Raw genomic sequence first — 70,651 nt, 5'->3', positions numbered from 1 at the left:
AATCACCTAAAGAAGGTGATGATGATGATGAATGATTATTTACTAATGAAATATGTAATAGTGATGTAAATGATGCCAGACCTGCTTAAAATGGGAGAAAATTATTGGTTTTGGTCAATTATTAGGCAGCCAGAAATATGATATGATTGTTATTTTAGATAAAGTTACTACAGAAGTTCATGCTATTAGGATAATGCTTTGTCCTAGAGATCTTGTATGTAGTTATATAATGTCGCCTTCGATACAGTGAGATATACAATTTAGAAATTGACGTTTTGCACGTTCAGATACACTATGAGACAACTGGACCAGAAATCTGGGAAGATACACGAGGCAAGGTGGATATATTCATAGCAGGCATTGGAACTGGTGGGACCATTTCTGGTGTTGGCCGGTTCCTCAAACAGAAAAATCCTAAAATAAAGGTAAAAAATTGTCAAACCTATAGGACATTTGTCTTATTTTTTACCAATAAAAAAGAAGCATTTATCTTATTTTCATAAGTCATATGGCGGGCGTGGAGAGTTAGTTCCATGGGTTTCGTGGTATATGGTTGCCTTAATAGTGGAAAAAATGCTTTGAAAGAAAAAGGATGTATTCTTTTACCTGGCTATTTATTTATTCTATTTGAGCATTCTCATTTGACCCATGCTTTATCAGGTAATTGGCATAGAACCTTTAGAAAGCAACATACTTTCAGGTGGAAAACCTGGTAAGACAACAAATAAGCTTTCTGACTATTATCAGTTAAATTAATTATCTTTAATAGTGTCTAATTATTACTTATTTTACTTATTCTTATATTACCATTCAAATGCAGGTCCTCATAAAATTCAAGGAATTGGAGCTGGTTTTGTGCCCAGGAATTTGGATCAAGAACTGGTTGATGAAGTCATAGAGGTCGAATCTTATTTCTAGAATATGTGGTGCTCCGTGCTCCTTCAATTTGATTATCTTATGCTTTTTTTCCAACTTTATTTGCTAGGGAGGTTTTGGAATCTCCTCAACCCATGGATAGTTGACAACCCAAAGACCATGTGATGGGACTTCTGCTGTTCTGAGCTTTAGAAGTTTTGATTCTGCTAAAATGAAAATTTCTACCTACAAGAAAAATATATGTTAAAATAAAAAATTCTTAATCTTGCATTTCTCTACCATTGTGACAATTGATTCTTGTTTCAGTGAAAACTATTTAAATGGATTCCAGTTTGTTTGGCATGGTAATGTTCATAAATGCTAAATTTCAGGTCATGCCTATTTTTATATCACAGATCATAATTGTACTTGGGCCATGCTTTTTGCAATTCTAAATATAATTCTGATTACTGGTAAAAAAATAGTTACATATCATATTGTCAATTGATAGTTATCTTTGTTGCTATTTATCAAAAAAAAAAAAATTATCTTTGTTGCTGCTATGCAAGGCAGCTGACAGTACCTTAGATATGGTCATTTTTTGTCAGGCAAATTAAGACTGGATGTGTCTAATAAATCTTATAGAACTTTATTTCTGTACATAAATGTTCAATAACATGATGCATAGGAATTACGGCTTTGCCTATACATGAATATGGGCCACCTTTAGTCATACACATACATGTTGATTTTCTTTAGTATGTTCTTCTTGCCACGGCAGTATTCAAAAGCAAAAGGAAAAAAAAAAAAAGGAGAGGAAATCCCATTTAAGCTTAGAGTTTATCGTCTAGTATTTATCATAAATGCAACTTTTTTGTGTGTTTACCATTACTCATTTCTCATATGCTGTGAATTTGGCAGATATCTAGTGAAGAAGCTGTTGAAACTGCAAAGCAGTTAGCACTCCAGGAAGGCTTGTTGGTTAGTGCTTTTTGTTAATCTTTTCAACCAATTAAAATTTCAGATGAAGAAAAAATTGGGACAGTATGCTCTGGTGTAGACATGCGCCCCTCTGCGTTCCCTTCGATGCCCTAGGATCTAAAGTTTTTGTTCTGATCAGAAAAAAAGAGAGATGAAACCAAAACAAAAGGATTGAACAGATAGTCTTTCATATTAGGTTTAGTAATCAATTAGATGAATCCTGTACTTCTGCAAACCTACCCATAGGTCAGTTGTATTTAATTAATCAGAAAATGACCAACAGAATTTAATATAAATTAAGGTGGCACGTGGTTATTTTTACTCTATTCTGTAGTATCATCCAGTTGTGATAAAATAGCACATTCTCGCTCATAGTGATTGGAAGTGGTGGCATGTTGTCTATGTTTTGAGAGAGAGAGACGATATGTTCAGGTTTATTAAAAAATAGGTGTTTGTATCCATGACTGGGGCTGGATATTTATGTATTAATGTATGTATGCATGTACTTGTATGCTAAATTATCGTTCTTTCCTCACATGGTTTCCTTACTAATCAGGTGGGGATCTCTTCTGGGGCAGCAGCTGCTGCTGCACTGAAGGTTGGGAAGAGACCTGAGAATGCAGGGAAGCTCATTGCGGTATGTCCCTTTTTTCTAAATGAAACTAGTGGGAAATGTAATCCATCTTCAGTGAGCTGCAGCATTAGAAAGATGAAATGAACCCACTGTGGAAAATTGTAACATCACTTAGGCAATAAAAACCCACTTCCATTGTTAAAGAGTTACATGGAATCCATGAGTTTGCTGGTATTAGGTAACAAGGCATGCTAGTGGAACCATTGATAAAACTTTTTGAGGAAACAGAGATTGTCCTAAATGATTAATTACTACTGAACCTTGTCTAACAGCATAAGCTATACACGGTCTCCTTTTTTTGGTTACGTCTTTATTTATTTTTGAATTTGGTGGGGGAGGTGGGGATAATGCTCCTATGGTAAGAAAATTGTTGTGAGCTTTTTGATTAATGTCAAGTATAAAGCTAAATCTAAGTTTCCATCCAGCATTCTTGCAAGACAGGTTGATCCCTTGTTAATAATATATATATATATATTTTTATAAGTAAGAAAGATTTTATTGATCCACGTAATTAGGCAAAGCCCGAGTACACAGGAAGTATACAAAAGAGAGCCTAATTACAAACTACATGCTATGAAAAGTAGCGTAAAAGTCATTAAAACTCATTCCATTCAAAACAATGGAAGAAGCCCAAAACAACAATATATGAAAGAAAAAGTCCCTAAAACCCTCTGGAGAGCGTTTCCTATTGTCAAAACAGCGACTATTTCTTTCATTCCATGTGCACCACATTAAGCATAGAGGCACCATCTTCCAAACAGCTGCAATGTGGCGATTACCCCGTACCACTTTTCCAGCATGACAACAAGTCTATTACCTTCCTAGGCATTACCCATGCAAGACCGAGCCTAGTAAAGCTTGTTAATAATATTCACACTAGTATGTGCATGTGCTGGAATGGTATTGTAGCTAACTTGTCACTGACTAGGTATGTGTGACTATTTGTACTTTGTCAAAACTCTTGTGTTGGTAAATGTCTGGAGTGCATTTGTCAGTTACACGATCCGGACACAAATGATAAGAGTGCTCTGATCGATGCTTTGAGTAACATGAAGTTTCAGTGAAGCATGCCATCGAGCAGGATCTTGAATAGTTTAATAATATCTAAATAGGTTCATTTACATTGTTGAGAAGACTAGAGTGAAGTTGCTATTCTCTTTCTTCATCAAACACGTATGGATCTGTGTCTATAGAGGACTGTCAGATACATATCATAAACATGTTTTTTCCATCTAAATGGGTTAACAACCATGATTAGCATGCTTACTAATTATTCTTTATTTGCTAGATTTTTTTTTTTTTTTTGGGGGGGGTTGGGGGTGGGGAGACCCTGACTTGTGGATATTGGGTATAGGCTGGACTGATAGCTAAGCTGGCAGGTGATTTTAATATGCCTATGTTTAGGCTTTGGTTGTTGGAGGCACCTTTCACACCAGAAAAACATAGACTGTAGTTGTTTATCAGAGAACTAGAGTTACGCTTTAAGACTTGCATTCAAAGTCCATATGGTTAAACCTCTCTAGGCTTGTGCATTTATGTTTCTAGCCTTTTGTAGCAACTTGTATGTGTCACCTTCTATTATTTACCATATTTTCTAGACATATGAAGTGGCTGTCACTGATTGTTTTCATTTTATCCTGTAAGATGTAGAACTGAATTTTTTCAACCGAATAGTCCTAAAAGTAATTCCCAACAAAGATGTCCTAGCAGGAATAACAAGTAAAACAATATCCTTTCCGGCTGTTGACCGAAATTAAACACACTTAGGATTCCTGGTTGCAACAAGTGTTAGGAAGTGCGGGCATGCATAGGTTGCTTTAATTAAACGCATAGTTGGAAAAATGAACTTTCTGGATGAACCAATACTCCTCTTCGGGAACCACTCAAAGTCATCAGTCAGGTTTCAGGGGCCTGACTGACTTTCCTAAATAGCATCCCATTTAGCTTTTGGTGGCCCATTTCATCTTTGAAAGATTTTGCACTGCTGTTGACATACTTCACTGATAGTTCCATTTTTAGTTATTCTTTATCAACAATGTATTCTAAATGTAGTACATATGGTTGTTTTGGGACAAAAAATGGGTCAGTCATATGTGAATCTGCTCAGCTCTGTGGGTTCAGGCTTGTTTATATGGCAGCTTGCTGAACTGATAAAGTACTTTCGTGGCTGTAATAGGTCAGCTTGTTCTCTTCATTAATGGAATGATGTTCTGCGGCCATGCAATCTAACGTGTTTTTCGTATGAACTTGTTTCCAAAGAGGGAGAAGTAGTTAAAGACTAGGGACCCCCTTGATTAAAGTACCATAGTTAACACATCATGAATCGCAATTTGTAGTTTAAGCAATTATGCTCGGATTCTTTGTTCTCTTCTTGGCACTGGGGCTCATGAAGCTATTGTGGGAATATGCTGTTAAAATATTTTATTTAGTTCTAAAACTTGTCTTCATTGCCATATCTCTCAACTAATTTGGGAAATTCAAAATGCTTGTAGGTTGTGTTTCCCAGCTTTGGCGAACGATATCTGTCCACTGTTCTTTTCCAGTCGATCAGGGAAGAATGTGAGAAAATGCAACCCGAGCCTTGAATCATGTTTTTTCTATGTATCTTCACATTTGCCCTATCATCCGTAGTGTGCACCATAGATGTGATCTGAGTCTTAACAACTGCGATTGGTTTGCTCCTCTATGAATGGTAATTGCCTGGAAATTGTGTACCCCAGTGGATGGTGTGCTTGAATCTCTTCTTCTAGTCAATTACATTGGTTCTCAATACACAGAATAAAAGTCCCCATTTTTCCAAGCATGATACTCTGCTACTACTTCCAGCCTTTAAAAGTTGCAACATTGTTGTAGTCCTCACCATTGAATAAATTACACTGCTCCAGCATGATATGAAAACACGTGAAAGTAATTTTTTAAACTTGGTGAGAATTTATAGGCATGGCCAACGAGAAAACAATGGGAAAGAACTTGAAAACTAGTGGATGAAGTGACCATCTTCTTTCTATTTCTCGCATGAAGTAAACAAATGGTGGGACCAAGGTGGTTCATCCTACTTGAGTTTTTACATTTATAAATTGAGGTACTGAAACTTTCGCAACATTAATATTTGAGAAGAAAAACTCATAATTACATACTTCTATCAGTCTCTCGTTAAAAAACTAATGAGAAGGATTGCTATGTGGCATGTTAATGTCACGTGTCAATCTTAAATTGATTGATGCGATACACTATGCCACATGTCAGCTAATGGAAGACTGGAACATTGCATACTAGACTGACGTGGATTTTTTATTCTCGAGTATTAATATTGCAAAAGTTTAAATGTGTCCTCGATTTATAAATTGTGAAAATATAAAGTTGAGATAAAAAAAAAAAAAAACAGTGAATAATAGTAAAATATTTTGAGTTTAGATATTTTATGGGATTTTAGAAAAAAAGAAAAAATTAAATAAAATATTATTACGATTTAATTTTTATTTTAGGATTTGAAAAAGTTCAATTATTTTTTGTGTTTTGTTTAAAAATTTAAAAAAGTTGTAATGATTAGATGAAGAAGATGAAAATTTAAAATTAAAATATATTTTTATTTAAGTAATGTTTGAATTTCCAGACGAGTCCTTAGTGTTTTTCAAAAGAATGCTTAGCTTCTTTATAAGGTGTTTCCCAATTGAATAATGAAGAGGACGACCATTGTGTGAATTTGGAAGTACAATGTAACAATATTTATTTTCCCAACCAATGATTGATCGTAATTCACATGGATGTTTTCTACTCCTACGCACGTGTGTATTTGTTTTCACGTTTATACAGAAAAGGAAAAAGAATGGTATGGGAAAAGTACTTTATGAGGGTGATTAATTAATTGGGAAAATAAGGCAATTTCTTTGATTATTAAAGATAGAGATATCATGCATGAATGAGAACTAGTCAACTGTTTTCGACCATATTCCAACGCGGTAGTCCAACAATCGATCAATCTTGGGTCATTTTCAGAGGTCGTGTTTGATGTTTACTAGAAATTGTATGTCCAATTATTTTATTGACTTTTTCCCCTCAATTTTCTTTGATTTTCTCATTATAAATAACACGTGATATTCGATAAGACAAATAAAAGAAAGAAGAAATGGAAATTAAGCAAATGATCAATGTTTTGGTCCTGCATGTATTTCTTTGAGCGATAACGTTACATAAAAAATAATATTTTAGACTTTCATCTAAAATAAAAAAATTCTTATCTTACTATCTAAACCTGTCATAATAATTAGGTGCTACGATACTATCTATGGTTGGATAAGTAGGATTAATAAATAAAATAAAATAATAATAAAAAAAAGGTCCTACTTGCAATTAATAGGGTTTTAGTTGGGTAAGGAGGCTACTCTTGTAGACGACTATTGTCTACAAAGTCTCCCTTTGAGTTTTTATATATAGCTGATCATGAATGGGAGGTTTGGATATTGCTATAGAATATTAGAGTAGAATATAATCATATTAGTGTCAAAACAAGTCGAATTCGAGTAAATAATAAATGAGTTATAAACTTTGTTCATAACTCATTTTTATTCGAATACGAGTCGAATTTTAACTTATCAATTATTATTTAGTTGCATCTTATGTTCATGAATAGCTCATTAATTTTTTTAACTAGTTTGATGAACTTAATGAAAATATTTAATTTGACAAAATAAACTATTTATGTTATTTATATTTAATAATTTTATTTACAAATTTCGATAAACACACTTTATGTTTTTGTAGAAATTGTTTTATATAATTATACATATAATCAAGGATTATATTATAAGGATTCAAATTACAACACATATCATATCATGAACAAGATTTCTCTTATATTGCATTGATAAAAATGGAATCTTGCCACATATTTCTTGATAAATCGAGATCAGGAAATAGGAAATGAGGAGATGCTTTTGTGAACAGAGAGAAAATATCTTGAAGTTTATTTTTGAGATAGAATTTTCTATATTTACTTAAGTATACATGCGCGGCATATTTATACCCACGTTTAGAATGACAGAATAGTAGTAAAGCAAACTGATAGTTACGTTATACTATCAAGTACAAAAATGTAAATTGAGTGCAATGAGTATAGAGAAAGAATACATATTTCTAAAAGTTTCCCTCAAGATGGAATGTATATATTCAGTACACCCATTTTGCTAAGCAAAGAATGAAATTGGTGAGAACCACGAACTTTGGTAAAAATATCACTCAATTGATGCTTAGAGGCAACAAGAAGTGTTTTGATCACATTTGCTTGCAACTTTTCTCTTGCAATGTGATAATCTATTTCTATATACTTTGCCCTTTCATGAAAAACATGATTTGCAACAATTTGAATGGCAATTTTATCATCATAAAATGCAAGTGCTGGATGTGAATGGATTATCTAAAAGAAAAATGCTATTTGCAACTGGGGTGGGGAACTGCAGAGGAACAACGTCCCACGTGGCAAACCAAAATGACATCGTCCCATGAAGCCCCCATCCCCACCCTTCGTCTTCTCCAGCCACGACGTGTTTCACATTTCATTTCCCTTCCTTTGTTTGAACCCTTGAACTCTCCAGTCTCCCTCCTTCATCTTCAAATCTCCAATCTCCCTTCATCTTCAACATTTGCTCACTCTTTGCTTGATTTTGTCTAGAAGAACTACTTCTTTTTGGTAGAGTGATTCTCTTACTAGGATTTAGAACCCTCTGAGCCAAAGGAAAAGTGCCGCCAGATAGCTTCAAGGTTTGCTTCTCCCCAAAAGTATGTCCCACCTTCATATAGTTGTTCATCTTCCTCTCCCCCTCCCTCTCCATTCTCTCTCTTCACCTCTGTTTCTATATATCTGCCGACCTTCCTCTCATGTTTCAAGAAAAACACTTTGGATTTCAAGACGAGCTTCAAGAAAATCGGCCATAGTAACAACAAAAACCCATTTGGGAAAAATCGTGGAAATAGATTTGGGAGAAAGTTGTTAAACATGAAATCTAAAAAATGAGTTTGTTTTTGTTGGTGGAGCTTCCTTTTAGTCTTTTACTTGCCTCTAGAAACCCCAAATGCAAGAGATGGAAGGATTCTCTTTGTTCTTGCTCAGGCTTCTTACTCAGAAAAAATCACTCAATCATTATTGCGTAAAGAAGTGGTTATGCTCAAGAGAGGAAAGAGAGAATCAAAAAACCACCACTCCGTACTTATTCATTGGTAGAAAATCCAATATAATTAGTATATGAAGAACTGCCAGATGAGGAAGTATTCGCAGCAGAAGCCTAGCTTGCTAGGTGATTTTTTTTTTTTGAAGGGTTTAAAAAAAGAGAAGATAGAGCTGATAAAAGAAAAGGGAAAAAGAAATCTACTTGACTATTCTGAAAAACTGGTGTTGGCATTGTTTTCTTCTCTCTAGAAGTGGAAATTGTTTCATTCTTATTGTGCCTTTTGTTTTTTTATTATTAATTATTATTATTATTATTATTATTATTATTTTATTTCCTTACATAAGTGCCACATCCCACCCCCCCCCCCCCCCCCCGCCCCGCGGTAACCTCCCATTTATGCAATGGCGATTGTCCTTAGCAAAATTGTATCTAAAAATCTTTCAATAAGATAAGCAACCATGAGAGTTCACAAGTTGTAGAAGTCATAACTCTATACTCTGCCTCAACTGAGGATCTCGAAACAGTTTCATGCTTATTTGATTTCCAAGAGATCAAAAAGTCTATAAGAAATTCATAAAACCTTGTGATTAACCTTCTAGTATCCACACATCTAGCCCAGTTTGAATCACAAAATGCTTTAAAGGGAAAATCAGAAGCTAAAGTGAAGAAAAGGCATTGTCCATGAGTGCCTTTCAAATACCTAAGTACTTTGTGTATTGCATCCAAGTGAGTTTGTCTTGGCTTATTCATATACAGACTCAAGACTTTTACTGAATAAGCAATGTTTGGTCTTAATATAGTTAAGTAGATAAGTCTGCCAATTAGTTTTCGATAACTAGAAAGATCTTTTAAAAGATCATTATCTGAGTTTGAAAATTTTACATTTTGTTCCATAGAAAATGCCACTGATTAGGTAGCCAAGATTCCCGAGTCTTATAGAATATCCAATGTATATTTTATTAGGTATAATAAAATGTCCTTAGAAGACCTAGCAACCTCTAGTCCAAGAAAGTATTTTAGATTGCCCAAATCTTTAATTTTGAACTTATCATCTAGAAATGTTTTTATCTTAGAAATGGAATTCAAATCATTACTAGTTAAGATTATGCCATCAACATAAATTAGCAATGCAATAAATGAACCATTTACTGATTTGATGAACAATGAGTGATCACATTTGGCTTGCTGAAACCCACAAGCAATTACAACAATAGACAACTTTGAAAACCATTGTCTAGAAGCTTGTCCAAACTTATAAAGGAATCCTCGTAATTTACAAACTCTAGAGTCCCTATGTTGTGCACATCTAGGTGGAATAGTCATATAAACTTATTCAAATCTTCATGCAAAAAGTCATTGTTCACATCTAATGATATAAATGTCAATTTTTGGCAACTGCTAATGCCAGTAGATATCTCTCTCTGTTTCTCTTCTTGTAGATCCAAAGCAATTACTTTGTTGATAGAGGAAAATGGATCAAGCAACAAAATCTAACTTCTTATGCTATTAAAAGAGTCATTTAATCCCATAAAAAATTACATCACATCACATCACATAATCCCATAAAGAATTTTAAGAATACTGTGGCAGATTACGTTTGTAATTTGCAAATTCATCTTACTAAGACTTTAAATCTGTGTAATAATCATTGATAGACTCTTATTCTTACTTTAAGGAATGAATTACTTTTCTTAATTAGAAGATTCTTGGACAATTACCTTGTGAGAAGTGATCCTTTAAATCCTTCCACATGTCTGCAACATTGTCTATGTAAAGAATGCTCCAACCAATATTTTTTGCAACTGAGTTGATGATCCAGGAGACCATTATATCATTACATCGAACCCATGGTGAATAGAGAGGCTTCATCAATCGGCTTTTTAAGGACTTCACAAATGAACTCTAGCTTGTTTTTAACGTTAAGGGCTTTCGTCATTAATTTTGCCCATGGATGATAGTTTTCACCAATTAGTCAATTAGTGACAAGCATAACACTGGAATTTTCTCCATGATGTAAAAAGTAAAGGTTTGAAGGATTATCGAGTGACATTTGGAAAATAGAGAAAACTATAGTCAAATCCATGACTAAAATATCATAGTAATCAGAATTCTCTGATACCATGACAAAAATGAAATTTTGGCCTTGGATTTCTTGAGAAATCAAAATCAAAAAATGAGAAAATGCTTTCGTGAACAGAGAGAATATATCTCGAAGTCTATTCCTGAGATAACTTTTCTATATTTACTAAAGTATACACGTGTGGTATATTTATACCGACTGCATCTAGAATGACAAAATAGTAGCAAAGCAAACTGATAATTACATCATACTATATATCAAGTACAAAAATGTAAATTGAGTACAATAAATACAAAGAAAGAATGCATATTTCTAAGATGCATGCATGAATTGAAATGTCATGACCCTGTCCACACGCAAAAGACAACATATGCTAGCTAGCTATATAATTTGTTGAATCTTCTCTCCCTCCCTAATTAGCGCCACATAATAATTTAAACATGCACATGAATGCTTTATTTGGTAGATGACGACAACGTTTGAGAAATTAAAGCCAACATTCCTTAGTCTTTAACTACTTGCAATATCAACAAGAGCATGTGGCTCAGACGGCATGAGACCCAACTTCTGTAAGAGAGGTCTTAAGTTTGATCCCCTTCCTAAATCTCCCAATATATATATATAAAAAAAAAAAAAAAAAAAAAAAAAAAAAAAAAAAAAACTACTTGCAATATCGCTTTCAATTTTTTCTATTTTAATGAACATCATGCATATATATATATATATATGTTAGCTATCTTCGCTTTATTTATTTAAATACAAAACTATATATTTAAATTAATACACCCCATCCATCAATCAATATAATTAACAAGCTGTACATAAATTACACTATAAGAAAAATAAGTTTTTACGATTAAAATTTTACAATTAAAAAGATAATTTTTAACAAAAAGGAGTAATTTTTTTTTTTTTTGTTTTTTGGTAGTGACAAGTATATATAGACAAAAAAATATATAATTTCAAAATAATTGAAGGGGCGGCCAGGCTTCAGAGTCCTGCATACTAATAATATTATTCAACCATTAATGGGCAATGACAACCCTACAAAATTTCGTTTGATAAGGCCATGAGTTGGCCCACTTTCCTATCATCTATATATATATATACACAAATATTGTATATTACAGCTTGTACAATAGTCAACATAAATGCTCAGTCTATCGGGTCTTCAAGGACTAGAAGCTAGGTAGGTATTATACGTAATTAAAAATAAAAATGGAATTCAACAGCGCGTTGTCCTCTAAATTTTAATATTAATTATTAGAATATTAGATACGGTACTCTTAAATTATGTAAATTATACATATTTAATTTAAAAAAGAGTGAAATTTATTTTTAAAAAATTAATTTTTTTATATAAATTTTATACTTAATTATATATTTTTTTAAAAATAAAAACTACGGTATCACTACAAATATTATTTATCTTGTCCACCTTAACATGCATGCACTTGCCTTATTTTGTCTCCATATGGCATGTTGCAACTCTCTCAATCCGATCCCCACGCACACGTACACAACTATATATATATACATATAGAAACATTGACACAGATCGAACCACGGAGCCGGACAGTTCGATCTCTTCGGAAAAATTAATGGAGTTCTCCGCCAAGGAATCAGAGGTCCCGTTTTCCTCTCAAAATTCCATGATGATCTCTTCAACCCGCAGGTAAACCCTCTCTCTCTCTCTCTAAAGCGAACACTCTTTATGTCATTCTTAATTTAATGATATTGGCCGTATTGAAGGTGGTGGTCAAAGGATACGGTGGCAGTCGTGACCGGAGGGAACAAGGGAATTGGGTTTGCGTTTGTGAAGAGGTTGGCAAAAGAAGGAGTGACTGTAATCTTAACAGCCAGAGACTTTGAGAGGGGTCGCAGAGCTGCCCAGGAACTCAGCGCCCAAGGACTCCATGTTCACTTCTTAAAGCTCGATGTGTCTGATCCTTCTTCCATCAACACCTTCGTATCATTATTCCGGATGAAATTTGGAGCGCTGGATATCCTCGTAAGAAGTTGCTAGCTACCTAGTATATATAATTCCCTATCTATATATATCTATATATACTTAGAGTAATTAGGAACCCTATAAGAAAAATAACTTTTTGTATCACTTAAATTCATCATAAAAAAACAAAGCATGAGTCTTGATTATTTGTTAGGGATGCGTTTTGTGTTTTTTATAACGAATTTATAAGCTAACGTAAAAAGTCATTTTTCTTGTATACGTAGTGGAAAGGATTGATCTACATGACCATAATTGATTGGTTAATTTAATCTTCAAGGTGGATGGAGATCAGTGGGCCGTTTCGTTTGAAATTAATGATGAATATTTATAGATAATATTTTCTTGATTGTGATGGATTTACATCTTAGATGCCCCTACTAATTTATTGATTAATTTAGGATTGACTCTAATATCACGTACGGACTCTTAAGATAATTAATCTCACAATCTTAAAATTTGAATTCGATCGATCCGAAGTTTCCTAGTTTTTTTTGTTTTTGTCATATTTGGCATGTTAATGTATATATAGTGCTACTATCGTCTTAGGATATGCAAGTGATCTTATACACTTTCTTTAAAAAATAATAGAGAATATTGTTAAAAATTTAATTTTTTTCATTTAAGTATTGTCAGGTTTATTCATTTAAAAAAAAAAAAAAGGTACATTTTTGTATATTCTATAAAAGGGTATAAATCATTTTATTCAATGCTAAACAGGTGAACAATGCTGCAGTGTCATTCAATGAGCTAAACGAGAATTCAGTGAAGCAAGCAGAAACAGTGATCAAAACCAATTTTTATGGAGCCAAGTTGCTTACTGAAGCTCTCTTGCCCATGTTTCGTCCCTCTCTGTCGCCTTCTTCCCACTCATCTCGGATTCTTAATATTAGCTCCAGACTTGGCTCCCTAAACGTACGTACGTACGTGATTAGATTTATAATTAAATATTCCTAATTAATTATTAATTCGTATAATATTCATGCTTGCAGAAGCTGAAAAACCCTAATATGAAAAACATACTGCAAAGTGAAAATTTGTTGGAGCAGGACATTGAGGGTGTGGTAAGTTCGTTTCTCGAGGATGTGAAGAAGGGAACGTGGGAGAGTCAAGGATGGCCAGAATTGTGGACAGACTACGCAGTATCAAAGCTTGCACTAAATGCATACACAAGGGTTTTGGCCAAGCGTTTGGAGGGAAGCAATATAAGTGTGAATTGCTTTTGTCCTGGCTTCACTCAGACATCTATGACTCGCGGGAAGGGCACGCATACCGCCGATGATGCCGCCAATGTTGGCACAAGGCTTCTCCTCCTTCCACCTGATCAGGAGCTACCAAATGGGAAATTTTTTTTGGGAGGCAGTACTAGTACTGGTGTCGTTAATTCTAAACTCTAAACATTGATTGATTATTGGGCGTGCATCTAAAATATTATAACATGATTCAAAATTTCAAATCCCATCAAACTATGATCATGCTAATACTTCTTGATTTATTTCACTATTTAATTATAAGTTGTTAGTATTTTTTTTTTTTTTTAAATTGTCATATGGGCCGGTATATTCATATTAATAGATTGATATGCATGAATAAATGGATCTATTGATTTATACACACATGTACGCACGTGTATTTTAGGTACTTGTTCAGACTGGCCTATCGCCAATATATATATATATATATATATATGACGATTTCTTTTCTTAATTTTCAATTACTTGTGTGATACCTTATATAATAAGGATAATGATAGATAGTGTATGAGATTCTATATTATTTGAAAATGAGAAATTCTTACTTTTTATAAGATTCAAATTGTATCATTGACTAATCTTTTTAAAATATAAATCATGTAATTTGAATTTTTCATCGGGGTGTTACAATTTGTGGGATGAATTAGTATTTCATAAAGGTTAGAAATTGACATTATAAAAGAGATTCAATATATAGTGTTAGGAGAAGAATGAACACGTTTTCTAATAACATTTTTGCAGGCCCAACTCAAGTTCTTGATGTTCACTAAAATTGAGTTTAGTCCTAAACGATGATTGGGTGCTAGGGTGGGGTTGAGAATTAATGGAATGCATGCCCTCGCCACGTGACAAGTACCATGAATTACAAGAACTAATGGGAAAATAATTAAAATAAAATAGTTTCAAACGAGGTTTAAAATACCACCTTATACATATTAAATCCAAACCGAACCGAACCGATCATCAACGTCAGGTTAGACAGTTAGGACGTTGGATATCTTAGCATAAATATATATCATTAGGTCAGTATGGTTTAATAACTTCTCATATCAATGATGTCGGATTTGATTGAAATCTCCAAAACCATCACCATTGAAAATCAACCCTTCAACAACAATCCCATCAATTAATGACTTCTGCTATATATAATTATTTTTACGTATTTTTTATACATTTTATTGATATAAGTGATCAAAACAACTGTTATTTTATATTAAAAAAAAGTGATACAATCAATCATATTAATGGAGTTTGCAAAAAAGTACACAAAAAATATTATTTGATATTCAAATTAAGTCCATGCATGCAGTTTCTATATATGACGACGTTTATGAAAATCACGAGGTAATGAGTTTCGATGTGGTCTAGTACTGATTCTTAGGAGTAATGAGTTCATTTTATTTCGAGACAATGGATTAAGTCCCTATTTCTACTGGCAAGATCAGTTTGATGTTCTTATGTTGTTGGACATCTGTGCCACCATGTAGTTGTACCAAATACAAGAAGCTGATCTAAATATCAATCTTCATTAAAAAATAATATTAAATGATTGATCACAGATAATGAAAAATAACAAATAATTTTTCCATCTTATAATATAACATGATAGTAGTTCATAGAATATTAATGAACATCACTACTTATTTTTATTTTTTATTATATAATCTAACGAGTGCCTGAAGCTGAATATAACTGATGCAGAGATATCCAAGACAGATGATGCTGAACTGACATATTGCACCTTGATGGCGCTGAGATATCATGAGTTGGCAGATCAGCACAAAAACGGAAATTGATTGTGATATGTTCCTAATTGGAGTCGTTTTGAATGCGTTTCAGTCTTTTGGTCATAACTTTGGTTATGAGTGTCGGAATCGCGCATAAAACCCCAATTCGGAAAGCTTTTTTCGGCGCGCACGTTGTCCACATTGAGCATGGCTCCGTGTGCCCTCTTTTCGACCTCAAATTTTGCTATTTTCCCCTCCAAATCACTAATTTTAGTTATTTTTTTATTATTTATGGTAATATTTCGTTTGTCAGTTAGGAAGCCATTTTAAACCTGATTTTGGCCCCATTTTTTTGCAGACTACTTATTTTATTTTGAATTTCAATTTGGAGTGATTTTCAAGATTTTGCTATTTCTGGCAAAATTCAGATAAACACGATTTTTGGTTATAACAGTCCGGCTTGTGGACTGATTTTCATTATTGCTTAATTTGAAAATATTCAGTTAAACCCTAAAGATTTTCCTCTCTATGTTTTGGGTGGTTTTCTCCTCTTCCTTCCTGTGAATCATCTGCTGGAATTAGCCTGCAAGATAATAGCTATTATGTCCGACGTCAATAACTAAAAAAATTTATGAGTTTAACTCATCTCATAAAACCGTTCAATAAAAGATAGTTACTTATTTCTTATAAACATGTCCAAATTTTTGTTCAAATGCAATATAAAATCGTGGATATGGGTGGAACTATATACAAGGTAGGCCGGGGACTATTTTTTTAAAAAACTTAATTTATTATATAAATAATTATAATTTTTTTTATATAATTGATATTGCCCCCAATACTAGGCCTCCAAAACTTTGACTCAAATTGTCCCCCGATACTCATGTTGCCCACTCTAACTTTTCACTTTCACCTGCCGGACTCCAATTTTTCACTTCACCTGACGCTATATATTGAGTATCCTAACAGTTAACTTTTCACTTCAGCTGACAAGTCTACAATACTCAAACATGGAAGAACCTCACTCTTACACTAGACTATCTGATATGCTACTACACAACGTCTCTCATTCTCTACTACACAGTCATTCAATCCACCGATAGCTCTCTCTTTCCCTACCATATAATGTCTAAGTTTTCTTTTCATTCTCTACGAGACTACAATATTAAGCGAGTATTTTCTGTCATAAAATTTATAAAAATTAGATTGCATACTTGAATAAAAAATGAGTTTGTTGCTTATCATTTGTTAGTTTATATTAATAAAGAAATTATTAAGAATTTCACTTTAAAGATGATAATAGATAAATTTTATTCCATAAAAGATCGTCATCCAGCTTATTTTGAAGGGAAAATTCCAAATTAATATTTCATTTTCTTTTCTTTTTGTAATGGTTTCTAGTAAACTACAGAAATTTTTAGAAAAATTATGTTATAAAATGATTTATAGACATGTATTTTTTGTATACAATTTTATGATATATGATTATTATTTTTTATATAGTCACGTACAAAAAACACATATTACTTTAATAGACTTCAAGCCACGGCACCTTCCAGCTCTGCTATACACAAGGATTTACATCCACCTCAGACTAATGAAGTGTCATCAGCCAGCTCAATCGAAGCATCTGGAAGCTCTCCTTAGCAATCACCAGAATTCATCTAGAATATTTCCTTTGTATTTTCTGCTGTATGTTTTCTGTTTGTATTGAGGTGTTTTTGTATTGAGGTCATCGTACCTCTATAACCAACTCGCACTCCTCTGCCACATAACAAAGCACTACCCATTTGTAAATATGCCAACCTTGTCCTGGCATTCGGCTCCTATATAAAGGACACTGTACAAAGCAATACAAATCAGTGAAATGAATATCATTCTCAATAGAGTTTCCACATAGTATCAAGAGCCACTCTAAAGACAAACGTCTTTCTAAATGGAGGAAGAAAATTCTCGTCAAGCCTCTCCCCCTCTTACTCCAAAACCCTCCTCCCCCCTCCTTCCTCATCTTTCTCATCTGTTTACAGTCAAGCTCACCAATGAAAATTTTCTTCTTTGGCGAGCACAACTCGTTCCTTATCTCAAGGGCCAACAACTTTTTCACTTTGTTGATGGCTCTGAATCTCCTCCTCCTAAGCTTCTCCCGAACTCCACCACCCTCAACCCTGCCTTTGTCACCTGGACTCAAACCGATCAACTTATCTTAAGTGCTCTCATCTCCTCCCTATCTGATAACCTTATTGCCCAGGTAGTTGGTTATTCCACTGCCCGTGAAGTATGGTCTGCTATCAACACTCTCTTTACATCTCAGTCTTATGTGAAAATCATTCAACTTCAATACCAGTTAGCTATTGTCTCCAAAGGTGGCAGCTCCATTTCTGATTATTTTCGGAAAGTAAAATACCTTTCGGACACCATGAGTGCCGCTGGCTCACCCATTTCCTCTGATGAGTTTGTTTCCTATCTCCTCGCAGGCCTCAACAGGGAATATGATGCTGTTGTTACCTCAGTAACCTCTCGTGTTGATCCTATATCCTCTGAAGGACTCTTTAGTCTTCTTCTCACACATGAAAATCTTCTCTCACATTCCTCTCATCTTCCATCATCGACAGAGTTTTCTGCCAACTTCACATCTTCCTCTCGCGGTCATGGTTTCTCCCGTGCTCCTTATCGCAGTAGCTACCGTGGCCGTGGACGTAGTCGCTCCAACCCTCCACCTTTTTCCTCATCAAATTCATCCTCCTCTCCACTTCCCCACTCTAAGTCAACCTGTCAACTCTGTGGCAAAGTCGGACTTGTTGTTTTACATTGTTATCATTGTTTCGACCAATCTTACCAGAGTGATCCACCAAAATCTCTCACTGCAAATTACACCTCCACCGGCGCCTCCCCCGACTCTGCTTGGTACCCAGACACCACTGCCACGAACCACCTTACCTCTGAGTTCACTAATCTCAATTTACATGCATCTCCGTACAATGGTCCTAATAATATCAAAGTTGGTGATGGCTCCTCTCTCTCGATCTCTAACACTGGTGATTCCTTTCTCTCTAGCTCTTTTCATAAATTTCATCTTAAGAATCTTTTGCATGTCTCACAAATTACCAAAAACTTGGTTTCGATTCGGCAGTTTTGTCATGATAACTCAGTATTTTTTGAGTTTCATAGTTCCTTTTTTCTTGTAAAGGATTCCAAAACGAAGACCATTCTTCTCTGGGGTCCTGCTCGTGAAGGCCTCTATACCTTCCCGGCACCCTTTTCACCTCAAGCTCTGGTTGGTGAATGTACCACTTCTTCACAATGGCACTCCCATCTTGGGCATCCCTCCCTTAAGCTAGTCCACCAAATTCTCTCCAAAAACTCACTTCCAGTTTCCTCGCATGATGGTTCTTCTGTGTGCTCTTCCTGCTGTCAAGCCAAGAGCTCTCAACTTCCTTTCCGTGCATCTCATCAACATTCTACTAAACCTCTACAGCTTGTCTACTCTAATGTATGGGGCCCGGCTCCTATCACTTCAAGAGATGGCTTTAGATATTATGTTTCCTTTTTAGATGATTTCTCAAGATATGTATGGTGGTTTCCTTTAATCAAAAAATCGGATGTTTACTCTGTCTTTATCCAATTTCAGAAGCATGTTGAGTTACTTTTTAATTCAAAAATTGTTTCTTTTCAAAGTGATTAGGGAGGGGAATTTCGTTCCCTTCACATCCTGCTGCAAACACAAGGAATTTCATATCGTATCTCCTGTCCACACACTCATCAACAAAATAGTGTTGTGGAAAGAAAACACCGGCACATCGTTGAAACTGATTTAGCCCTTATGGCTAATGCGTCCTTACCTCAATCTTTTTGGGTTGATGCCTTTCATACGGCAGTGTACTTAATAAATTGGTTACCCACTCCTGTTCTAAAAAATTCAACTCCATATGAAAAAGCTTTTTCTAAGACCCCTGACTATACCTTCCTTAAAGTGTTTGGTTCTGCATGTTGGCCTCATCTCAAGCCCTACAATCGTCACAAATTTGATATTCGCTCAACTTAGTGTCTGTTTCTTGGTTATAGTGACTCTCACAAAGGTTATCGTTGCCTGCACATTCCTACTGGTAGACTTTATTATTCTAGGGATGTTATTTTTATGAAACCTTATTTCCCTATGCCACTAAAACTGACTCATCTCCAGCCCCTCCACAGCCCACTCATGCCTACCTTCCGTCCATCCTTGGCCCTATTCCTGGCCTAACTTACTCTCTACCTCAACCCAACCCACCGACCAGTCCCTTTACTCCTTCTTCTCCCTCAGCAGGCCCACTTTCTCCTCAGCCCATTAGGCCTCTTAGCCCTCCCGATCCTTCTTCTACCCTTAATTTACCTTCGTCCACCTCCCCCTCTCTATCTAACATTCTCCCTAATCCTCCCTCCTCTTCACGACCCATCATCACAAGATCAAAAACAAATTCCCTTCAACCCCGTAAATTCCATGATGGAACCATTCTTTGGCCACCTCCTAAAAGCTTTCTCACCACTACAGCAGCTAGCTTTCTTATCCCTGAGGAACCTAGCTCTTACACTGAAGCGTCAAAACATCAAGAATGGCGGACTGCCATGGCCGACAAGTTTCATGCCCTTCTACAGACCAAAACTTGGTCACTAGTTCCCTCTTCTGGAATTAATAACTTGGTTGGTTGCAGGTGGGTCTTCAAAACTAAGCGTCGGTCTGATGGCTCGGTGGAACGCCATAAGGCTTGTTTGATGGCGAAGGGTTTTCATCAACAGGAAGGGGTGGACTACTCTGAGACTTTTAGTCCCGTTGTCAAGCCTACAACCATCAGAACAATCCTTTCGATTTCAGTTACAGAAGGCTGGGAGCTTCGGCAACTAGACATCGCCAACGCTTTCCTGCATGGTGATCTTCAAGAGCAAGTTCACATGGCTCAACCCATCGGCTTCATCAACCTAGATTATCCCTCTCATGTGTGAACAAGGCTCTCTACGGCCTCAAACAAGCCCCACGGGCTTGGTTCAGCAAGCTAAGTTCTCGTTTAATTGCTCTTGGTTTTACTCCTTTCTCCTCCGATCCCTCTTTATTCATTTACAAAAACTCTTCCATCACTCTATATTTTCTAGTGTATGTCGATGATATCTTGCTCATGGGTTCAAGCTCAACTGCCATTAATTCTGTTATAGACTCCCTTAGTGAATCCTTTCCCGTAAAAAATCTTGGGTCCCCTCGGTTCTTTCTTGGTCTCGAAATCACTCCCCTTTCCACTGGCTTTCATCTCTCTCAGACTAAATATATATATGACTTGCTCAAAAACACCAATACGGATCTTGCAAAACCAATTAAGTCGCCCATGGCCACCTCCTCTCCCCTCTCTATCATTGATGGCCCTACATTCTCTGAACCTACGCTCTATCGCAGCACAGTTCGAAGCCTCCAGTACCTCTCCCTTACACGGCTAGATGTAGCTTTCGCTGTTAATAAAGTTTTCCAATTCATGCATGCACCGAAGCTTCCTCACTGGCAAGCTGTCAAGAGAATCTTACGATATCTCAAACAAACTGCTCATTTTGGTCTCCACATCCGCCCTTCACCAAACTACTCTCTGTATGCTTTTTCAGAACCGATTGGGCTGGCTGTCCAGATGATCGGCGTTCCACTGGTGGCTTCTGTGTCTTCCTTGGCCACAACATCATCTCGTGGGGTTCCAAAAAGTAACGTACTGTTGCTAGATCCACTACCGAAGCATAATACAAATCCTTGGCAAACACCACTGTTGAACTACTCTGGCTTCAATCTCTCCTCAAAGAACTTGGTCTGTTCCTTAAACAACCACCAACTTTATGGTGTGACAACTTGGGCGCAACATATCTCTCTGCAAATCCTGTTTTACACTCTCTCACAAAGCACATGGAAATTGACTTCCACTTTGTTCGTGACAGAGTTGCTTCCAAAACCTTGAAAGTTGCTTTTATTTCCTCCAAAGATCAGTTGGCAGATTTGTTTACAAAGCCACTGCTCTCAGCAAGGTTTCTAACTCTTCGTTCGAGCCTCACCATGGTACCCATGTTGAACTCACAGGAGGGTAATAAACTTCAAGCCACGGCACCTTCCAACTCTGCTATACACAAGGATCTACATCCACCTCAGACTAATGAAGTGTCATCAGCCAGCTCAACCGAAGCATCTGGAAGCTCTCCTTAGCAATCACCATAATTCATCTGGAATATTTCCTCTGTATTTTCTACTGTACGTTTTCTGTTTGTATTGAGGTGTTTTTGTATTGAGGTCACCGTACCTCTGTAACCAACTCGCATGCCTCTGCCACATAACAGAGCACTACCCATTTGTAAATATGCCAACCTTGTCCTAGCATTCGGCTCCTATATAAAGGACACTGTACAAACCAATACAAATCAATGAAATGAATATTATTCTCAATAGAGTTTCCACATACTTAAACTCACACATACCACATACTTTGTCAATCGCCCCCCCAAAAACCAAATCCTAGTTCCACCCTTGAATGTGAGATACCATTTTCAACACCCTCCTTCACGTGCAGACCAGTATTTTTGTTGGTCCTTGTCACGGGTTAAGAAGTGCAGGCCCCCATTTACCATTTGTCCTGTGGTTAGCTCTATTACCATAAAAAAAATTCATGAGTCTAACTCATCTCATGAAACCGAACATTCAATAAGAGAAAATTATTCATTGCTTATAAATATGTCCAAATTCTTGTCACAATGTGAGATACCCTTCTCAACAAATACTATATATCTGCCTTTTGGACAGTGGACTGATCCTAAGAAATTCTATGAGATTGCAGGCTGGAAGAGTAATCCCTAAGTTTTTGTTGGCAAATAAATGGATACTGTATAGGCTCTCAGTATATAGGAGCTTTGCACCCAAGACCAAGAATTGAAGGTACAGATGAACTTCAGATGGCCATCGATAAATTTGAAGAGCAGAAAAGCAAGCAGTAAAGAGGCTGAGATGGACTAAGTCTGAAACAAGCATGACATCAAAGGTTTTATTCTTGCAAGTAGCGTCATTATAATATAATAATGTGAGTTTTGTGAAAGGGATCATTGAATGACTGAGTCCGTTGCTTTGATTTAAAACATGGCATCAGAGATTTAAATCTTAAAATAGTTGAATGCTTAGTTTTGTTGTTCATGTGATATTTCCATCGTTTCATTTTTTTTTTGGTAATTGTTTGTGCATCTTGATATGATCAACATGATAAGAGGAAAAAGAGTAATGCTACATACAGTCGTGAAGTACGTAAATACCATACAATCGTTTTGAAAATTAGTGGAGTTCACTATTAAAAAATTAGTTGATCACCTATATGTAATTATTCTCCTACACCTACAGGATGATTTGATTTTTCACCAAAACTGTCACTAAGCAGTGATACTTCAACTTCCTGAGTCTCACGAAAATAAGGTTTTACACTACTTTTCACTCAATCACTGAGAAAAAAGGAGGTCTTCAACTTTGCAGCAAGATGCGGCAGCATCTTGACACCGTCCTGGGTTGACTGATCAACACAGGTCTCCAAATCATTCAGGGCATCTGGTTTCCTTTGGAGCTTAGCTGCCCCAAACTTGTCTTGGCAGACCATCAGCGACCTTTTCATCGTTTCCTGCATCCAAAATACCAAATTCTCAACACTTCTATCCTTGCATGGAGTAATTACTTCAGCGAGGGTCAGGAAACTTAAGCACGCAAAGAAAAATATGGATATTGACTTCTAGCAATGCACACAAAACAGCCTATATATTGTGTGACATCGTGTCCTTCTGCCACCAGTTCTTGATGCAATTGTTGGATAAAATACGTGCAGGAAATTCATGAAAATTCTCCTTAAAATGTCATTTTAAATGAACCAACTGTCAAAAGAATTCACTCGAATAGAAAATTAGAAAATGCCTTGTTGGCTAGGGCCTGTGCTCTACTATTTTTCTGGCCATGAGTTTTCAGGATATAGTGATAGAACAATGGGGGAGCTGAAAGTTTTTTTCTTCAAAACATTGTTTGGGGCCCTTGTATGTAATGGACTAAATGTCCATGACTTTTTTATTTCGGTTGTAAACTCTAGTTAGGTATTTTTTTCTTTTTTTCTTGAAAAAATACCTTGTTCGATCAAAAAGTACTAGAAAAACGAAGTGCATTGAATAAACCAATGAGGCTAGTCATGATCAGATCTCATTGTGCACATTTAAACTACAGTAATACAGATTAAGCTCCATTAAAAGCAACCACAGAAAATCTAAAGCTCAATTTGGTCGTTTGGACAAAAAATTAGAGCAAAGCAATGCTAAGAGTAGCCAGCAGCAACTAGAGCATCCCGTCTGAAGGCCGAGGGCAGGTAGATCAAGCTTTTTGAGAACATGATCAAGTTTAATTTCTTTTCTTCAGCGTGTGTAGATCATCGTGCCTTTCCTGAAATGTATCCTTAAAACAAGCTTCTCTATCCAAATCTAAAGTTGTTTTTAGGGGCCATGTTCTATCAGTGAAAATTCGATAATTTACCTAATCCAGGTGATGTAGACACATTATACGGATCCGGACTTTAACCGGGTAAGAGATATGTTACATTTGCACTTTCTCTTGTGAAAAGAAAACGATATGTTGCGTTTCCACGGATTCATCATCATTAAACAAAATCCAGGGAGTAAATCCCTCAGAAACAAATGGAATCAATGACAGAAACAAATGAAAAAAGAGTAAAAAATAAATAAAAATAAAAAGAAAGGAAATCAGCCTACTTGAAACTTAGCCATCTCGTCCTCAAGTATATGTTGAGATCTAACAACTGGAACACTGCAATTTTCTACACAATCGCTAATCTCATCATAGCTTCTTTCCCTATCAAAGCACTCATATGCACATTTGAAATACGCTTGCTGCAGACAATCATCATTCAAAAATCCATCGTAAGAAAGTCTAAAGCTAAAGAACAGAATAATTCAAGATAAAGAATGGCTTGAAGATATAATTGTTTCTCCATCCCGTCGCTAAGAAAGTGTGAGAAAAGGAAAATTTGAAACTTTGAACCTGATAAAGCCCGAAGCTTCATGCTCGATTCAAAATTAAGAAACATCGATTATATGGCCTTGTTCAATTAAGAAATTTGGAAAAAGATAAGAGTTTGAAACAATAAATAAATAAAGACTGTTTCATTTGTACAACGCTTGCATTTACAAAAACTGAAAATTAATAAGCTTTTATACCGATCCCCAACCTAAGCCAAACAGTTCTTCTGGGAACACTTTGGAAAGGGTTCTAATTTCTCAAGTCCAAAAGAACAACATTTAAGACTTCAAATTCCAATTAATACACTTCCCCTAAATCTTTCTCAGCAACCAAACAGAGCTAAAATATCAGAATAACATTCTCACAGCGCAGAAAGGTCAATAAGCACATGCAGAGGAATTATACATATCCAGAGAGAGAGAGAGAGAGAGAGAGAGAGAGAGCCTGAAGAGTGAACTTGACATGGTCTTGGACAGGAGAAAAATGTTCTTCAGCGGCTAAGTTGACTTGGTGGAGTTTCTGTCGAATTCGCTCTATAAAATAGTTGTAAGTACAACTGTTTTAAATTCTTTTTTTTTTTTTTCTGAAAATCAACTGTTTTAAATTCAATAAACCAGTATTGATAAGTTAAAAAGTAAATTTTATTGAAAATAATATTAATTTAAATAATATTGATATATAGATTAGTACTTAATTTTATTTGTAGGTAAGAAAACTTAAAAAAATATATTATAAAGTCCATACTTTTTTTAAAAAAAAGAAAATTATCATTATTCATTTATCATAAAAATTTATATCTATGATCGAATATATTATGAAATATCCTCATATCAAACATAACATCATAAACTAAAACAATGTATTTAGAGCTTTACCAGTATACTATTTCATTTATGATTGGTTTAATCTTCACTATTACTGATTCTCTATAGAAAAATATCTAAGAGATAACATTCTCTGCCTAAACAAAAACTCAACCTTAACCTTCATAAAAATAGAGGATTCAACCTTTAGAAACAAACGTATGAGAGATGAATATTTTTTTTATTTTAATTAACAATGAGGAAAACAAAAAATAAAATAGTAAGATAGATGCAAAAAATAAACTCCAATGATGGATAGTAAAGGTAATACATTTGTCTCTTTTCAGTCACAAAAGTCAAATCTGAAATGCTGATTTGGTGATTGCGAGTCTGGTGATCTGACACGTGTCAAGAAGAGCTGTCAGAATGGGTGGAGAGTAAGAACCACGCATAGATGTGAGCGGTGCGTAAGGTAATTTTCGTAAAACTACCACTTTCCTCAAACAAATTTTGACAAGTGAATATGCTTATATTACGTGTGTCTCTCAAGAGTGGCTGAAAAGTTATAAATTTGTCTTTTTCGATCTTGAATAACGCAAAAGAAAATTTAATAGACAATGTAGATAAATAGAGGAAAGAGAGAATGAGAGGGAAGACTCCTCTCCCTCTCACAAAAATTAGATCTGGAGACTTTAGTTTTTAGAGAGAGAGAGAGGTGTAGACTTAGTAAAGTATTTATACGATATGATTTAATTTAAAAGATAGATTTTGAAATTTAAATTGTCAATCAAATGATATGAGTTTTACACGTTGACTTGATAATAGAATAATTAATTATAATATATATTTTTTGTAACTTATATTTTTATCTTTTATTTTTACATTTCATATTTTTTTAAGACTTGTGTCAGTATTTTCAACTTTTCTAAGTATTTTTCTATAAGTAATAATCTATTTATCTCTAATTATTACTCAATTTTACACCACCAAAAAAGAAAATAATTAATTAATTAATTAATTAATTCCTACATAATCAGATATTTTGTTTTCTTAGGGTAAAGTTGATAAATAGAAAAACTCTTACAAAAAATTAAAATCATTAACACCCATGCCAAATTAGGGTTAGGGCCACTTCCGAGGCCCATAATGGCACACGAAACTTTCAACACTTCCACCGTTCCACTGCCGGCTTCTCCACTTTCTTCCCTTACCTGTTTTCCAGGTTCTCCAACTTCTTCATCTTCTATTTTTATTTTATTTTTGTGTATTTTTGGGAAAAACTCAAATAAGCACTTAGCAGAGCATGGGCGTCGATACCAGATGGCGCAAATTGCATTGAAGGTTGGCGACATAGGAATGAACATATATAAAGCGATTTTCCGTGCCTATCAAATCTTCACTTTTTGTTTGCCTTTGATTATGGCCTCGTACAAATCGCTACACTCAATTCTACAGATCTCTCTCTCTGTAAATTCTGAATCTTATTGCGTTTCGATTTTTTTTTTTTTTTTGGGTGTATCGTGCTTACCATTTGGCATTTACTCTGTTTATTTGCTGGTTTTCTTCTATAAATGAGCAAGCTGTGCAAAAACCGCTTCTTGTCAATGTCAACATATTATATGATGATGATCAATTGATCAGCTATGTAATTTGTAACTGTAAGCATAAATCTTAGGTACAAGTAATATGATGCCCAGATTGAAACTAACCAGTTTGCATGCGGAGATATCTTCTGATTAAAAAACAGAAGGGGATGGTATTAACCAGAAACTTTTCCTTTTAGTGACTACTTATTAAGACGGTCAATTTGCAGTCACAGGGTGTCTTTTATCTGTAAGATGAACAATGCCCTGTAAGATTTAGGATCCATCTAATAGATGCACTCTTAAGTCTTAACAGCTCACTGTTTGGTTTACTTTTGAATCCTTTAAAAGCAACTTCTTTTTTTTTTTTTTTTGACAAGTAATAAGAGATTTTATTAAAGCAAGCAAATAGTTGTAGTCCAAGTACACAGGAAATATACAAGCTGAAACACCTAAATACAAGCTAGGAACTAGGAGCTAAGAGCTAATGAAACTCCCATTCCATTGAGGGAAATTATTAGAAAAAATATACAGAACCGGCTACTGTGACTTCTTTGTCCCTTGCAATCCTAAAAAGAGAAGGAAATGCATTCTTAAGCACCAAATATCATGCCAAAAACGAATTCACTGTCAGTGTCCACCACCAACCTTAAATGAAACATGATTAAGGAATTCCCCCAGCCATTCTGGATATATTTCCACAAGCCCACACCGTACGCACTTCTAACCTTGTTAGAACACCAACTCCCCCAAGCCCTCCCATATTAGCATCAATAATGTTTCTCTATAACGCCTCCCTCTCTTTAAAAGCAATTTCACTGTATATTTATCATAATTCCAATATAATAAAAAACCATTTCTTCTCACTTAGTGACAGCTTATTCACTTATGAATCTAATACCGATTCTATCTTTATATCAATGAAATATCTTCTTACTTATAAAAATAAAAACAAAAAACCAAAAAGAATTTGATACCGATTAGGGTTGGGAATAACCGGGATTGAGTCAATTAAGGTTAGCCTAAATTTGACCCAATTATTAATTGGGTTAATGGGTTGACTCAGTTAGCCAAAAGACAAAAGACTTGGGTCATTTGGTTTAGTCACTCGGGTTAACCTGTGGTCTGATTCATATTTTTAGTTAGAAGTTAAATTTTAAATTGGAAAATGTAGCATTTATTTTAAAGCTTTTCCTAAGTTTTTCTTCTATAGTCTTTGTCTTGTTATCCAATTGTAGGACTAATCAAACATATATAAATATCTTTACATTTTTGTTTATTTTTAAATAGATTATGATTGGTTGACTCAACTCCACACGACTCAGATAGATGAACGGGTTATATGGGTCTTGTTGTGGTCAACCTGTGAAATAGTTGCTTTGGGTTTAGGTTGATGTGTTTGACCCACATAATTATTTGGGTCAACCCATCACGATCCAATATTATTGACAGCCCTACTTGGACCCATACTTAAATGAACAAGGATAATGATAGGCTTACTGTCTCCTACCACGCATTTACTACTCCCTTTATTTTTATTTTTTTATTATTATTTTTTATTTAATGGTCAAGGAAGTAACTATTAGTGAAGTTGTATATTTTTTTAAAAAAAAATTTTAATGATTAAGAATATTAAAAAATACTTAAAATAAAATAATAAAAATTTCAAATACACTATAGAATAGTAAATGGGTGGTAGGAGGTAGTAAGCCTATCATTATCCAGAACAAAAATGGGAGGTTCAATAGAGGCAAATTTATTTTGTAAAGGAGAAGATCGGAAGAAATGCTCAAGTTTATATTATTTTCTATTTTTGCAAGTAATACAATTTTTCTTTCTTTAGGTTTTTAGACCTCACTTTTACATTCACTTGCTTTTTAGTTAGTATTTTTTCTCTTTACTGGTGGGTGTGCCTTGTAGACTATGATTGAAATGCAGTCAAACATATCTCTTGTGAATATTCATGTAATTTGTATTAGAAATGACTTTTTATGTGATTTCTACCTTTTGGGTTGATTCATTTTAGTTAACTTGAAATATTAACTACAATGGATTTCACTCAAAAAGAAACAGGAAATCCTACACAACCAAAGATCATATCTGATACAAGTTATAAGACTTGAAAAAAGACATGTTTTACTGTACAGTATTCATGGTTTGTAAAGCACATTTAACAATAAAAGGGTAAAGATACTACACTTACAATCAAAAAGGAAAAGCCTTGATATTAAAAGGGGGAAAAAAGGGAGGTCTAAAGTTGTTACATTGCAACATTCATGTCACATCCTTGGAAATGTGTTGTGTTTGCATTGAGTTTTAGTGACCTAATTTTCTCTAGTTGAGATCGGGTAATCTTTTTTATTTTATTTTTTGATTGGCAGTGTCCAAGAATAGTGTCTCGACTAATCCTAAGGTGCATAAACCCTAGGCTAGGAGTTTCCCGCAAGTGCACCTTGGGTAATTCAAGAGGAAAATCCCCTAGTCCGATGGCCCCTAGAGATTGTTTACACCCAAGGAAATTTGAACCTTAGACCTGGGGGGAGCAAACTCCCAAACCCAAGGCCTTTACCACTTGAGCCAACCCTTTTTTATTTAAACACTTTCTACAATTTGGAGAGATATAAATACATGATGTGGATTTCATTACATTCAGTGTTGGATATGACACTATTCATGGATATCATTTAATGTTTTGAGATCAACAGATTGTGTGTATCTCTCTTCGAATTGTAGAAAGTGTTTGAATCAAAAAATTGTAGAGGATTTCTATTGTTCTTTTTTATTTTATATAGGAAATTGATTGGGACACGAGAGTTATGCACGGGATGTGTATAGGATGTATAATTTTTTTTTACTGTTTATGTATTGTTCATGAATTAATGAATATTCTGTGGACAGTGCATGAACAGTAAAAACTTACATTCCCATGTACACCCTATGTATTACCTTCTGTGGATGTATCATTACTCCTATATGTTGCTTGTATTTAAAGTTCGAGCGGTGGAAGTCTTTCAAGCTCAAATCGAAACTCATAAAACTTGGCAAGTTTGGCTCGTATAAGATTTTGGTTCAATTCGATTTATAGAAAATATGAATTGAGCTTGACTTGGAATCCGGGTTGTAATTGAGTTGAATACTCAATCAAGCTCACTTGACTTTTGAATCTTTAAAGTTTTTTATTTTCCAACTTTAAAAGTGATGATAGATTCATGTAATAATTGATATAAATTAAATGAATTGAAATTGCAAAAATCATACTAACACATTATTGCAATTTATTCAGATAATATTGTATATATATATATGCACACTGGATATATAACATATTTTTATTTGTGTATTACAATGCATACTAATGAGATTGCGATTGAATATTAGTATAGTCGATTTGTGTTTTATTTAAGGTGTATTGTTTATTAATCAATCATAATTTCATATTTACGCATGTTCTCATTTACCTGAAAAGAATTATACCCGAACTCTATTATTGAACAAATCAAGCTTGAGTCATGTTAATCAAGTTGAACTTGAGCTGCCTGTACAAATTACACTTCCAACCGATGTGACATGCCTGCCACCAGAAGCATCTATCCCTTGCTTATTTGAAAATTTTTGTCTATCTAGTTGGTTGTTGTCTTGATTGTTCATGATCATGAAGAGAAAATGATGCTTCTTGATCTGGGCCAATTGAAACCTATAGCTTCTGATGGTGTGCGAGGTTATTCACCGAAACCTGGCTATCCATAAGGTAAATTACAATGGCCAACGTTCATGAATAACAAAGGGGAAGAAAAGTGGGGAGATGCAGGTAGCTACCAAAATTTTGGTATAAATTTGCAGTTTTCAGATGGTATGAAGTGGTGGTTAGGTGACCTGATTGAGTTTTCAATTTAAGGTCAATTTTCTGCTCCGTGGTTGCTTGCTGATTTCTGTTGTATATTTATATATGGAAGTACAGGTTGCAGCAGTTTTAGGAAGTCTGATACTTGATGTCCGATGATTCAAGTAAGACATAGACTTTAACGTCTTAAAATGTAATGGTATGGATTTATTTTATTAATGGCAAATCTTACCTGATTTAGTCTGTTAAGTTTACCAAATACACCGTAGTTGGATGTAGACAGCCGAAAATACCAAGTGCAGCCTTTTGGGCTTTTTGTATAAAGAAGCCCCCTCCATTGCTTAACTCCAACTGCAACTTAAAACTAGACTTTTGAGACGCACCAAAAGTTATTCAAAGTACTTTCCATGGCCTTAAGAGGGATTGGCATGGCTCTGGCCTTGGTCCTATTCAGCATGCTGTTGGCAAGATCTGCTGCTCAATCAGGCTGCATCAGTGTGCTCCTTGGCATGTCTCCATGCCTTAACTACATCACTGGGAGCTCCTCAACCCCATCTTCTTCCTGCTGCTCACAGCTTGCGAGTGTTGTAAAATCCCAGCCACAATGCCTTTGTACGGCTTTTAATGGTGGTGGTGCAGCATTGGGCATTACAATCAACCGGACGCTTGCTCATGCACTCCCGGGTGCTTGCAATGTGCAAACTCTGCCCATCAGCCGGTGCAATGGTAAAGTTGAAACCAAGACTCTGTTTTCTAATTTCGTTAAAATATCAAACTGCATAAATTGAGGATTTTGCTTAAGCTTATTTTTGGGGCAGCTGCTAATGGACCTGCATCATCATCCCCTGTGGCTTCCCCAGTTGGTTCGCCAGAAGGGTTGCCTGGTACCTCTTCAAATGAATCTTCAAACTTTTCAACTAGCCCATCGGAATCAGGTACCGTCAATCTGAAATATACAACAAATCGTTCCTAAACCAATAATTTATAACAAAGGACAGATTCTGATTCACTGGTTTGTTTCAACTGTTACCTTCATATCACATCACGTGAGTGGATGAAAGATATTCTGATAAGTTTAATAGTTTAGTGATTTTCTCTCAAATGCAAATTTATCCAATTGAAAGCATGATCAATAAATAAATAGCTGTTTAAGATGGGGTATATCCAATAAATCAGACTATATCATCTTGACATCACGTCACATGTGAGTGGATGCAGGAGCTGGATCTAAAACAGTTCCAACTACCGGTGCAAGCTCTTCCAACGGTGCTGTTGTGGAAATGCCTCTTCAACTCGTCCTTCTGGCCATCTTCATGGCCGCATATAGTTTACTTTGCTGCAGCTTCTGAGTTTTCTTTGGGATTTCTTGGAGAGTTAACTATCACTATTCGAGTGCTTTTCTGGCTTTAATGTAATATCTAATACATACTTTGGTTAACTAAAGCATCTTTCTCCAGGACTTTGGTTTGCCGTGCGGTTAAAGTACCAACCTTTATCCCTTCCGTGTGATCCTGCTCATTACAATATATTCCAGTGTTCCTCTATCTTACCATATTCATGAATGGTGCTTCTCTCTACTTTTAAGACTTGGTTTCCCGTGTAAATCAAGGCCTTGTTTGGATAATGAGTTGACATCTCATATAATTATTATAAATTTTTCAAATTTTCAAATAAAACATAATAAATAATTGAACATTTTTAAATCTCAAAATGAAATAATATTAAAAAATTATATTATAATAATATTTTATTCACCTTTCAACTATCATCCCATTTTATCATTTTATCTCAATTTAACACAATATCCAAACTTTCTTATAACAAAGTTATCATTTTGGGTAAAGTGATAATTCAAAGAGTTACGCTATAGAGTAATGCTATATAGAGTCTTAGAGTGTGCAACTCTTGTGCATTCTTTTTTAAAAAAGTAAACAAATCTAGAGTTTACATGAAAAAGTCGATTTCTATTTTTTAAAGGTAGTGTATAGGATTTACACATTCTAAAATTGTATCTGGCATTATTCTATAATATATATATTACACAAAAACGTAATATATAATATCTTTCTGATCCAACTTTTGGATCTAAGCAATATGTTCAATATGTATTCCAAAAAAAGAACCCTACTAGTTGGTATGGAGCATTGTCTTTGATACGAATGCAAAGCGTGAACCAACATCAGAAATAATTCTCCTGGTTTTATTTCTAAAGAAAAAGAATACTCGGGATTAAGGCTGTGCAAATTTTCAAGATTTCTGACTCCATTTGAATTTCGCTCCAAGTCTGACTCCAACGGAGTCGGAGCTTTTGGAATTCTGAGTCGGAATTGGAGCCACTCCGAAATTGGCGTCGGAGTCAAAGTTGGAGGCTAGAGTCTGGAGCAACCCCGAACTCCGACTCTGATATTTTTTAATAATAACACAGAAGCAAAACGACGTTGTTTTGCTTCTATGTTATTTACATTCTTAAGTTAAACGACGACGCTCCTTTAAGATAGGAACAACACTGTATGGCTGGGTATAGAATACGGCCGAGGCTGCTTCTTCTTCGTCTCTTCTTCCATTCGCATTTCGCACTCGTATTCATCCCCATTTCTTCTCTCAGTCTCTCAATCTCACTGTCTCGTTTTTAATCTTCAACGTCATTTATCATCGCCATTTCATTTCTTGAAAGTGCCGCCGTCGTAGCTCTACTGCTTGGGATCAACATTTGCAATTTTGCAAGCCCAGCCGTCAACACAATGTCGCCTCGTCAAGTCGCCTGCATCATCATTTTAATTGGTAAGCAGTAAGCTTATTGTTTTCATTTTAAATTTGGGAATGAAAACAATTGTTGTAAGATTTATGGAAATTGCTGGATGTATTTAGGAATTATTTACAGTATGTGTTTTTATGTTGTTGAGGTGTAAATGGAAGATGAGTGCAAGGTGTTTGAATAAATACCTCAAAGCCTGAAAAAATTCACAAGAACCTCGAAAGTGTGCAATTATCTCAAATTACAAACTAAAACATCAGAAATTCTGATAGATCTCCACTATTACGTTACTGGTAAGGTTTAAGTTCTGGAAAATGGAAATGGTTCTCATGATCAAGTGTTGAACGCTAGTACTAAATAAATAAGGCCTTTGAAAAGATAACTTTTTGGAGGGGTTTAGATCATTTAAACCCCATGCAGTTTGGTTAGAGCTTGTGTATGTGTATATATAAACCTCCTCAAAAGAAAAAAAATATATATCAAACCAACAAATCAATATTCAATAGGTTAGGAGATGGGATATAATTTATAACATTGCAAACTAATATACACTAATCTGTTAATTAATACCTAAACTAATTGCTTGCAAATATATTAATTAATTTTATAAATACCGATCTGGATTGTAGGATAAACATTAATACGAATGGATCTCAAAGGAGAGTACCGTTGATTGCAAGATTGCAAAATCTGTACATTGGGCCGGGCTAGTGGATTAACATTTAACCCCATAGTTTAGGGCCATATGGTTGCAATTAACTACACATATGTGTATGTGTATATATATATATACTTTTTTTTTTTAAGTAGCTGAGTTTCACTTTATTTTTATATATATATATTTTTGAAAAACGCTATATGCAGTCGATGTGTGCAGACTTTCCTTTCGTGCAGTTTGGTTAGAGCTTGTTCAATCGGTGTACGCAAAGAATTGTTATTCTGAAATGAAATTTGTCTTCTTCAAAATAATTGTTATTGTTTCTTCCAAATTAGAAAGCGGTCGGAGGGGGCTTTTGAGTTTTGAATATTAGTGAAAGTATATCTATGTATGCATATCAAACAAATGCTTTTTTAATGATCTCCTTCAGTGAATTCAAAGCAAGCCACGTGAATTCAATTATATTAATTAATTTATCATTGCTGATGGGCTAAGGAATACTGCTTCGGCTAGCTTTATTTTATTTAATTGATGATTTATATGTTGGCATTATTAATAATGATGATTAATTTCAAAAAGTAAAATATAAATATTATTACTAGCAACTCTCCCAACTAGATACGGTTTAGGAGAGATTGAGGCAACTAACCAGCTGACATGATCAAGTCATGTAATTGCACCATCATCCATGATTGTTTGACTTACATGTGTGTTATGTGATATGCTTTAGGGAAGTTTTAAATTGACCAATATTTCTATGGTTCTATCATATGTGACATTGTGACTAGTGTTTTCCTTGGCTCATTACATATGCATTTGTAATTATATTAACTGTTTATTTTATTTTATTTTTGATAGATATAGAGGCTTCACCTAGTGGAAGGTCAGAAGGAAATCTAAGCCCCACAATCCCGTCACTGACACCGAGATCTAGACCCACTTCTAGAGCAGCTACTTCTTATGCAAGTAGCCAATTCCCAATGCCAGTAGACATAGAAGATGAGGATGAGGAGATGGGTATTGGGGATTTACCACCTCCATCTACAACTCCATCTTAATCACAAAATACTAGAAAAAAGTCTTGGACATGAGAGCATTTTACCAAGATTCCTGGTAATCGTGAGAACCCACAGGCGAGATGCCACTACTGTGGGCAACTCTGTGGATGTCATTTAAAGAAGCAAGGCACCGCTGTCTTAATAGCCCATCTTGGAGGTTGCTAGCGATATAAAATGTCGAAGGGAGAGGCAGCTACTGATCAGACCAAGCTCAGTTATGAAACTTCTACGGCTACTGATGGTACACAGATTAAGAAAATGGTCATCCCTCAATACAGTGAGAAATTGGTGAGGAATATGCTTGCAGAGATGATAATTGAAGATGAGATGCCTTTTACCACAGTCGATAAAAGAGGCTTCCGAAAGTTTGTCAAGACTATTGAGCCACGATTTTCATTGTCATCACGATATACAGTGATGCGTGATTGTATGAAGAAGCATGCAAAAGAGAAGGCTGAGATGAAGAAGATGTTCACTACCACTAGCCAGAGAGTGTCATTTACGACTGACACATGGACTTCCATACAGAATATTTCCTATATGTGTATCATAGCACACTATATCGATAGTGAGTGGAATTTGAGAAAACGGATTATTGGGTTTAAAGAAATTATTGATCATAAGGGAGCATCAATTGGGGCACTGATGGATGATTATTTAAAGGATTGGGGAATTCAAAAGGTTCTATATATTGCAGTTGACAATGACAGTACCAATGACACTACAATTGAATGGATCAAGAGAAATACGAGTGTGAAAGCTGATATCATCCGCAACCACGAATTTATTCATGTTCGATGTTGTGCTCATATCCTTAACCTGATTGTCAGCGAGGGGTTAAAAGAGGTTGACTATTCCATTACCAGAGTCTGTAACATTGTGCGATATGTGAGAGCTTCCCCTCAAAGCCTATCTAAGTTCAAGGCAATAGCAAGTCAGCTTGGAATTTCATGTTCTAAGACATTGTGCTTGGATGTTCCGACTCGATGGAACTCAACATACCTTATGTTGGATGTGGCACAAAAATACCAAAGAGCATTCGAGCGAATGGAGGTGGAGAATGGGGGTCTCAAGTATGCTTTGCTGGAGCCTGCAGGAAATGAGCTTGGTGCCCCAGACACACATGAGATTTTTACAAGTTTTTTATGATATGACTATGCGGATATCTGGATCCGCATATACAACTGCAAACTTGTTCTTCAGCGAGCTCTCAGAGCTTCACTACCACTTGCAAGAAGGTTGTACTGATCGATGCGGACTATTATCTGGTATGGCTATGCGGATGCAGATTAAATATGATAAATATTAGGGGGAATGTTGAGAAAATAAATAGCTTACTTTTTGTGGCTGTAATCCTTGACCCCCGATATAAGTTGGTCTTGATAGAATTTTGGGCAAATTCTACAATGGGGGCAGTGAAAGCTGCACAATTTATTACAGCGCTTAAAAGGGATCTTGATGACTTATATTCCCACTACAACAATAGTGGTCAGCCTTCATCCTCAGCGGGCACCTCACACTCGATTCCGACACCTCTCTTGGATGACCGTAGCTCACCACGTCGAGGTTACAATATTGTGAATCAGTATCATCAACTAGTTGCAACGAGGAATATTATGCAGTGCACTTCTGAGATTGAACGGTATTTTATGGAAGAGGTCGAGGCACCTAACGATATATTTCAGTTATTAACTTGGTGGAAGATTAATTTCACCAAGTATCAAATCCTTTCTCGTATTGCCCGAGATGTGTTGGTCATTCCTATCACTACGGTTGCCTCTGAGTCGGCATTTAGCACTGGAGGTCGAGTATTGGTTTCTTACCGGAGTTCATTGGCACCGTCAACTGTGGAGGCCCTCATTTGTATATAGAACTGGTTAAGTGATACACACATTAGACTAGATATCATTGACTTTGATGCTGATAGCTATAAGCTTGAATCGAGTAACTTTATTTGAGTATTTCAATTGATTTATTTAATTCTTTTTATAATTTCATAAATCTATTAACCTTATATTTTTTATGATTTCATAGATATAATTGTGAACCCTACCATATTTGCCGATGACTGATACTTAGAGTGTGGCTAAGTTGATAAACTCCCTTTAAATTTTATTGGTGAGAAATGATAAAAATATTTTATTTTTAGCAATAATAAATTTTCTGAATCATTTTTTTTTCTTCTTATTAATTGTGACTTTTTATTTTAATTTCAGGTATCACCAAGTTACCAACGACAAACCATTCGGAATTGGAAGATGTTTTTATTTTTGTATTGGAAGATGCATTGGAAGATGTTTTTATTTTTGTATTGGAAGATGTTCAAAATGAATTGTTATAATTATAATTAATAGATTTTGAACAATTGTGTAGGAGTTTTTGATAGATGTAATATGTATTATATTCAATTTTTTTCTTTATTTTTTTTTAATTTATGGATCGGAATTGGACCGATGGGGTCCCAAATATATCGAAGTCGGATCGGACGGGGGGTCGGAGTTCGACTCCGATCAGAATCCTTCGGAATCCTGATCGGAGTTCCGAACTCCGAACTCCGATCAGAGTCGGACTCCGATTCCGACTCGGAGTCGGAGTCGGAGTGAAATTTCGATTTCAACTCCGGTCGGAGTCGAAGGTCGGAATTTCCAATTCCGACTCCGTCGGAGTCGGAGCCCAGACCTACCGAAGACTCTCTAAACTGTGTCAGAATTCAGAAATGAGCGAAGACAAAAATGACAGATCTGAGAAAGTAGTTTAAAGACCTTATCTGTCTATATTTGTTGGAGTTAAGAGCACTCCAGTTTTGTAAAATCGGTTTTTATGTAAAATTTGAAGAAAAGTAGGCCAAAAGTGCCTTCAACGATGATGCATTTCATTTCTATTTTTAATTTTCTTACAGTGTTGCTGCTACATGTGAAGGGACTGTACACAAATGTAAACATTTTATTTATTTATTTTATGTCTCTTCTTGTACTTTTTCTCCCATAATAATTTCTCTTTTCTCGTACTTTTTTTCTCACAAAATATTAAAAATTATAATATTTTGTTAAAGTTGTGTTTAAGAAATAGAATTTGAATCTATTTCAAGCTTTATCGATCAAAGATGAATGTCATATATATATATATATATATATATCAGGGACGACGAAGCCGGAATATGCTGTGTTCACCTGGCCCGATATGCTGTGTTCCGACCCGACCTGACCCGTAATCTTCCACTTCCGAAATGAGGCTCTCCGGCTTTTCACCGTTACCCGATTAACCGAACCCGAAGCTTATTCAGGCAGAAGCGGTTATTCCGAACTGATCTCGGAATAAATAATAAACAATGCTCCACGTCTCTACGGTGGTTGTCTGGGACCAAGGTGGGGACGACCATTGGAGAGCTCCGCGTAGCTGGAATGAAACTGGGGTATGACGTGATCGCGATGGAACTCGAGGAGGAAGAACATGAGGCAATTGAACTTATCGTGGTGAGTCTCAAAGCTCAGTTAGAGAGGAGTCCAGAAAGGGAGACACACAGATATTAATAAACATTGAACAGTACCTTTCTGTCAATCTGTCAATCTAATCATCAATATTTCATTCATGTATTCGGTCACCGACTCACTGCCTTCTCTTTCATTAGAAACTTCCCGAAAGAACCCATAAAAGAGATAGGTTTAGAAAAAGACAAAAAGCAACGTAAAAGATATGCTTCTTGGCCTACTGCTCACCTTCGGCCATAATTTCTCATGTTCCCATGCTTCAGTACGACCTTCTTTATGATATGGAGCTTGTTCATTGGAAGTAAACGAGTTTGTAACTACTTACCATTAGTAAAATCACAATCAGTCTAATTTTTTTTTTTTAACTACAATCAATCTATTAAACGTACATAGACTTTTAATTTGAAAATACATACATTTTAAAAAGTAAAGAAATTTCTTCTGCATTTTCACTGTTATTCCCGCGAAAGCTTTAGCTATAATGTATAGTTAATTTATATAGTCATTAGGCACTATCAACAAGTTTCACGTAGAAGCTTGCATCAGAAGCTGAGCCAACGCTTCTTTCACATAATCGATCATACTTAGCACAATATCCTTAAATATATTGCATCACCAACACTGCATGCATGCATGCAGGAACATCATCCAAGTTTTGTCTTTCTTTGTTTGAGTTAATAAGATGGACAAGAGCATAGCAAACATGACAACCTTATAGGTTAGAATTCAAGGTTTCTTCACGAATTTCCACGTCTATGTTCGACCTCTGCTAGGTTATGTCCACACTAGATGGAAGGGAGGATTGTGGTGGAGCTTTACAACGATGTGGTGCCGGGAACCATTGAGAACTTCAGGGCTCTTTGCACTGGCGAGAAGGGCATTGGTCCCAACACTGTGGCTCCTCTTCATTACAAGGTCCTTTTTTTACATATAAGTATACATTTATGTCTGTATATAAGTTGATAGGTGACTAACTGGGTCTAGGTTCATAGTTTTGGCGATGCAAAAACTCTACTGCCATTCTTGATGATCATGAGATCAATAAAGTCGTAGTCTAATTTGTTTTTGAAGGATCGTTGGTGATCGTTTATGAATTTCACTAGTGTCTATGCCTCTCTATTGTTTTTATCTATGTATATATGTACTATTAAGCGTGTGTACACGTGCTGGGTTTTAGCATACATCTAACTATGCATGCTTGGTGATTTTTCTTAGTTACCTTTGTGACGTCGAACAGTACCAGGATTTGTGTAGCAGACTCAATCATCTCCGGAGGAACCTGTAGGTATGGAATTTTTGAAAATGAGGAAGCGATTGGAGGGAAGATACTTCAACGCACGGAGGACTTCGAAGATGTTTTGGGTTACTAAAATTTTGGTTGCAAAGAAGGAAAAGCCAACCAGAGACAAGTGCATTAATCGAATGAAGCTGATTCGGTTAACGGTTAATTACCCAAACCGAACCGGCACCAAACGGCCAGGAAACGGAAATACCCGCTTCCGCTTTGTTTCGCTTCGGACCGGTTATTATTTTTCGGTTCGGGTCGGAATATTGAGTCAGGCCATTCGGCCGGCTTAAATGTTCACCCCTTTATAAGAGGGGTCATAGGATATATAAACGTTTGCATATAACAAAAATTAAAAGGCTACTTAAAAGTGCATAAATTTATAGGAAGTTTCAAGTGTGAATGTAAAATAAAAAATAAAAACATTTAACATGAAAATTGGTCTCATTGTTCTTTCACTAAATAAAGAAAAACTAATTATCACATTCCTTCTCAATACACACTAGCAAATAATTTATAAAAAAAAAAATTGGTCATTTATTAATTTATTTCGAAACCTTATCTCAAGTACAATATTAAAAATTGAAAAAGCTCGTTTAGGTTTTTTATATTTTATTTTAAAATCTAGTCCTAAAAATATTTAGAATTTAAAATACGTACGGCTTGCATATCCTATAACTGTATCTCGTATTACCTATAAAATATTTAATATTCTTTAAAAGAGTAGTGTTACGTATACTTACAATTTTACGTACATAACTTATTTTGTCAATTTTATTTTAAAACTGAATTTCAAATTTCATAATTTTCAGTATATCAATAACTGACACTTAGATAAATAATTTTTTTTTATAAATTTTTCTTAATTATTGTTAGCATTTTTTTTTTGGCAAGATCGTAACTATATTGAAATAAAAATAAATAAATAAATACACACATTAGAAGTATCAAAGTAATTGTATGAGATTTGTACCACTCACTTAAAACTTGTTTTTGAATTTCGATTTTTTTCAATTGTTTGTAAATTAATGCTCAAATTCAGTTCTTTATTTTGACAGGAAAATAAGGTTCTTATGTATACTTCCAAGAAATGCAATAAGCCCCTGGGTAGACCACTTCTGTTTGATCAAAGCACCAAAAATTAAATAAAACACTTAAAAAAATTCCCTTGCACTGAGTGAATTATTTCAATACGATTTATTATTATTCATAAATTATTCACTACTATTCATCAACTCACGATCTTAACATTCGATCATAACATAATACTTCTTTCCTACGCCACATAACCATATATCCCTATTATTTTAAGATTAGAAATGTCTGCTACCTATCTGCACCAGTTCAGATTCTCAACTTTTAGGCTAAAAACTTGAAAAGTCATAAACGCGTCATGCTTTCTTCTCACGGCAAGAAGTTTCTCAACGTGGACTCTCCGGCTTTGAAACATCCCAATATTGTAAGTTACCTCCTTACCAAATATTGCACAAATTGGTCACCCACATAGCCGACCTTTAAAAACTAATAAATTTTCCTTCTGTATCAAGCTACATATAAGTTCCCAAGTCTCCAGTTTTGAAATTTGAACAAAAAGATGGATCGAGCTAGCTAGGTAGGCTGCAGGCAAAGTGACGAGAACCCGTTACAGAGTAGGAGAAAGTTGTTCACCCACATAAATAACCCAAGTTCTCTCTTTTGTCTCTTTCTTTCTTGATTTCCCTATAAAGGGCCATACATCCATCATCTTGCCCCCACCAAACTAAGCATACCCGAGTGGAACAAGATCTTTTTAGCATTTACAGGTATTTTTTCAGCACATATTTGAGCACATCGATTCTCAATGGCGCAAGGAAAATTTGAGATGGGTGTGGTCCTAGTCCTAGTGACCATGCTCTGGGCAGGAGCTGAGGCTCAGTCGAGCTGTACAAATGTGCTAGTCAGCTTGTCACCATGCCTAAACTACATTACCGGCAACTCCTCCACCCCATCTTCAGGATGCTGTTCGCAGCTCGCCACCGTAGTCCGTTCGCAGCCGCAGTGCTTGTGTGAGGTCATTAATGGTGGTGGCTCGTCGCTGGGGATCAACGTCAACCGAACTCAGGCTCTAGCCCTTCCTGGTGCTTGTAATGTTCAGACTCCACCCCTAAGCCGCTGTAACGGTATGATTGCATATCAAAATCTTCTCTGACCAATATTTTGGAGAAATACTATGAACTCATGTATTGAAAATAAGCAATAATGTCCTGTTTTCGTCTCTTCTAACTTGCACTTCGTGAATATGAGCAGCTGCTTCTCCAGCCGACTCTCCGTCAGGAACACCAGACTCTTCAAACACAGTTCCTTCGGGTACAAATTGTTGCATTGTTTATTCAGTTGAATGCAAAATTGTTGCTATTTGTCACATGCTGAACAATGCAGACCAGATTTTGGGTTTTAATAAAATCAAATCTTTACAGGGACCTTAAGATATATGTGGCAATAGAACAAGTTTTGTTTATCATTTTGCCTATCAACGAAGCCTCAAAGTTAAAAGGACTGATTTAGTTGTTTATTTTGTTCATTGGTTTAATGTTCATGTTGATGTTCACATGAGCAGGAGGGGGATCTAAAACTGTCCCAACAGGCGACGGTTCATCAGCTGGAAGTTCCATCAAGTTGTCGATTTCGCATCTCTTCTTCCTTCTTTGTGCTGCAGCATTTGCTTCATCCTTCACAACCTAAGAACTTTGTCTTGTGCTAGTCTGCCTTCCACAGCACACGATGCCTACATATTATTGTGATTATTATTGTATTCTACAATACTTTAATCAGTTCCCTTAGTTTGAGGGGTTTGGGAATACGTTTTATTTATTTATTTATTTGGTGACCTCTTCGGGGTTAATATTGTTTTGTATTGCTGAGGAGACATCTAGCTCTCTTCCCTTCTCAATAAAGATGATTGCTGCCTTATGATCTACCCACTGGGCACTTTTACATGATATCATATTATCAATAAACCATACAATCTCAACTTGGGTTTAAACAATAACTAAAGTTAGCAATAAGAAATTGTAAACCTGACCAAAACTAGATGCAAGAATTCGTACGAGTTCTTCACAGAAAACACTAAGCAAAATAATTGATAATCCACTTGTAAAAGTAAGAAGCTTTCTCTAAACACAAGTATTACACAAAAGTGGGAAACAGAGGCTATGCCATCTTGCAGGGCCAACATGCAAACATTTAGGTGAGAAGAGATTTTTTTTTTTTTTTTTTTAATGGGAACTTCTTGTGAGTGGAAGGGAGGAGAGGCCAAGGTCTAAAAACGTTTTTTTTTTTTTTGCCGACTAATCACCTTTTTTTTAAGAGATTATGCCCGAGTTTATTGTCATGCCCTCGTTTTTGTCGTAGGAATACTTTTTATAGTAAAAAAGAATTTCAGCGTCACAACCGAACTCTCGCAAGGCAAACATGTTACTAGAAAAAGCAAAAGCAGTATCATATGTCCCACTTGACTAATCACCTAGACATGCCTATCCCCAATACAAATCAAACATCTGGCTTAATCCATCTGACTACTGTAGGCAGAAGTTAGGCTTTTTTAATCAAGGACCAACGACTGCATACAATCTTCCTAGTCAATCAATTGGTCAGTTTTAAGGAACTGAGTTCTATTTCAGACTGCTCAAATTATATTAATTTTCCATGGTGTACAGAATGTGAAAGCCAGATCATAGAGTTGATTTATCTGTACTTTGGGCCTCGCCAGAGAAGGAAAAGAACAGAGCAGGGTGAATTATCAACCATATCCAAATATTCAAATAGGCATAGCTTTTGATCAGTCCAAAAGAAGAATACACTTCAATAATATACGGAAATAAGCAACCAACAAACTGCGTAGAACTTGTTTTTGAAGCTTGTGCATCTGTCAGCCCTTGCTCTGATCTCAGTGTGTATGAATCCCACAATTGACAAGCATAATCAGATCAAGCTGTGGGTGAGGCTAAGCTGATCAAGAAAACTTCCACTGTTCCACAAGAGCTAAGCTTTAGCTTATCTCATTCAAATATCACAACTATAACACAAAGTTGCATTGATTATGAGGATCAAAGAGCTCAAAAACATCCAGATATAATGTTCAGCTACTTGAATGAGCATCTAATGAAGCCAAGAAAGTTGCATTGAGTATGAAGGTAAAAGAGCTCACAAACATCAGAGCTATGTTCCTAAAGCTTATCTAGTAAGTCTCTGAGCACCAAGAATGCCTTCGTGACAGTTGAGCGGCAGTTATGTTCTTGCTCGTATGCATTTCAGAATTGTAAGTTTATCTTGAACTAGACTTGGGTGGGGGGTGCGCCAGGCCGATGCAGTAGTGCAGCGCAAAGGCGACGCTCGAGAGCCCCAGTAGCAAGCTACTGTGATGGGCACTCCCCCTAAAAAAATTAATTTAATATCATGTGACCCGATGGGCCACGTATCAGATATTAAACTGATAAGAACAGATACTACACTTGATCTTAGCCAAAAGGCCGAGAAAGGTATGATTATTACGTTCACTCATGCCCTCTTTTATCGTCCCACTCGTGAAGGTGCTCCAGCAGTGCTAGCAATGTGGGACAAGACTGCGAGCCCACGTAGAGTACTGATTGATAATTTGATGCGAACAACTTCTTTAGCAAAGGTTTTGCATTTGAGTTGAACTTCGGACTGTTATATGTTAAATGCAAGCTCAAAAGTTAACTGGCTTTGTGTGACAGATATCCTGCATGATAGAGAAATGCTTTGTTTATACATAAGAATGTTTATACACTACGCATTCACATGATTTAATGTAATCTATCATATTGTTAATTCTTTTTATTATAAGGTAGATTTGATATATTATATTAAAACACGTCAACATGTAAATTTCATTCTCTTCTTGAACTGAACCATATAAAGCATTTTACTGTTAAAGATATAAAATATAATAAAATCTATCTCTTCCCATTAGTTTAAACTTTTTAAACAAGTGGTAATTTCACATGGTATGAGAATAGGGGTCCTGAGTTTCTAATCCTGACTCTACACTCTATCCCATTTAATTAAATATTCTATGTGTTAGGCTAGGGAGCATTTGACCCACAAGTGATGAGAATATTAAGATATAAAATATATAATAAAATCTATCTCTTCCCATCAGTTTAAGGTTTTGAGACAAGTGGTGATTTAACATGATATCAGAGCAAAAGTCTTGAATTCGAACCCTGACTTTACATTCTATACCATTTAATTAAATATTTTACTTGTTGAACCACCTATTGAGAGAAAATCTAGCTCACACGTAAGTGAGAGTGTTAAGATATAAAATAAATAATAAAATCTAATTCTTTCTATCAATTTAAACTTTTGATATAAGTAGTGATTTCACATTTACTACGTTGCAGATTCCTCATTTGTGTATATTTGCTAAGTGATTAAAGTGATAATTGCAGCTTAATTGGCTGACCAAAGAAAAAACTATTTGCAGCATTATTGAAAGGTATAGCTTGCTACCAATACAAAGATGAATAGTTAACACGTTAGCTACAGAACTACACGGTTCGATACGCAGAGTGTCTAGTATCCATAGTCTATGAGTAGGACTATTAGGGTACCTAATTTCATTTGCTTTCTTAACTTCCATCTCTCGACGTCAGTGTCCGCCTAACAGAGTGCTTTTTGGTGTCCTTTACGATCTCTACGCATATTACCACTCCACCCAAAATTCCCTCAAAGATGATGGATTCCAATGAGTCAACGCCACATAGAAGTGTTCCTGTTTTCAGGATGATGATGGATTTTGGCTTCTGGAGTGTGTATAAGTACTATCTAGAGCTATATATTTGTATGATCTATATCGATATACCAACACAATTTTTAAAGCATGAGATTTTGTTGAAATTACATCGTTCACTCTCCACTGTATTAGTGCTATCAAATCATGTCATTTATTTCTCGTTTATAATATTAAATAATGTCGGTTTCTAGTCCATCTACAGACAAAAATTTCAGCTTGTCAATAAGGGCAAGTTGCATCCTGGGATGAAAATGGCCAACTCGTCTGCTAGTTGGCTGGTTCAATGCACCCAAATCTACATCATTGGACCAGCTTCTCAATGAGGGATACCATAATTGACAAGGTCTATGGCCGTCGTCCTGTGATAGTCTTGGCCTCCACGCAAGGTTCCTCGACCACATGCCTGCCTAGCTCCTATATAATATATATATATATGTGTGTGTGTGTGTGTGTGTGTGTGTGTAATCGAAATAAAACAACAGAAAATTTTCGGTTTCAATGGATTCCTCCCGAATTTCGATCCGGCCATTTGAGTTCTCCGACGTCGACAACTTCCTAAAATGGGCCAGCGATGATAGAGTAACGCGCTATCTTAGATGGAACACCATCACCTCTAGGGAAGAAGCACTAACATACATTGAGAAGGTTGCAATACCCCACCCATGGCGTCGGTCTATATGTTTGGATGACCGTTCGATTGGCTACATTTCAATTAGGCCAGAATCCGGTGATGACAGATGCAGAGCGCATGTTAGCTATGCGGTGGGCACGGATTACTGGGGGCAAGGGATAGTCACCATAGCATTGAAGATGGCCCTCTCTGGGGTGTTCAAGGAGTTCCCAGACTTGTTGAGGATTGAGGCTTTGGTAGTGGTAGAAAATAAAGGGTCTCAAAGGGTGCTAGAAAAGGTTGGATTTCTAAAAGAAGGGTTGTTAAGGAAGTATGTGTTGGGAGCTATTCTGACACAGAGACGATTCTAAATAAAGGAGGGACGAAATTTAACGTGGTTCGGCAATTGCCTACGTCCATAGCTCCTGTTATTTCACTATGAAATGATTTTTACAGAAAAAAAATTTCTCTCTGCTCACCCACTCTCTTCCTCTCTTCTTTCTCTTCTGCACTCTCTACTGCACGCTGCTATCTGCACCCTTAAGCTCTCCTATTTATAGGAGAGCAAATCACTACGTTGCAGCAATTTGCTGCATGATTCTTGGGGAGGTGGGGAGGTGCCTAACAATTACAAAAGCACCGAACGGTGCCTAATAAACCAAAGAAGCAAACGGTGCATGGCTCACCGTTTGCTATTTTGTCTCCATCTGCAACAATCTCCCACTTGGAGACAAATGAGTCTATATATCTTCATAGCAATCATCACAGCAACTTCAAGTCATGCCTTTAAGTACAAAGTCCAACTGAAGCTATACACAGCTTCAGTTTGTCAGCAGTAACTACTTTTGTGAACATGTCTGCTGGATTCTCTGTTCCTCGTATCTTCTCAAGTATCAACTGTCCACTATCGAGAAGAGATCGGATAAAATGGTATCGCAACTGTATGTGTTTTGTTCTGGAATGAAATGCTTGATTCTTTGCAAGAAAAATAGCATTCTGACTATCACTGTGCAGAATGCCTTTTTCATTCTTCTTTCCCAATTCCTCCAAGAATGACTGCAACCAAACCATTTCCTTCGCTGCTTCAGTTATAGCAACGTATTCCGCTTCTGTAGTTGAGAGAGCAACAATCTTCTGTAACTTAGAAGCCCACGATACAGCTGTATCACCCAGCGTATACACAAATCCAGTAGTACTTTTTCTGCTGTCAACGTCACCTGCTAAATCAGCATCTACATATCCCTGTAGTTTTAAACCTGCTTTTGTAAAGCATAGTGACGTATCTGAAGAGCCTTGTAGATATCTTAAAATCCACTTGACTGCTTCCCAATGCTGCTTTCCTGGATTACTCATGTACCTGCTCACAGCTCCCACTGCTTGTGCAATATCTGGCCTTGTACAGACCATAGCGTACATAAGACTACCAATAGCAGATGCATAGGGTATTCTGTTCATACATTCTTGCTCTTCCTCCGTCTTTGGCGACTGATCCTTAGTTAGTCGAAAGTGACTAGCTAAGGGTGTGCTCACTGGTTTCGCCTTGTCCATGTTAAACCTTCTGAGCACCTTCTTTACATACTCCTCCTGGGAGAGCTTGAGAGTATCATTAGACCTGTCTCTAATAATTCTCATACCAAGGATTTGTTTTGCAGCACCCAAATCCTTCATCTCAAACCGCTTTGACAACTGCTTCTTCAGTTCATTGATTTCCTCGATGCTTGACCCTGCAACGAGCATATCATCTACATATAACAGTAGGATAATATAAGAGTTGTCAAAGTTCTTCATATAGCAACAATGGTCAGCCTGCAGTCTTGTAAATCCATTACTGCACATGAAGTTGTCAAACTTCCGGTACCATTGTCGTGGAGCTTGTTTTAGGCCATACAAGCTCTTCTTCAGTTTGCAAACTAGATTCTCTTTTCCCTTCACTGAGAATCCTTGTGGCTGGTGCATATAGATGTCTTCCTCCAAATCACCATGAAGGAATGCAGTCTTCACATCTAACTGCTCAAGATGTAGATTCTCTGCAGCCACAATTGCCAACACTAGCCTGATCGTTGTCAATTTTACAACTGGAGAGAAAATGTCTGTGTAGTCGACACCTTCCTTTTGTTGAAACCCCTTCACGACCATTCTGGCTTTGTAGCGCTTGCTACCATTGTGTTCTTCTTTAATTCTGTACACCCATTTATTGTGCAAAGCCTTCTTGTCTTTTGGAAGCTTAGTTAGCTCACATGTCTGATTTGACATCAGTGACTCCATCTCATCTTGCATGGCTTTCTCCCACTTGATCGAATCTTCAATTCGTAGAGCTTCATCATAACTTTCCGGTTCACCACTATCTGTTAGCAAGATGTAGTATAGAGATGATGAGAACCGCTGTGGTGGCCTAATTGTTCTTGAAGATCTTCGAGTAGCAGTGAGTGGTGTACGTTGTTCGATCTGTGTATCATCATTTTCTTGATCCTCGTTCTGATCAGTGTTGACTCGAGTAACATCAAAGTCAATAACCTCAGATTTCTTTGGCTGTTCCTCAGATTCAGCTTGTGACTTAGCTTTGTACAGAATATGCTCATTAAATATCACATTTCTACTTCTGATGATTTTGCGATTTTTATCATCCCAAAATCGATAGCCAAATTCTTCATCACCATAACCGATGAAAAAATATTTTCTAGATTTGGCTTCTAACTTGTTACGATCAGTAGAATCTATGTGAACATATGATAAACAGCCAAAAACTTTCAAATGGGAAAGATTTACCTTCTTTCCGCTCCAGACTTCCTCTGGTAGATCGAACTTTAAGGGAACTGAAGGTCCCCGATTAATCAAATAGGCTGCAGTGTTAATTGCATCAGCCCAAAAACATTCAGGCAATCCTGAATTCAGCCTCATGCTTCTGGCACGTTCGTTGAGAGTTCTGTTCATGCGTTCAGCTACGCCATTCTGCTGCGGTGTCCCGAGAATAGTCTTCTGAAATCTAATCTCATTTGCAGCACAGAATTCTTTGAACCCTCCGTCGATGTACTCTCCTCCATTGTCTGACCTCAGACATTTTAACTTCAAGCCTGTTTCATTTTCAACCATGGCTTTCCACTTCTTGAAAGTATCAAATGTGTCAGATTTATTTTTCAAAAAATAAACCCATACTTTCCTGCTTAAGTCATCAATAAATGAAACATAGTACCGCGATCCTCCAAGAGAAGCGACTGGGGATGACCCCCACAAATCTGTGTGCACCAACTCCAACTTTGTAGATTTTGGAGTTCTACCATTTTTCAGGAAACTAACTTTTTTCTGTTTCCCAAAAATGCAACCTTCACACATGTCGAAATCAGTTGATTCCAACTTTGGTAACTTCCCCTTGGATAATAGTACTTTCATTCCTTTCTCACTCATGTGACCAAGCCTTTGATGCCATAGGTTGGCATTTGCATCAGCAATTGTAATAGTATCTCTAATACTTGAAGTCATGTATAGAGTACCTGTTTTTGTGCCTCGAGCTACTACCATAGCTCCTTTTGTTATCTTCCACGTGCCACCGGTAAATATTACCGAATGCCCATCAGCATCAAGTTGTCCTACAGAAATTAGGTTCCTCATGAGCTTGGGAACATGTCGCACCTTCTGTAGCAGCCATGCACTTCCATTGGGCAGATTGATTGGTACATCTCCCATGCCTTCGATTTCCAATGCTTCACCATCTGCTAAGTACACCTTCCCGAAATCATCAGTGACATAATTCTGCATGATTTCTCGGTGTGCTGTAGTGTGGAACGAGGCTCCTGAATCTAACACCCAAGATTCAATTTGATTGTCGACTGAAAGAAGTAAGGCATATTGGAGATCTTCTGTTGTGGCATTAACAGAGTCATGCTCATTCTTCTTCTTTGCTTCTTTGCAATTATTTTTGAAGTGACCAATCTTGCCACAATTCCAGCACTGTACTTGTTTTTCGGATCTAGATTTACTTCTGCCTCTTCGGGACTTCGATCTGCCCCGATTTGAACTTCTACTGGCTCATCTACCTCTCGTCTCGAGGTTTAAGGCAGAACTGGAAGTTGATGCTTCTCCTGTATCTCTTCTGTGAACTTCCTCGCTAAGAATATGGTCCCGGATATCTTGATACTTCATCTTTGTTTTGCCATAAGAATTGCTAACAGCTGTTCTCATGCCCTCCCAGCTCTTTGGCAATTGAGCTAGAGCAATCAGTGCACGTACTTCATCATCAAATTCAATCCCCACTGAAGCTAATTGATTGATGATGGTGTTGAACTCATTCAGATGCTGAATAACTGGAGTTCCTTCTGCCATTCTCAAGTAGAATAGCTTATACATCAAATGCACTTTATTATTGGCTGATGGCTGCTCGTACATGTCCGATAGAGCTTTCATCAAATCCGCCGTGGTCTTCTCCTTTCCCACATTGTGTGCAACTAATCTTGACAGTGTTAGTCTAATGACTCCCAACACTTGTCTATCAAGGAAACTTCAATCTTCATTGCTCATGTCATCTGGCTTTCTTCCTAGGAGTGGAAGATGTAGTTTCTTTCCATAGAGATAATCTTCTATCTGCATTCTCCAGTAGGCAAATTCTGTACCGTCAAATTTCTCGATACCAACATCTTTAGCTTCTTCTCCAGCCATAATTTTACAAATGAGTTCAAATTCAAACAAACAAAGATCACCGTTGCGTCCGAAACACTCGAATTAGCTGGAAACGAGTCCGGAATGATCCAAATAGTTTGTCAGCACTATTTGATCGTCGCGATGGAACTCCAACTGGCGTGATCTAGCCCAAATTGATCTGCAACACGTGGATGGTTCAGATCCAATGTACTGATGCCGAATCTCAAAATTTCGACCGTACGGATGAGTCCGGAATGATCCAAATAGTTAGAAAGCACTATTTGATCGTCGAAATCGGATTCCAAATGGCTTAGATATAGCCAAAAACAGATCTGAAAAACGGACGGTTCTGATCTGTCTGGCGCGTGAGATACACAAGCTGCACAGCGCGCATGGGCAACGCGTGGGCGCGTGTAATACACGCGCGTACAGTACAGTGCGCGTGGGGGAGAGTGATGCGCGTGTGACACACGCGCCGAACCTATCTAGGGCGCGTGGGGCGCATGGGCGCGTGTCCTTCACGCGTCTTCAACCTCTGGCGCGCGTGAGGGCGCGTGTGGTGCACGCGTCTTCAACCTCCAGAGCGCGTGGGGCGCGTGGGTTGCAGCAGATGCACGCGCCGATCTTCTAGGGGCGCGTGTCGCCTCGTCCGACCTCCGTTTTCGATTCCGTTTGCGGCAACGGATTCGTCTCGACACAAGGAACACCGTGGAGTTGTCAAAAATTGATTTTGAACAACTTGAATTTTCAGACAGCTCGAACCAATGCTCTGATACCAGTTGTTGGGAGCTGTTCTGACACAGAGACGATTCTAAATAAAGAAGGGACGAAATTTAACGTGGTTCGGCAATTGCCTACGTCCACAGCTCCTGTTATTTCACTATGAAATGATTTTTACAGAAAAAAAAATTTCTCTCTGCTCACCCACTCTCTTCCTCTCTTCTTTCTCTTCTGCACTCTCTACTACACGCTGCTATCTGCACCCTTAAGCTCTCCTATTTATAGGAGAGCAAATCACTACGTTGCAGTAATTTGCTGCATGATTCTTGGGGAGGTGGGGAGGTGCCTAACAATTACAAAAGCACCGAACGGTGCCTAATAAACCAAAGAAGCAAACGGTGCATGGCTCACCGTTTGCTATTTTGTCTCCATCTGCAACAGTATGGGTTTTGCAAAGGAGAGATCAGGGACATGTTTATCTACATCTTCTTAGTAACAGATATATCATATGAATTGAGTGCTTAGGAAAAGAAAAGAGGAAGAAGAAGATAATATGATGTGACTTGTGAGTGATATGTTGTAACCAGTACCCTTGATCTCAATGAAATATTATCCATTTCAGGCTGATTACTGCATCTGCCTGTTTAGATTCTTGTTCCACTAATTAAGAATCTAGTCAATGGCGATAAGCTACACCTATGCCAACAATGAAATAATTCCAGAAATAAATACCAGGTCCCCAACATGACAACAGTGTTCAACATTAGTCCAACATCATTTCAACGTCCTTTTATCCATAATAGTCTTGATGGAACTTTGAGTTTGGGATACAAAAAATATTTTAATCAAGTGATTACACAAAAGTAAATTCACAAACTGACGCAGCTTAATATATAAGTCCCAATACGAAATTGGAAAAGAATATAGACAACAAAACACATTTTCCTAGAAGCTGTTCCATATATATATATATATATATAGGTATTCTTAACATTATTTTGAGATCTACTTGTGTGAAGCTCGTTTGCAACTGATTGATTTTCTTTTCTACAAGTTTGGTTTTATTGTCTCTGAGGTTCGGACGAAAAGAACACCCGAATGCCAACTATGCCATATATTAAATTAAAAAAGTAAGACAGTGTAGTCCCACATAGAGAAAGATAGAGATGGGCGCCTAAGAAGATCGAAATAAAACAGAGCAGTTGTTAGAGAGGAAACTCATACCTTTCTCGGCCTTTTGGCTAAGATCAAGTGTAGTATCTGTTCTTATCAGTTTAATATCTGATACGTGGCCCATCGGGTCACATGATATTAAATTAATTTTTTTAGGCGGAGTGCCCATCACAGTAGCTTGCTACTGGGGCTCTCGAGCGTCGCCCATGTTTTGCACTACAACACGGGCCTGGCGCACCCCACCAAAGTCAATAGTCTAAACATTCTTTTTAGCCGTTTGGTTGAATGCTAAATTTATTTCGGCTTGTGGAAGACAAGAAAAAGAGTCCACTTTTGCAATCCCCTTTGCCTAATCGTATTGAAGCCCAAAATATAGTCAGGTTCACCTCTGCACTTAGAATTTGCGGTAACTGAAATGGGAACCTAGTTGACTCGGGCAAATTGCGCCTGAACCTTGAGGTGGAGGATAATCTTGTTCTTGATATATTCTATATAGTCCATGGTGTATGAATTTCGAGCCTTGCTGAGAGACTATAAGAAAAAAGGTAAGCAAGGAAAGACATACTTCAAAAGTGGCCAAGGTGTGTTAGCCTTTTGTCTACCAAACAATGACCCACAAGAAGCCGCCTGGAAATAAGGTTATACACAAGGAGATTTGGGCTCATTGCTCTACTCAGTGGTGAATGAGTGGTGGGTCTATATTAGATTATAGGTAAGGATTTTTTTTATGCAAGTATAGATAAGAGTTGCTAATGCATAACGCTGCTTATATCTGGCCTGGTCGACAACGTTTTCAAAATTACTGCTTTTTGGTGAAGTATATAATACAGAAAGTATACAAAAGAAAACACCTAGATACATTCTAAAAAACAAAAAGCGAAAACAGAAAACCATGAACAGAGACTCCGTTAATCACCAGCAGAATCATTCTCTCTGAATCATGTGGAGACTAGTTTTCAGTTTTTACCAACTGAATGTTTTTCATTGAAATATTGTCCTCGGCCGTTTGCTACAGTCATATTGCCAAATTGTGATGTGATGCTCTATTTATTGACATCATTGTTTTCTTTTCCGCATATATTTGTTTTCCTTTCAAAATAGCATGACAAATAGATAAGAGCGGGCATTCAACCAAATTTCAAGAGTATAACGATGCATTCGCTCGATCTACTTGATCCATGCCTGGTGCTCCATACTTCAGGCAATATGCCCTGCCAAAGTGAGAATCTTGACGTGCTTTTTCTTCCTCAGCTCATGTGGGACAGGCCCAAAAACTCTTGTCCCAATCGGTTGGCCTTGCTTGTCAACAAGCACCACAGCATTGTCATCAAACTTCACCTCACTGCCATCACAGCGGCCGCGTTGCATTGCAGCACGTACAACAACGCCATATACAACCTTTCCCTTCTTTACTTTTCCATTTGGATGGGCTTCCTTCACTGATGCAATTATAGTGTCTCCCAGTCTTGCACCTTTCTTCCCCTTTAAAGCTTGTATGCACATCACCTTTTTAGCCCCGGAGTTGTCCACAACTTTGAGAACCGTTCGCATCTGAATGAAAGTTCTTTGCTGCTGTAAAATTGCACACAACAAAAACTAAAATTATTTCCAAAATGAGGTAATAACAGAGAACCTTTAATTATGGTTTAGCAAAATGGACTAACATTCGTAGCCACTTATTAGGGGTGCTTTTGCACACACCAAGAAAATGTAGGTAATTTTGATAACTTCCTCTCAGCTTTCTAAGAGAGAGAGTTAAAACAGTTATTCCTTCCAAGGGGAACCAAAACTGGCACAGGCTTGATTGATCATCTTTTCCTCCCTCCCCAGCGGAATTCCAAACTGAACTGAGGGTTTCCAGGTGCTATGATCTCCAGACAGTCAAAAAGTTTGATTGATGCATCTCATAAATTTGAAAACATAGTTAAAAAGATGGCACGTCTGACAAAACTCCATATAAATGAAAGCAACCACATGTTCATGCCTCTTCTAAATAATTAAGGTTGGCAATAGCACCTAGGCTTCACCATTTAGCCCATCAAAAGTTGCTATTCTGTCCATTATTTTCGATAACTATAAGTGAATAAAAATGATCATCATCATAATAATAACCAAAACAGCAAAGGAGAAAAACACTGACCAGCGATAAGGAATGGCTGCAAGTTATCCCATTCGATGTGCCAAGTAAACTAGACAAGTTGTTGTTGAGGCCACCCAACAATGAACGACCCACTAGTAGTTTTTGTTAATTTTTCCCCAGTACATGGAATAAGGCGCAGTGAGTCAATCAGATAAAAAATATCAATACAACAAAACTAATGACAGTGTCTGCCAAACAAGAACATAAACATGTTTTTCTTTTTCTTTTTTAACGTTTTTTTTTTTTTTATAACTAGAAACTATTGATCATGTTTGCCAACCATGGACCCAAATAATTTTTTTTTTTTTTTTAATCAGCGGGTGTCCAAGCCAGCTTGCGAGCACCTCAACTAATCTTTTTTTGATAAGTGTGATGCGCGCACCTCAACTAATCCCAAGGGGCCCTAAAGTTAACGGCCAGGTAAACCTCCAGTGGCCCTGTGGGGACTCAAACTGGTGACCATTGGGGAGCAAACCCAAGGCCTAATCAATTGAGCTACCCCTCAAGGTTAAGGACCCAAATATGGTTTTCATAATTTTTTTTCAAGTCTCAGCACAAACATGTTTAGAACCTAGAATAATGTTTCACCTCCCAACAAATTTTGTCTAATCATTAGCGAACCCCACTATTTTCAAAAATACCCAAAAACAACTCTCACAAAACATTTTTACTTTGAGTGGACCTCAACTTTTTCAAAAACACCAAAAACACATCTCATATTTTTTTTTTCATTTCAAACATCTTTCCAATGGCCCAGCCCCATCCATTTTACCTATTTTACAAACACAAACACAAAACAAACCAAAAAATCTTTTCTCAATTTTTGTTACACAAACATTCTCAATGTTTTTGGGTTTATTGAATGTATGCAGTTCACACATATTCCAAGACATGCATCACACAAATCTGGAATGTGCAAACAAAATATAGCCAGGAAAGTAAACAAAGCATAGTTCAAAAAATTGCGTTTAGATATCCCAGTTAAAAGTGTCGTGCGCTTAACAAGAATACAGGTTATGGGTAAACCAGTTTTAGCTCCTTGTGATCAAACCTAATTGTCCTATTCTTTGACACTTCCAACCAGTTAAACTTTCTTGCACTTTGAACTAGATGAAACATTTTAGAGTACTAATGAAATTATGCCATTTCATGATCTATTTTACATCCTAGTGGAACACGATCCTTATTCATTTTCTTCCTCAACTGCCATTGTGTCCTTGTGGAACGTACATATCAGAGAAATCACCAACACACTTTACCAGTCCTAAATCTCCCAAATCTTCAACTAGGGTCTCAAATATATGACGTGGCATCACTGTATTTATTTATTTATATTATCAGTAAACAAAAGTTTATTGATCAGAAGAATAGGAAAGAGGGCAAGTATGCAGGACAAATCCAAGAGCAACACCTGATATGGCATCACTTTATTGGTTCACAAAAAATGTGTAATATAACTTGTCAAAACTCAAAGAGATAAAGTATAATTAGGACTAACCACAAAAGCTTGGATGGAAAAAGTATAATTAACTCTTCTAAATCCATCATAATTACTCATACTGAAAAGTTTCTAGAATCATGACACTGGAATTTTGACAGTCATGAATTATCGTTACCACTTCCTCTCATTGTGGTGTAGTCCCACAATCAAAAAATTGTTATTAGATTAGATGGTATTCAGGATTCAGATTAACAAGTACATGTGCATGCTGGTTTCTCCTATGTACCCAAAAATGAGATGCACACAAAGGCATTAGGCGATTACAAGATGGGTCTGACACTTGTTTCACACGTTGTAATGCCCCGAACGGAGTCTAGGAGGGTAGTAATGAGGAAGGGTCCCACACTATGTCCAGGACTAGCAGCAGGAAATAAAATTTACTTAATCGCACAAACGGGACATCAATGAAACTCACACTAATCACATAACTACAATGGTTTACAACATCTCAAGGTAACATAAGGTGCACAAGGTACGGATTATAGAAGCATATATCAGTGACTGAAACGTGGGAACGAATTATAGCAGTAGCCAGTAGACATTAGTAACGGAAACTTGAGAACGAAGTATAGAAGCCAAACTAAATGGCGAAACCTATCAGGCACCTATTAAACTGTAAAATCGCATACCGAGAGACCATTTCGAAGCAAGTCCCGCAGCCATCTGCATCAAATTATACCGACATAAAAAATTTTAAAAAAAAATCAAAATCAATTAAAATGCTTACCAATCAAAAAAAAATAAAAATATGGCGACGGTATTATCCCGTTTGGATGACTAGAAAAGGCAATGAAGGGCATTGAGAGATTGAGAAATAGAAGGAGAATGCTAACCTGAACTACGAATCTACAATCTGGGAAGAATGTCGAGGGCGTAGTATGCTGGAAATCGTGGGAAAACCCTGACTGAAGGTTTAAGGTTAGACCAGCAACGGCGAGGGTTTGGTGGGGGGTTTTTTCCTTTTGAAAGCGAGTCAGCTGTGAGTCGTTGACTATGGTGCCCCGAGCGGCGAGTTCTTTAACTTTGGAAATGATTTTTACAGCCCAGTTTGCAATTTATGTTCATTTCCTTTTTTAAAAAATGATTGGTAAATCTGGAATTTATATTTAGAAAAACAAATATTTTTTATGAACTTTCTTAAAAAAAAATAATAATAATAAATTAACTTATAAAATTTGAATGTCTTAAAATTATATCTAACATTACTCTTATTTATTATTCTACATGAAATCAAAACCACCACAAACCTAAATGCTTGTTTAGATTCTGATATGAGATGATATAAGTTTATATGAAAGTTAAATAAAATATTATTAGGATATTATTTTTTAATATTATTATTATTATAGAATTTGAAAAAGTTAAATTATTTATCATATTTTAAGTAAAAATTTAAAAAAATTATAATAATCAAATGAGACGAAACACTCTCTGAATCCAAATGAATTCTGAAAATTAGATATTTGCCTTGAATCCTATCAAAGATTCAAAATATCATTTATAATCTAACTCCATGACTTATTAATGTTAAGATATGACAATTAAAATGTAAATCCATAACTTATCATCTAGTTTCATTTCTTTTTATCTTTTACAAATACTTAGTTCGAGTTTTTACTATTAATTTACACATTGGCAAGTATTTCCTCGTCCTAAAATTTAACATGACACGAACATGACCCACAACCACCGAATTGTCACCCTGCTTGATTATACCAATGGTCCCATACGTGAGAGGCTGATAATGTGACTTATATGGAGTAGTGGACTACGTTTTCATGAACCATTAATAGTTCTCCTCTAGCTTGTTAATTTGAATTCTTGAATTAATTCAACAACTTAAAACATGTAAGATATAATCGCGCTAAGTTGTTTTCATTACATTTATTGAAGTTTGTATAAATATTTTTGATAATATAAAATAAATAATAAAATTTATTTTATTTACAAGTTAGTGCGTAAAGAATGTCATTTATTAGACGTGTACATAAAAGAGAAATTATTGGAGAGGAGATGGGGCTGTTGGCCTGTTTAGCAGTTAAACAACTGCTCCATGAAAAGGGGCATCAGAAGGGGTCCTCCCCTCCTACGTAATGGGCCTACCTCCCTTCGGGTTTGAATGTGGATGCGAAGCCCACCAACTCCTACCAAAGCTTTTGATTTTTTGGTGAAAGGTATGTTTTCACCTAAAACTAAAAGAACTGAAACCGACTGATAATACATCAACAAAAGAGTAATGTTATTTATAATTTTATGTTGCGTAAATCCCGCATATTTAAAAAAAAAAAAAAAAGTGGGTTGATTCATCATTTAAAAAAATAAATTTTCATATGAATCTCAAATTTATCTAATTTTTTTAAACAGTGTACGAGAATTACATATTCTACGATTGTAAATATTATTTCTCTCCAATTACATATGAGGATAAGAACTCTTGATTGAGTTTGCATGAGTCATATGAGAGCAAGTTTGCATGAGTCATACGAGAGAGAGAGAGAGAGAGAGAGAGAGAGAGAGAGAGAGAGAGAGAGAGAGAGAGAGAGAGAGAGAGAGAGAGAGAGAGAGAGAGAGAGAGAGAGAGAGAGAGAGAGAGAGAGAGAGAGAGAGAGAGAGAGAGAGAGAGACCATTATTTTCTTTCTTATAGTTTCTTACACTTTGTGTTTAGATCACAGTCGGAGGTTCCATTTCTACCTTTTATATATAGAGTACATGAGTTAAATAAATTTCTATTCATTTTCCATTTTTTGTCAATAAGAGAATATAAAAGAGAAATAAATTAGAGCTATAAGTCGAAATATTTACCGAAATTTTGTATAGTTTATTCACCTCTTTCATAGGTTTTTTTTCCCCTAATTTACTCGTATTCTTTTATGTTTGCATCTTCATATTAACAAGCTTTTCCTGCAAACTTCAATTAATTCAAGTATTCAGATATAAATAATTTTATTATAAACTGATTTGATTTGATGTGATATATCAGATTATAAAATTATTTATATTTATAAAATAGATCTATTGTATCAATGAAATCTTATCAATTTAGAATTTTACTTTTATACAATTTTTTTATAATCGTAATAATTCTCAATAACTTTGATGTTCGATGTCATGGAATACATACCTTTTATGTTACATTTGGATATTAAAATGATTTTAAATAATTTATAAATAATAATAAATAGTTTGTAAATAGTAATGAAGTAATTTAAAATTATTTTTTTAACCAAATATAGCCTATATAACATTTTTTTTATTCTATTTATAAAGTAATTTGATCAAGGGCGCTTCTACTGTATCATGGATGCCAGAGTTTGCCATCTTCCTTCAAATATACGTAGCATTATTAATATATATCTCTCAGATCTTTGATTTTACACATTTGGTATATATATATATATATATAATATTATATTACGATAAAAGGATTCATATCTTGGTGCTGAAGACTGTACTTCATGTTCATTAGTGGTGTCTACTCGATCTACCAGTCTTATCAATTCTTTCGATCGTGCATGCATGGGTGATCCTAATCCTATTATCATCAAAATTATCTTAATTAATGCTGGGGTGGACTCAAGTAAGTGACCAATCATGTGCAAACTCTAGGCCAGGGTGGCTGGCCTACCTTTGAATTATGACAATTGACAATACTATTGGGCATTGATGAAGTGGACCTACCTCCTCTCTCCCACGCAGATACATGATGATGACATCCCCATCTTCTCGAGGCATGGAAGAGACAACCCAGCACCATCACAAAAAAGTTATACCAAGACACTCCAGAAAAGGAAATAATGGACATCCCACCTATATATATAAATATATATATATATATATATTTATAAAATAGGTTTACACTTAGGTTATAGCCTTAAATTATAGTTATAGCCTAGTATTTAGGTTAAATTGATGATGTCATGTCTGTCTGTCTGTGTGTGTAGATGTAACACTTCTTTACGTATCTTAAATTATAAAAATAAATTCGCTTCTCTAAGATAAAGACTGCTGATTAAAAAAATCGCGATTAACTATTGACAAATATTGCATCGTCTTCTTATAAGGGAGCATCTTATATCCCGTTGCCTTTCAACTTACAGATATGTTGGTTAGGGAAAATATCATATCCCTAATGCGAACCATGCGTCCTCATTATACTGTCATTGTTTGAATTAAGCTGCGTATTTAATTTGTATTTTATTAAGAATCCTACAGGTATAACATCCCTTGCATGCCATCTTCGTTAGTACCTATGAAAGGAGATTTTTTCCCTCGACCCAAAGGCCTAGAAGACAGGTCTGGCTTGATTGGGTGGCCCCTCAACCCATTAGAGGACCTCGACCTATCAGAAGTTGGCCTATGACAATAATCACGAGAGAATACCTTTAAAACACAAGAAAAGAGAGGACACATTACCTCAGCATTCCCTTATGGCCCCTAGTCTCAGATAGCACTATACATGCAAATGGGCGAGAAATGCAGGGAGCCCTTAATTTTCTAACATGCAAAGGAGGAGGAGCCTGATGGCGATCCGCATAATAGAAGAGACAAAAAGCCACACCGCATTAATTACTCAATCCCAAAAGTCACGATGTATTAAAGGAATCTAACTAAATAAACTGTTGATGGGACATATCCCCTGACACGAGGTATGGGAAGTTGACTCCCAAAAGTCTAGTATAAAAACCAATTCCCCGATATGAAGAACTCTATCGGAACTCTCTACTCACTCGCACAAACATGGAAGCTATGTCGATAAACATGAAAGCAAAACTCGTAGCGATAGAACAACTAGTAGCAAGGCTAACCACCAAGAGGAAATGGCGAGGAAGACGAGCACCTCGTCATCGATGGACCAACTGCTCACCAGCATAGGCCTGCCTTACAGCATGGTGGTGATGGTTATGCCATTACTACCAAAGTTCCAGGTCTCCCTCATGGAGATGTATGAAGAGACCAAGGACCCCCTCGAGCACTTGGAAATCTTCAACGCTCACATAACCGACTTTCCAGGGAAGGTGGCCTGTAGAGCTTTCTCATTAACTTTGAAAGATCCTCCTCAATCAAACAAAGCAAAGATGAGAGTCTAAAGGCATACTTGTCCAGGTTTAACAATAAATGCTTCACAATAGATGACTAGAACGAGAAGATAACTCTAGCAGCGCTCGTAGGAAAAGTATGGCCCTAATCCCAGTTCATGGCAGAGCTGGCAATGAGGATTCCCGCCACATTGTGGGACTTCATGGATCAAGCTAATAACTTTATCAATACTGAAGACACGCTTCGTGCCCTAACTGAGCCGAGGAGGAATGGGTTGGAGCGTGCAAACAAGAAAGGGAATATCTTAACCAAAGGCAAGGCTGGCGAGAAGGCGGAGAGAAGGTCGTGCGATGATAGGAGGGAAAAAGGCCCCACGAAGGGCCTAGGACTTCTATTTGGCAAGTTGATGCTCACCAGGGTGATTGCCAACCCATCTAAGATGACAGCCACAAAAGCACTAACTGCCGCTACTGCACCTACTACCAGTCCACTACCTATAATATTGAATATTGCCTTTTCCTTGAAATGAGGAAGGGAGTGAGTCGGTCGACTAGGGTCGAGAGATCCTTTCGCCTGAAGGCCATAACGGGTTTGGAGAAGAATATCTTGGAAAAGGAGTGCCAAGAGAGGCAATCGGCCAAGGAAAGAAGAAAGTCCGAGGAGAAGGGAGGCCGAGCGGAGGCCCTCACATGACTACCCCCAATCACCACGTTAGGATTGACCCCCATTGAAGGAAATTAGAACCATTACAGGGAGATTTATTGACAAAGATGCACCTTCATCCAGGTAAAAAATGCATGCCAATGAGGTTCAATATTAAGAAATGTACATAGCCAAATACCACCCTACTAAGTACATAATGAGCGAACTGGTCTCCATTATCTTCTTTAGAGAAAGTAAGGAAGAGGGGTCCTCTACCCGCATAATAATACCCCATTGATGACTATACGGGGTTCTCTACCCGCATGATGAGACCTTAGTGAAGCCAGTCCTACACGTTCATTTGTGGTGTGTACTGGATCTACTTGTCTTATCAATTCTTTCCATCGTGTATGCATGGGTAATCCTAATCCTATAATCATCAAAATTATCTTAATCAATGCTGACGTGGTTGCAAGCAAGGAAACAATCAGTGCAAATCCTAGGCCAGGCTGGCTGGCCTACCTTTGAATTATGAGAATTGACAATACTATTGGTCATGTGGACCTACCTCTCCTCTCCCAGGCAGATATACGATGACATCACCTGTCTTCTTAAGGCATGGAAGGGACACCCCAGCACCTTCACAAAAAAGTTACGCAAAGACATTCCAGAAAAGGAAATAATGGATATCCCACCTGCCCTATATTTATAACGTGATGGGATTACACTTTATATATTAAAAATTCTATATACTATATTATTATTTTATTTATATCTTATTAAATAAAAATAATTTATTATATATTTTTTATTATTAAATAATAATAAATACATCATATTATATATAGTGAAATTCAAATAAGATGATAATATAGTATATAATATTACTTTTCAGATATAGTCTTAAATTATAGTTATAGCCTAATATTTTGTTTAAATTGATGCCACGTCTGTGATCTGTGTGCAGATGTAACACTTCTGCATGTATCTTAAATTTTAAAAATAAATTTGCTTCTCTAAGATAAAGATCGCTGATTAAAAAAAAAAAAAAAGTCACAGTTAACTATTGACAAATACGGCATTGTCTTCTTACAAAGGAGCATCTTATATCCTGTTGCCATATGGTGGTTAGGTAAAATATCATATCCCTAATACGAATTATGTGTCCTCATTATACCGTCATTGTTTGAATTAAGCTGCATATAATCCCGTTTGGATTTAGAATTAATTACATCTTATCTCATAAAATTATTATAATGTTTTTAAATTTTTACATAAAATATAATAAAAATTTTAATTTTTTAAATCTTAAAATAATAATAATATTAAAAAATAATATTTGATTTAATTTTTAATTTTTATCTTAACTCATTTCATCTCAACTTATTATTAAACTGCATCTTAATTTCTTTTAGAAAAATCTAATTACAAGTATAATTATGTACTAATAATACACTAATCTAATGTGATTGGTCAAAAAATAGATTTTATTAAAAATAATACTAATTTAAATTTTGAATATGAATGAATCAATATTGATATACAAATTAATACGTGACTTTATTTATACATAATAAAACTCATTTCTTTTTATTAAGAATCCTGCATGTATATCCCTTGCACGCCATCTTCGTTAATACCCATATACATAAATTAATTATACATTATTAAAAGGGATATCATATTTGTTTGTCTTTTATTGCAATATGTATCATAGATTATTGAATAATAAAATATTATTAGGTCATTGTCTTCGTTTTTTTCAAACGATTTCATGAGTCATTGGGTATGGTCCAATCTTTTGAAAGAAGTGCAATTATCTATTAACAAAGTGACATGTTTTCAATGTCGACATAGCACATTAATTACTCAGCTGGATGCATGCTGACATGACAAAAATCTCTATTTTCTTGGGTTGCTCAACTTTAAAATCAGTGATTATTCGTGGACCGAATTAAGCCACTACCAAACTGGAGGAGCAAGTCCATCATGATGATCAATTACAAATATAATTATACATTAATATATATTAATTTAATATAATTAATTAAAAAATAAATTTTATTAAAAATAATATTAATTTAAATTTTTAATATGAAAAAATTAATATTAATACGTATATTAATATACGATTTTATTTATAGTAACAAAACTTTAATAAAGAATATGTCCATAATGGAATGTTAGTATGTTTCTCCAATTACATTAGGATAACTCTTGCAAGTTGATTAGCCATGTATTGGTCGCTTTATTTGATGCATTTTTATACATTTTCTAGTTGACGAGGCCGTTGGTTTTGAATAATTTTTATTATAAAATAAGAATATTTTTATTAAATAATATTAATTTTATAAAATATTAAAAAAATAGTTATTATTTTAAAATATTATTATGTAAATTAATAATCATAAAAAATGATGTGTATTTATATTTTTTTTAAACAAGCATATAAAATACTTTGTCATAAGATGACGTTTGCTACATTAATAGTTGTGAATTAGGAGTGTAAAAATTAATTGAAAAATCAGACTAGAAACAGTAGAACTGGTCTGAGACTTGTTCCTTTAGTTCCAAAACCGGCCGATACTGATCCAATTTCGGTTCTATGGCTTTTAAGATCAGACCAGTTTATTATATTATATATTTAAGTTAATTTTTTTAATATTATATATAATAATATAAATTATAATTGTATATAAGATAATGTTATTATAATTTATAGCATAAAATTTTAATCTTAAACATAAAAATTTATTTTATCATATGCTTTAATCATAATATAAATATTAATAATATTTTATGACCTAATAAATTCTCAATATATATATATTTTTATAAGTAAATTAGTAATACGAATATAGTAATATACATTGGAATATAATGTATATTAATTATAGTTTATATTTTATGGCCTAATATTAATAATCCAATACCATATTATTATTAGGAATATATTTTAAGTCTATATATAAATTATTATATAAATCATTATATTAAATATATATGAAATAATGATATAGTAATACTAATACAATCACTATTAATGAAATATCATGCATTAATAATTAATGAAGTATTTATTAGTGAATTGATATATTTTTTTTAAATATATATATATATATATATAAAGATGTTTATAAAATATATAAAAAAATAAAATAAAACAAAAATATTTAGCCTTCATCGGTACGATAGCAGGACCCTTCGAGAAAGGAAAATTTTTTTGTCATCCTCACACTTCATACACCACACTTATTTTAATTTTTTTTATAATAAATATGTAGTGTGTAAATGATAAATAGAATAATTCAATTAGTTTAATAAAAATAAAATAAAATAAAAAATAAAAAATAATATTTAAATATATAAAATATATAATATAAAATAATGTGTAGTATTTCTCTTCTATACATATGGCTGTCGTATATATACAGTAAAAAAAATAAAATTAACCATCTATTTGGACATAAAATCAAGTATGCGAGACTGATGAATTTCCATGCATTTACGTGCGTCAGAATTTGAGCTTCTTCTGAAGTCTGGACAAAATAATGGAACAGAGGGGTGGGGTCCAGTCCAAACTGCTCGTACTAATCGGGTCGGGTCTACTATAGTTGAACTGCCAAAACACATCATTACCCCTCCTTTCCTCTTCCGAATTGCCCGCACCACGAGTTGATAGCACCATGAAGGAGCGAATAATGAGGTGACGAGTCACGACTCACGACACAACGAGTAGTGTGGGGCCCTAGGACTGCCCTTCTTTGGGGTCTTCCGGGTCTGATCAGGGATACAGAGCCGGGTTCTTTAAGCGGGAATAAAGTGGGGAAGGAGGTTTTACGCAGCCGAGGAGTCCGGTTTCGCCGGTTCGGGGCCTTTGCTGGCGACGGTACAGCTCCACTGACTCGAATTTTGGTAAAGAAAAATGTGGGCCCAAACTCCAATTCCACGCAGATAACCGGCCTGTTCTTCACTACTCACGAGTCACCACAGCTCGTTTCAGAATTTAATAAATTATTTTTATAATAATATATAAATTATTTTAATTATTATAAATTAATTTTAAATTTTATTATATCGTATTAATTACCTCACTTTATAAATATATTTTTATAAAAAATTTTCCTTAAAAAGACCAAACTGTCAGAGGCCGAGAGCCGATCCCGATCAAGAGGCACACAGAATGGAAACCCACCTTAAGATTTGGTAAAGACACTGTCTCTGTACGCTACTCTCAGACTCATCAGCCTTATAAGGCGTACTCCTGTCTCCTGCATTTTATATTCCTGGTTCCTGTGATGCTAAGAGATGGATAGCAGAGCATATCGAGAAAATAATAAAAAATAATATTTGTAATTGTAGTGGTGTAAATGACGTGCAGTCGCTTTAAAAAAATAAATTAATATGAGACTCATATGGAAAAAAATTAACTTTTTAATCATGGACCTCACTCTTTTTCAAAGTAATTGCGCGACGTTTGTAATTTCACGACTGTATGTAACATTGCTAAAAAATAATTCCCACTCACACAAACGAAAATAAAGAAAAATTTTTCTTGTTATTCTTACACTTCACATATCATATTTATTTTAATTTTTTTATAATAAATATGTAGTATGTAAATGATAAATAAAATAATTTAATTAGTTTAATAATAATAAAATAAAATAAAAAATATAAAAAATAATATTTTAATATATAAAGTATGTAATGTAAAATAATATATAGCATTCATCAAAAATAAATATAACACTCACCCACAGAGACAGATGCTGAGAGAGAAGGAGGAGCAGTAGTAAGCAATTCTTGGCATCCAACAACCTCTATTGATCTAGAGATAAAATAAAAAAAATTAAAAAAATAAAATATTATTAAAATATTATTTTTTAATATTATTCTTATTTTAAAATCTGAAAATATTAAATTAAAATTTTAAAAAGTTAAATTATTTATTATATTTTATAAAAAATGTTAAAAAATTATAATGATAAAATAAAATAAAATAAACTGAGATGTTTTCCAAATCTCTCAAAGAGAATGAGAAGTGTCACCTATAAACTACGTTTACTACTTATTTCCATGCACACCAATTTACAGATATCTTAAATGTTTTTTTAAAATAATTTCATATAAAATAGAGGGTAATTTTATTTAATAACATATTATTGATTCTAAAAAGTTGTAAAAGAAATGTATGTATTTAACTTCCAAGTAACCAAACCACACTCTGACCAAAGCCTACAAAGACTCACACACACACTCTCTCTCTCTCTCTGCGCGTGTGTTATGTCTGTCCCTCTCTGCAACTTCAGAGGCAGTGATCACTCACGCTTCAGTCTTTTTGTTTTATTCTGGATTTTTGAGGCCTGGTTTATAACCTAATCTGTGCATATTCGTTTTATTATCATTTATCCGTGAGTCTTGTCTGCTTCTAAGGCTCTAAAATCTTTTCGGTGACAGGAGCCGTTTTAGCTGGCAATAGCATAGCAGGGTTGCATAAACACGAAAGGTTAAAAAAAGTAGAAAATAAAAGCTAGCCAATAAAGGAAACAAAAATACAAAACGTTCTTTGTTGTTGATGTCTGGCGAATGCCCGTCTGGTCCTTCTGATCATGACCGGTGAGGGTCTCTTTGCATGTCCATTGTTAGCCTGAGTGATTCGTGCTGAACAAAACAGAGAGACAGGGATAGCGAGAAATTCGGGGAAAAAGTCCCTTTCTTAGTTTTCATTATTGGTTTCTGACTCTTCAGAAAATGGAGGTCACGGAGGTTTAGCAAGGGCAGGTTTCATGGAGGCTCTTTTGGTAGTTCTGGTTTCTGGGTTTTCTCAGAATGGTGGATTCGACTGTACTACCATTCTTTTCTCCGATTATCTCTGATTTTTTAATCAAATATCACAACTTTCTTCAAGGTGTCCCAACGTGCATGTCTCTCTCTACCTAAATTTAGAGGAGGAAATTTTTAGATTTGGGTCATCTTTCCAAGTTCGCAGTCGTACTTTAAGATTCTGAGGTATGCTGAGGAAGAGGTCAAGAGCAACAAGCAGCAAGCAGGCTCTAATGGCATACTCTATTCCATCCCCTACAGACAAATACAGAAAACCCACTTCATCTCTCCTCATTTCTCCGAGTTTGTTCCCTCCAAAATCGTTATCTGAAACCGAGGCTGTGATGAGCCCAACTTCCATACTCGATAGCAAGCCATTCTCTGGTCTCAGAAACCCCCTTTGGTCCCAAAAAAGCACCCCCAGAAACCCAGAAACTGAAACAAAACGCCTCTGGGACAATTTGGATTCCAAAGGCATTGGCCTAGCCATTGTGGATGCTCTGAATGAAGAAAAGTGCGATTCCAAACCATCCAAACTTGAAAGCCGAATGGTTCTCTTTGGTTCCCAGCTTAAGATTCAGATTCCTCATCCACCAAATTCGGTTCTTTCGCCGGCTGAATCGCCCAAATCTCCGGCCGATTTCGGCATCAAAACGAGGAATTGCCAACTGAGTTCTTTTTCTTCCGGCTTTTCTCAGTCACCGGCGAAGAAATCGGCATTCGGCTCTAAGTATTCGGGTCTTGAGACTCCAAGTTCTTCCCGGGTTATCACAGGGTGTCTTTCTGCAAGTGAAATGAAGCTCTCAGAGGACTATACTTGTGTGATATCCCATGGGCCTAACCCCAAAACGATTCATATTTTTGAGGACTGCATTGTTGAGAGCTCCTTTACGGAGGTTCGGTTCTCTTCCAAAAGAGAAAACGGGTTTTTAAATAACCAGTCGTCCAGTTATCCCCCTGAAAATTTTCTCAGCTTCTGTTATTCATGCAAGAAGAATCTTGATCATGGAAAGGACATTTACATGTACAGGTTGGTCTGATTTCCTTTATTTGTGAGAAAATTAGCTGTTTAGATAATCTTGGATTATTGGATATGCAATTTTGAAAGTTTTGGATCAATCCCAAAGCATGGCGGTTTCTTTCGTGTAAGCTTGAATTATGCCGCATGCTATCGAAAATATACAGATGATTAAAAAATATATATAAGATTCATATTTTGACATGCTAGAGGGGGTATAAATTATATTGAAGGACTGACCTTGATTTGAACATTTACAGTTGTGTATCATAGATTTGTCTTGTATGTTGTTTCGAGTTTCTGTTCTGTCTTAGATGGTTGACAGGTAATTGACCTAGCTTGCATTTTTCATTGGACTAATCTTGTTTCTGATACATATGCACACAAGCATGTTTCTGGGCTTTGTTCATCAGACCAAACTTAGTGTAGAACTTCGAATCTAATTGATCTATTATCTTTCAGGGGTGAGCAATCCTTCTGCAGCAGGGAATGCCGCCAACAGCAGATGCTTCTGGAGGAGGGAATGGATAAATAGGAACCTGATGATGATGATGATTATGGGACTTGTTCCTGGGTAGCCATCTGAATCTCCATTCTTGTTTATTCCAACTTTCAAATAATCATAAAAGAAAATGCCCCAACTTTCTTAAGAGTAGTCTTTGTATGATCAGTTCTCTATAACAAAGTCAAGGACAGTTCTTGAGTTTCCTGGAAATTGAAACTGTTTTGGTGTTTTCTCAGGTATTTTTCTCTGGTTTGCAATTACTTCTTGATACTCTTCTTGTAAGGAAAGACTGAAAAAGCTTTAGATATTGTAGAGTTGATTTTGTTGAATTGATAAATAGGTGATGATGCTGTTGGGTTTGTACACAATTTTTTTTTAATCTTTTCATAGTTTGTGATGAAGATCACGACATTACTTTCTGTTGATCCTAATTCATAACTAGGCGCATAGAATCAATGCAACCCTCTGGGTAACTCCACACATTTCTAACGTTAAGCCCTTCATAGGTCCCCAACACCACAACCGCCCCCCCCAACATTAAAAAAGAAAAAAAAAAAAAAAGGACTTTCTTCCTACTTCCTCCAGACCCATCTTTTTTTCAGAGGGAAAGTACAATCTAGAAAATGGAGTAGAACTTTCTACACGTTGGTGAGGATTAACAGTTGTAATTCCAGTTGCAACTATGGAAAAATGACCTTATTCCTTCGGAGTTAGGACCCATTTCCCAACAATTCGGTTTCTCTTCACATAGAGATGCTCCTAAATGGAATCTTTTTCGGCGAAGTTTGCGCATGCATGGAACAATAACCACTTCAACAACTCCTTCAGTCTGA

The 70,651-nt window shown here is 35.9% G+C and overlaps 8 protein-coding genes and 3 non-coding genes across 13 annotated transcripts in view; 8 read left to right on the top strand and 3 right to left on the bottom strand.

The window, feature by feature from the left end:
- The window catches only part of LOC122300573 (cysteine synthase, chloroplastic/chromoplastic-like), a 9,707-nt gene extending 4,437 nt beyond the window's left edge, over positions 1–5,270 (top strand). Inside the window, exons 5-10 of the mRNA XM_043111328.1 lie at positions 288–425; positions 661–712; positions 821–900; positions 1,777–1,836; positions 2,393–2,473; positions 4,963–5,270. Coding sequence (XP_042967262.1) covers positions 288–425; positions 661–712; positions 821–900; positions 1,777–1,836; positions 2,393–2,473; positions 4,963–5,055 — 504 coding nt within the window. The 3' untranslated portion in view covers positions 5,056–5,270. The remainder of the gene's footprint in view (positions 1–287; positions 426–660; positions 713–820; positions 901–1,776; positions 1,837–2,392; positions 2,474–4,962) is intronic.
- A 6,959-nt stretch (positions 5,271–12,229) lies between these two features.
- Positions 12,230–14,203, top strand: LOC122294841 (carbonyl reductase [NADPH] 1-like). The gene is made up of 4 exons (XM_043103830.1): positions 12,230–12,389; positions 12,467–12,725; positions 13,443–13,637; positions 13,715–14,203. The coding sequence occupies exons 1-4, from the start codon at positions 12,316–12,318 to the stop codon at positions 14,117–14,119; spliced, it is 933 nt and encodes a 310-aa protein (XP_042959764.1). The 5' UTR covers positions 12,230–12,315; the 3' UTR covers positions 14,120–14,203.
- Positions 14,204–22,946: 8,743 nt separating this feature from the next.
- On the bottom strand, positions 22,947–27,086 carry LOC122301827 (protein FAM136A-like). Its single transcript, XM_043113200.1, has 4 exons — positions 27,077–27,086; positions 25,190–25,278; positions 24,478–24,615; positions 22,947–23,351 (listed from the first exon to the last, which is right to left on the bottom strand). The coding sequence occupies exons 1-4, from the start codon at positions 27,084–27,086 to the stop codon at positions 23,172–23,174; spliced, it is 417 nt and encodes a 138-aa protein (XP_042969134.1). The 3' UTR covers positions 22,947–23,171.
- Positions 26,664–32,549, top strand: LOC122300572 (non-specific lipid transfer protein GPI-anchored 15-like). Of its 2 annotated transcripts, XM_043111327.1 has the most exons (4): positions 26,686–26,770; positions 26,869–31,698; positions 31,791–31,907; positions 32,191–32,549. In XM_043111327.1, exons 2-4 carry the CDS (start codon positions 31,380–31,382, stop codon positions 32,319–32,321), a joined length of 567 nt encoding a protein of 188 aa, XP_042967261.1. In that variant the 5' UTR covers positions 26,686–26,770; positions 26,869–31,379; the 3' UTR covers positions 32,322–32,549. The 2 variants fall into 2 exon arrangements, with proteins under 2 accessions (XP_042967260.1, XP_042967261.1); XM_043111326.1 differs by having other exon boundaries at positions 26,664–31,698.
- On the top strand, positions 26,848–26,992 carry LOC122302071. The gene has a single exon (XR_006240319.1). It is a non-coding gene; the product is annotated as a small nucleolar RNA snoR86 (small nucleolar RNA).
- Positions 32,550–41,805: 9,256 nt separating the features above from the next.
- Positions 41,806–43,172, top strand: LOC122300570 (non-specific lipid transfer protein GPI-anchored 5-like). Its single transcript, XM_043111325.1, has 3 exons — positions 41,806–42,375; positions 42,503–42,562; positions 42,813–43,172. Exons 1-3 carry the CDS (start codon positions 42,057–42,059, stop codon positions 42,935–42,937), a joined length of 504 nt encoding a protein of 167 aa, XP_042967259.1. The 5' UTR covers positions 41,806–42,056; the 3' UTR covers positions 42,938–43,172.
- Positions 43,173–44,541: 1,369 nt separating this feature from the next.
- On the bottom strand, positions 44,542–44,737 carry LOC122302026. The gene has a single exon (XR_006240276.1). It is a non-coding gene; the product is annotated as a U2 spliceosomal RNA (small nuclear RNA).
- Positions 44,738–46,498: 1,761 nt separating this feature from the next.
- Positions 46,499–52,630, top strand: LOC122294831. Its single transcript, XM_043103821.1, has 2 exons — positions 46,499–46,958; positions 52,417–52,630. Exons 1-2 carry the CDS (start codon positions 46,512–46,514, stop codon positions 52,498–52,500), a joined length of 531 nt encoding a protein of 176 aa, XP_042959755.1. The 5' UTR covers positions 46,499–46,511; the 3' UTR covers positions 52,501–52,630.
- Positions 52,631–53,195: 565 nt separating this feature from the next.
- Positions 53,196–53,391, top strand: LOC122302001. Its single transcript, XR_006240252.1, has one exon. It is a non-coding gene; the product is annotated as a U2 spliceosomal RNA (small nuclear RNA).
- Positions 53,392–54,101: 710 nt separating this feature from the next.
- On the bottom strand, positions 54,102–57,823 carry LOC122300569 (50S ribosomal protein HLP, mitochondrial-like). 2 transcript variants are annotated; one of them, XM_043111323.1, is made up of 4 exons: positions 57,623–57,823; positions 57,395–57,452; positions 55,289–55,380; positions 54,102–54,720 (listed from the first exon to the last, which is right to left on the bottom strand). In XM_043111323.1, exons 2-4 carry the CDS (start codon positions 57,450–57,452, stop codon positions 54,346–54,348), a joined length of 525 nt encoding a protein of 174 aa, XP_042967257.1. In that variant the 5' UTR covers positions 57,623–57,823; the 3' UTR covers positions 54,102–54,345. The 2 variants fall into 2 exon arrangements, with proteins under 2 accessions (XP_042967257.1, XP_042967258.1); XM_043111324.1 differs by having other exon boundaries at positions 57,419–57,452; positions 57,623–57,802.
- Positions 57,824–67,794: 9,971 nt separating this feature from the next.
- On the top strand, positions 67,795–70,181 carry LOC122300568 (FCS-Like Zinc finger 8-like). Its single transcript, XM_043111322.1, has 2 exons — positions 67,795–69,325; positions 69,776–70,181. Exons 1-2 carry the CDS (start codon positions 68,484–68,486, stop codon positions 69,846–69,848), a joined length of 915 nt encoding a protein of 304 aa, XP_042967256.1. The 5' UTR covers positions 67,795–68,483; the 3' UTR covers positions 69,849–70,181.
- Positions 70,182–70,651: the final 470 nt, after the last annotated feature.

Source organism: Carya illinoinensis, chromosome 2 (assembly GCF_018687715.1).
Source record: "Carya illinoinensis cultivar Pawnee chromosome 2, C.illinoinensisPawnee_v1, whole genome shotgun sequence".
NCBI classification, from domain to species: Eukaryota; Viridiplantae; Streptophyta; class Magnoliopsida; order Fagales; family Juglandaceae; genus Carya; species Carya illinoinensis.
Note: the sequence above shows the minus strand (reverse complement) of the source record. Positions and strands in the feature narration are given on the sequence as shown.

Bases quoted from the DNA above. Each gene is read 5' to 3' on its own strand.
- LOC122294841 (XM_043103830.1), top strand. From the start codon at position 12,316: ATGGAGTTCTCCGCCAAGGAATCAGAGGTCCCGTTTTCCTCTCAAAAT. The intron at 12,390-12,466 runs GTAAACCCTCTC...GCCGTATTGAAG, and splicing joins ATGATCTCTTCAACCCGCAG to GTGGTGGTCAAAGGATACGG. The intron at 13,638-13,714 runs GTACGTACGTAC...TCATGCTTGCAG, and splicing joins CCAGACTTGGCTCCCTAAAC to AAGCTGAAAAACCCTAATAT.
- LOC122301827 (XM_043113200.1), bottom strand. The intron at 24,616-25,189 runs GCTCTCTCTCTC...GATTGTCTGCAG, and splicing joins ATGTCAAGTTCACTCTTCAG to CAAGCGTATTTCAAATGTGC. The intron at 23,352-24,477 runs GTAGGCTGATTT...TTTTGGATGCAG, and splicing joins ACGAGATGGCTAAGTTTCAA to GAAACGATGAAAAGGTCGCT.
- LOC122300572 (XM_043111326.1), top strand. From the start codon at position 31,380: ATGGCCTTAAGAGGGATTGGCATGGCTCTGGCCTTGGTCCTATTCAGC. The intron at 31,699-31,790 runs GTAAAGTTGAAA...TTTTTGGGGCAG, and splicing joins GCCCATCAGCCGGTGCAATG to CTGCTAATGGACCTGCATCA. The intron at 31,908-32,190 runs GTACCGTCAATC...GAGTGGATGCAG, and splicing joins AACTAGCCCATCGGAATCAG to GAGCTGGATCTAAAACAGTT.
- LOC122300570 (XM_043111325.1), top strand. From the start codon at position 42,057: ATGGCGCAAGGAAAATTTGAGATGGGTGTGGTCCTAGTCCTAGTGACC. The intron at 42,376-42,502 runs GTATGATTGCAT...GAATATGAGCAG, and splicing joins ACCCCTAAGCCGCTGTAACG to CTGCTTCTCCAGCCGACTCT. The intron at 42,563-42,812 runs GTACAAATTGTT...TCACATGAGCAG, and splicing joins TTCAAACACAGTTCCTTCGG to GAGGGGGATCTAAAACTGTC.
- LOC122294831 (XM_043103821.1), top strand. From the start codon at position 46,512: ATGGATTCCTCCCGAATTTCGATCCGGCCATTTGAGTTCTCCGACGTC. The intron at 46,959-52,416 runs GTGTTGGGAGCT...CATCTGCAACAG, and splicing joins AAGGGTTGTTAAGGAAGTAT to TATGGGTTTTGCAAAGGAGA.
- LOC122300569 (XM_043111323.1), bottom strand. From the start codon at position 57,452: ATGGCTGCGGGACTTGCTTCGAAATGGTCTCTCGGTATGCGATTTTAC. The intron at 55,381-57,394 runs GTGCCTGATAGG...AAAAACTACTAG, and splicing joins GCGATTTTACAGTTTAATAG to TGGGTCGTTCATTGTTGGGT. The intron at 54,721-55,288 runs GTCAGTGTTTTT...GCAATTTTACAG, and splicing joins GCAGCCATTCCTTATCGCTG to CAGCAAAGAACTTTCATTCA.
- LOC122300568 (XM_043111322.1), top strand. From the start codon at position 68,484: ATGCTGAGGAAGAGGTCAAGAGCAACAAGCAGCAAGCAGGCTCTAATG. The intron at 69,326-69,775 runs GTTGGTCTGATT...ATTATCTTTCAG, and splicing joins AAGGACATTTACATGTACAG to GGGTGAGCAATCCTTCTGCA.